The sequence below is a fragment of the Polyergus mexicanus genome, unplaced genomic scaffold, assembly GCF_030449975.1.
Source record: "Polyergus mexicanus isolate NDT 795.1 unplaced genomic scaffold, iyPolMexi1.0 SCAF_10, whole genome shotgun sequence".
NCBI classification, from domain to species: Eukaryota; Metazoa; Arthropoda; class Insecta; order Hymenoptera; family Formicidae; genus Polyergus; species Polyergus mexicanus.
Genome location: NW_027223330.1, coordinates 5,460,606 through 5,528,088, shown reverse-complemented (window position 1 = coordinate 5,528,088; position 67,483 = coordinate 5,460,606). Strand labels below are relative to the sequence as shown.

Below are 67,483 nucleotides of genomic sequence, written 5' to 3'. Positions count from 1 at the left end.
AAAACTGTTCTCGATATCGATGCTCCTATGACGAATCTTACATCGGATGAATGGGAGAGATTCGTAAACGCGACGCGCTGTAGCATATGCGAGAAACCGTTCGAATTGGGAGACGCTCGCGTGCGCGATCACTGTCATTTGACTGGACGGTACAGAGGTCCGGCTCATTCGAATTGTAATTTAAATTATAAGGATACTTACGTAATTCCCGTATTCTTTCACAATTTATCGGGTTACGACGCGCATTTTATCATTAAAGATGTAGCTAACGCTTTTCCCGGTAGCGTGGAAATATTGCCGATAACGAAAGAAACGTATATCTCTTTCACGAAAAACGTCGAAGATGCGTGGGACGAGGGATGGTTCGGAAAACGTTTGAAGTTGCGTTTCGTGGATTCTTTCAAATTTTTAAGCGCGAGTCTCGAGAAATTGGCGTCGTATCTAGACAAAAGCGAATTGAGGATCGCGCGTTCGGAATTTTCCGATCTTAGCGACGCCGATTTCGAGCTTCTCGCGCGAAAGGGTGTATTTCCGTACGAGTATGTCGACGACGTAGATAAATTGTTAGAGACTCGTCTACCGCCGCGCGAGGCTTTTCACAGTTCGCTAACCGGTGACGCGATATCTGAGAACGATTACGCGCGCGCGATAAGAGTCTGGGAGCGATTTCGCGTCGAAACGTTAGGCGATTATAGCGATTTATATTTAAAGACCGACGTTCTTCTATTGGCCGATGTTTTCGAAAATTTTCGTGACGCGTGTATGAGAAGTTATAATTTAGATCCCGCGTATTATTACACGTTACCGGGATACACATGGGACGCTATGTTGAAGTATACGAGTGTGCGATTCGAATTATTAACCGACATTGATATGGTAATGTTCGTGGAGCGTGGAATACGCGGTGGGCTAAGTCAATGTTCTAACAGATACGCGCGCGCTAATAACAAATATTTACAGTCATACGATTCTTCGGAACCATCGTCGTATCTCATGTACTTCGATATAAATAATTTGTACGGATGGGCGATGTGTCAATCGTTGCCTTACGAAAATTTTCGATGGGTCGATAACGTTACGAGCGTTGATTTAATGTCCGTGACATCGGACTCGCCTATCGGTTATATTCTAGAGGTCGACCTTGCATATCCGTCCGACCTTCACGATTCTCACGCTGACTTGCCATTCTGCCCGACGCGCGATAAGCCGCCCGGAAAACGAGACGAGAAGCTTCTCGCCACACTGTACGATAAGAACCGTTACGTGATATATTATCGCAATTTGCAGCAATGCGTTCGACACGGATTACGCATTACGAAAATACACAGAATATTGCGATTCGCGCAATCTTCATGGTTGCGCGAATACATCGAACTAAATACACGATTACGAATTAACGCGAAAAACGAGTTTGAGAAAAATCTATACAAATTAATGAATAATGCTGTGTTTGGCAAAACTATGGAAAACGTGCGCAATCATTCGAATGTTCGACTCGTGACTCGATGGGACGGACGATACGGCGCGGAGGCGATGATCGCGAAGCCGAATTTTCACAGTAGAAGCGTTTTCGCGGAGGATCTCGTAGCTGTAGAATTGCGTAAACTCGAGATTAAGTTCAATAAACCAATTTATGTAGGTATGTGTATTCTCGATATATCTAAAATTCGTTTATACGAATTTCACTACGAGTACATGCTACCATTGTATCGAGATAAGTGTAAAATAATGTACACCGATACGGATAGTCTCATTTATCGCGTCGAGTGCGAGGACATATACGAGAATATGAAACGCGATATCGATAAGTTCGATACGAGCGATTACGCAATGGACAATGCGTATGGAATGCCTCTCGTTAATAAAAAAATACCTGGTGCGATGAAGGATGAGAACGCTGGCGCGATTATGACCGAATTTATTGGACTTAGAGCGAAAATGTACGCGCTGCGAGTCGCCGGTAAAAGCGATACAAAAAGAATCAAGGGTGTTAAGAGCGGCGTTGTCGCGAGAACGATAACGTTTGACGATTACGCGCGCTGTCTTCGACAGGGGATCGAGATGAAGCGCGAGCAGTTTTGTATAAGATCCGAGTTACACGAGATGTATACAGTATCGGAATTGAAAATCGCGCTCAGTCCGCACGATGACAAACGATACACGATATCGGGAACTACGGATACGTTACCGTGGGGACATTATAAAATACCGTTGTAGGGAGCGAAAAAATATTATATAATGTTTCTTAAAACATTTAAACTTTAGTTAGTAGTTTATTCAGTATAAACATATTTTATAAATAATATATTATCATTGTATTTTCGATATAATTCACGATTGCGTTGAAAAAACATCGATGAACGTTCTACGAATCGTTTCGAAGAACAAATTTGCGCGAATAATATAATTTGAATATAATTTGAATATAATTTATTATAATAGATTTTAATAAAATAATAAAAATTAATCGGTTTTATTTATTAGATTTTAATAAAAAATCGTGAAAATGTTCGATCGGTCTTATATATAATAGGTATTAAATATAAAATCTATTATAAATAAGACTGATCGTACATTTTCACGATCTTTCTATTATGCTCTCGAAAGTGTTTTATATAGAATAATGTGAAAAAGATGTTAATGCGAGTTTTAGCGTTATCATAGTGACGTAATAAAGAATGTATACAAAGCGCGAGAAAGAGTACGTATAAAGTTTGAAAGAGAGAACGCAGGATACGGCAGCCGCGTAGCGGTGCGAGAGAGAACTCGTATAGAACGCGAAAAAATGAACTTTTTGTATTTTTGCGATATAAAAGTCGTGGAAACCACCATTCTGTCCAAGTCTTGGCAAATCTCGACTCGATTTGACAAATTCGCATTCTACTTCATTAGCATCGAACATATATTATGCTACATGCTACATGCAAACGAGATAGAATGCGAGAATTTGTCATAAATCGAGTCGAGATTTGCCGCGAATTGGACAGATCGATGATTTCCATGACTCTTTATTATATTCTTGAAAGTGTTATATATAGAGTAACGCGAGAATAAAGCTACCGCGAGAATAAAGTTACCGCGAGATACGATGTTCGCTTAACAATGCGATGAAGAATATATATAAAATATAAAAAAGAGTCCGCATAAAGCGCAAAAGAGAGAACGCAGGATATGGCGGCCGCGTAGCGGCGCGAGAAAGAGTTTATATGGAGCGCAAGAGAGAACTCGTACAAAATTACGATTGTTTTATAATCATACGATTTAAAGATTAATAATGATAATTACTCTATAATCGATTATTTAAACGGTTAATCGATTTTTACAAGTTTTAATTTTAATTGTATTGTGTTATTATTTTTTTCTTTGTTTTATAATTATACGATTATTTTATTTTTTCTAAGATTTTCCTTGTTTTATAATTATACGATTATTTTAGTTTTAACATGTCTACAATTTCGTATAATATTATATAATATGTATAATATGTATAATATGTAGTTTTATTTAATAAAAATACATTTTTATCATAATACAGCTGTTTTATTTATCCAAGAATTGTGCGATTCGTCCATTCCTAACCATTTCACGTAAATCTTGTCACCCTTTCGACGCAGCACCTTTTCTACGAGATACACGTCGGGATCGCCAACGCGCGACAATTCGTGCTCGTAGAATCCTCCCGCGATCGGCTCGCCGCGCGAATCCTTTAATAGATACGTTACGGGATTAGTCCGTTGTATCTTAGTTATTCGAAAAATCTCTGTAGTCCAGTTGGGTGTGAAGCCTTTCTCGAAAATCGTTTTAAATTTACTGATGCGTACCGGATCGGCTACTTTAAATTTCGCCGGAGCCGCGATTTTTATATTGCTGTATACAGTATTTAAAAGTTTATCGGCAATTTTTGGAGTTACGTCGACAGGTCTCATATTTATAGTGCGATGTTTTCGCGTGTTATATTCTTCGACGAGTCGTGGTAACTCGTCGATCCACTTGTACGTTCCGTTTAGCGTGAAATACTTCCACATAAAATTTTTGAGCGTACGATTGAATCGTTCGACTATCGACGCTTTCATCACCGAATATGTCGAATAATGATTTACTTCGTGCTTCTTCGTAAAATTTCGCATATCGGCATTGTAAAATTCTTTTCCTTTATCGGTCTGTAGATTTTTTGGACACCTCTTAGAGTCTCGTATTATTTTAGATAACGCTCGAGTAACCTCATTTGCGCTTTTGCTCTTAAGCGGTATAGCCCATGCGTATTTGCTTAATACGTCGATAACGGTGAGTATGTAGTTGTGGCCTTTGTTGAGTCTCGCGTAAGGACGCATCTCGACCACATCCGCTTGCCATAGGTCGTCGTACCCGCGCACCGCAACGCGACGACGCGAGAAGTTTCTTCTCGCGGGAGCGTGCAATTCCTCGACTAGTTTTCGTTTTTTAACGCTCATAGTTCTTTTTTCTTTCTCTCGAGAATAACGTTGAATTGAATCTCTTTTTCGAGCGGTTCGCCGCTCCCGCTAATCTCTTTTTCGAGCGGTTCGCCGCTCCCGCTAATCTCTTTTTCGAGCGGTTCGCCGCTCTCGCTAATCTTTCTTTCGAGCGGTTCGCCGCTTCCGCTAATCTTTGCTAGTTCTTTCACTCTTCCCGATAGCTCGTCTGCGTCTCTCTTCAATCGTAACGTTGAATTTTCCAATTCTCGTATCTTCGTCTCGGATTTCACTGCGGAATTCGCCGCGATACGCGATTTTTGATTTAGTTCTTGTATTGTTTTACCTTGATTGAACATTATTTTACGATCGTTCGCGTTTCTCGTCGAGAACTCCGTCGCGTTGAGCGATATAGTTTTTTTCGCGACTTCGATTTGATCGCTTAAACCTTTGATTCGTTTATCTAAAACATCGATTCGTTTATCTAGAGCGTTAGCGCTCGTTTCTATTCTCGGAATGGAATTTTCCACAGCGTCTATTCGTTTACTCAGAACGTCATCGCGTGTTTTTATCTCGGAAACGAAACTCTCCGCGACGTCTATTCGTTTACCTAAAGCGCTATCGAGCTGAGCGAGTCTCGTGAATAGTAGAATGACGCCTTGTCCCGCTTCGTTCGCGTCTTTTCTTAATTGCGATGTGATTCCCTCGACGTAGCTTTTGCTTGTCGCATCGGCGTCCTCCTCAGGTTGAGCCAAGCGTTTTATTTTACGCTCTCTCGCGTCGTATTCAATGGAAGAGCTTAGACACAGCGCGTTATCGCGCACGTAACTTCGCAGAGACTCGATAGCCGGACGTAGTCTTCCGGTTCTCGCGTCGTAGCCTCGATTTTTTAAAGGCGAGCCAAATTTGCTCACGGACATCGCGAATTCCGCGTACGACTGCGACAGTCATCCGCGCGACAGTTCGATTTATACGATCGCTCCTGTTTCGCGAAGCTCCTCGATTATCGATAGAATCTCGTTTTCGTGAGCGTTGTTGCCGGCTCGACGCGAAGCGTCTAATAATCGCAAACGATCCACTAATTCGTTTGGATCGTTCCAATGGACGTAATCGATTTTATTGTCCGTGACACGCATAGTCGACGATACGCGACCCGCGCCTGTTTTTTTCGCGCCGCTGTTATGAATAAGCGGAGCGATAATAAATTTGTATTTATATCCTTTATTTCCTAAGACAGATTTTTTAGCGTCATGATCACGTCTATGAGCGTTCGTTGTTAACAATATACTTCTGTATGTTAATTTATCTTTTTCTGTATATATGAGACTATTAGGAATTTTTATAAAAATTAATTCATACAAACCGGGAGTACCGACATATTTAATCTCATCTATAAATATGGAATCATTCGCGTCTACGTCAAATCGCTTATCGCCGAGCATCGCACCTTTCTCGCCGATGTAAACTCCGTAAACGTGATCAATCTCGTTCGGCGCTTCTCCGCCGAGAAGAGTCCCCATATATTTTCGCCCTAACGGTCCTAGTTGACCGTACGATATTTCACGATCTTGAGCAATTCGCGAAATTTGTTTAACGGGTATTTCGGATATCGAGGGCGATTCGAGACTCTCGGATTCGAACGTTTCATATTCTTCGGTTTCGTTTCGCGCGAATGGGTCTCTTTCGACGAAAGATTCGTTTAATGGAGTAGAAACGGCGTTCAATCGTCGTCGAGCGCGTATTCGTTTCGCTTTAGGTTTTTTCCAAACGGGAGTTAGTGCTTCATCTTTCCATTTTTCCTCGACGCTCGTTGAGGGTGAAATGTCGGTTGCATCTTGTTTTATCATTTCGCGCTTAATTTCATTTCGCTCTATCTCGTCTCGCTCAGCGCGATCAGCGATGCGTCGTAGCGGTTCGACGATCGGTTTGAAATGACTCTCTATCGCGATCTCGCTTTCCATTTTTCCAGTTTTTAATGCTCTGTGTTTTTTACGAATCGATGCGCGCGTTTTAGCTATCTCTTTTGCTGTTTTTTCGCGTTCGCCGATATCCGTCGAGGCCATTGCAACTTCTTCTAACTCGCGAGAGAGCGATTGACGCGTTCGACGTATTCGCGATAACTGATCGTTCTACGGTACAATGAAATCATTAAATCCTCGTCTGTATCTACCAGCGCGGAGCGCGCTATCTTTGTCGATTACTAAGAAACCATATTTATATCGCCAACACGCGCGACATAGCGCGTGAAAATTCTCGTACGACATATCCGTGTTCACGTGATCGTTGTATGCGTGACGTAAATTAGTACCATCTTGTTTAAAAAGAATTAACAGATTAGCGTTATCTCGAATCAAATGCTTCGGTATTTTAGCATACGTCTGGCACAGATAAAAGCAATCGACGTTCGAGTGTCGACCCATAGCGAAATATTCTCTGATAGTATTTTGTTTGTCGCACGCTACATCGTCGAATACGAATATCGAATTCGGGAGAGCTTCGCTGGGTGAAATAACGTCAAAGTTATTAGAAAATGTGAAATAACCTATATCTTCCATCGGTGTTAATAAATTTTCTAAATATTGATATTTAGGCTGCTGCAATGACTTTGAGTAAACATAAACGTTCTCGAAGCGTACACCATGCGGACTCTCCAACAAACTTATTAATGCGTTTGTTTTGCCGCAACTAGAAGGCCCGCAAATAACGCAACGAATAGCGCTCGGTAATAGACGACCGTGTCTACGCGTTTCTTTCGACGGTCGCGTTTTATTATCGAGGTTCGTCACCTTTATCGCGATCGGTTGCCGCACGAAACGCATTCCTCTTGCTGCGCGCGTGCGCGATACACTCGCGTAAGGCAGGGCGAGACTTTTTAATTTATATACGAATAGATTGCCATCAATCGCGCAGTAGCGAATTGCGCGCGGTGAATCGAAATGTTTATCTTACTAATAGATGGCGACGATATTCTCGATTTCACCACCGATCAATTGCGGTATATTCCGAAAATAATTTTACTAAAGCATTTCGGTCGCTACGTAGAACGATTGTGGGAGAAACTGCCTGAATATATAAAAGTGGATCCGGAGGTGCGGCGCTACCGTCGATGTCTAGAGCATTATAATCGCCCTTGGCAACGAACACACATCGACGGTCCGGCGCCGCTTGTTAAAGATTGCGGCGAATGCAATTCGCGAAACAGCAGTACGGTGTGAGTCATGGCGCTGGCTTGTTGAATAGAGCGATAAACGCACTCCCTTTCGAACTACATATACCTGGATATCAATTTTGCGGGCCGGGTACTCATCTTGCGAAACGACTCGCGCGAGGCGATCGAGGTGTCAATCCTCTGGACGCGGCCTGCCGCGAGCACGATATCGCGTACTCGCGGAGCGGCGAGCTCGCTGATCGACACGTCGCTGACCACGCGCTTGCCAAAAAAGCGCGCGAACGTGTCGCGGCTAAAGACTCGACTCTCGGCGAGAGAGCCGCCGCGGCGGCTGTATGGATGGCTATGAAATCGAAGACAAAACTTGGAATGGGTACAACGAAAATCAAAAGAAAAAAGAACAAAAGAAGAATAATCGCTACGAGAAAAAGAACGCTTCCGATAGCGAAACGCGGCGGCTTTTTACCCCTGCTACCGTTATTAGGAGCTCTCGGTTCTTTGGCCGGAGGAGCGGCGGGAATCGCGAAAGCGGTGAACGATCGCAAAGCAGCGCGACGACAACTGGAAGAGTTGCAGCGTCATGATCGCGCGATGGAAGGTCGCGGTTTATATCTCGCGCCGTACAAACGTGGAAGTGGCGTATCCTCAACGAGAAGAAGAGCTAAAAAAAAACTTCGCGTAAACAGACGCTAAAGATTCTCCCATCCGTCGGAGCAACAACAAACGAACAATTAAATCGCGCGGCGATACTCTCGCGCGTACCTCATTTTAGAGGTGTGTTTATGCGCAACGCGCTTCCGTCGCAAGCGCGCCGCGATGAGAGCGGCATTGTGAATTTAGACGACGCATCCGGACCGGGTACTCATTGGGTAGCGTACGCGAAAAAAGGGGACGACGCAATTTACTACGACGGTTTCGGCGATCTTCGTCCTCCACGCGAACTCGCGCGTTATCTCGGGCGCGACGCGAACATTCGATACAATCGTCGCTCCGAGCAGACGCGCGATCAGAATATTTGCGGACAATTGAGTCTTCGATTTCTCCGAGAAGTCGATTGGAGGAATCGTCGACTATAATATCAACCGTTATTCGTCAATCGAACGCAGTTCGATCGCTCTCACCGATCATGTCGCTAACTCTCACTCTTTCCGGACGAAGCAGTATTCTCGCGGCGAGTTATTTTCCGCCTCTCGATTTAAACGACGACGATTACGAATTAGGTTTAACCAATTTTGAAACTTATAATAGGATACCGAATATAAATTCTACGAATAATAAATTTTACTTCGATAATAATGACGAGATTATCGCAATTCCAATAGGATCTTACGAATTAAGCGCTATAAACGCGTATCTAAGAGCAGCGATTCGTCATAAACGACGAGCGAGAGAGGAGGAACGAGAACGCGAAAATGAAAAACCGGAAACGAACGATGATGATTACATATATGATGTTGATGACGATTATTTCGAAGACGATGAGAATGGCGATAAAAGTGAAAATTCTATAACGCTTCGCGGTAACGATAACACTATGAGAAGCGAAATTAAATGCGCATATCGAGTAAATTTTACAAAACCCGATAATATCGGTTCGCTCCTGGGTTTCTCGTCTCGTGTATTACAACCGAATAAATGGTACGCATCCGATAAGCCAATAAATATTATGGCCATTAACCTTATTCGAATAGAGTGCAACGTTACAACAGGAGCGTATCATAACGACAAATCCGCGCATACTATACACGAATTCGCGCCTAACGTTCCACCCGGATATAAAGTGTCGGAAATTCCAACGCAGATCATTTACCTTCCGATCATCGCACGGACCATTACCGATATAAACGTGCGTGTTGTGGACCAAAACGGAAAATTGATCGATTTTCGCGGCGAAGAAATTACGATTCGTCTACACGTGCGACGAAAACGGTAGAGAAGCGCGCGATGCTCGTAGTGAATGGATCGAATGCGAGAAACGCACCTATTATCGCTGTCGCGTCACCTCTAAACGCGGAAAAGAGAAGAAAAAAGGGAGGAAGACTAACCGCCGCCAACGAGACTTTTCTGCGCTCTTTGGGTTTTGTCGTGCCGAAAACCGCTTCTTCGTAAAAAGCGGAATGTGCGACATTCTAAGTATCAGTGGGGAGCCAATCTTCGACGATCGCATCGTCAAGATCGAAACTCACACGTACAACCCTTACGCCAATACTACGTTCGGAAATAGCGATGAGATACGAATTCCTATACAACAGCAAGATTTGTATACGTTACCTTGCGACAGTTTTATCTACATTGAGGGCAGACTCGAGTCAAAGGAAACATCGAGCGCGCAAGAGGAAATCGCATCGATAACGAGATTAGTAAACAATTGCGCGGCGTTTATGTTCGAGGAAATTCGCTACGAGCTCGATGGCGTAGAGATCGATCGAAACAGAAACGTTGGAATAACGAGTACGATTAAAAATTACGCGTCGCTGACAGTCGAAAGAAGTAAAATATTAAAAAACGCTGGATGGGACTTATTAGCAACAACTCATTCGTCAATCGGTGATTTTAATTTTTGCGTACCTCTTAACGTACTATTAGGTTTTTGCGAAGATTACAAGCGCGTTGTGATCAACGCGCGACACGAGCTTATTTTAATACGAGCGCGCAACGATAACAATTGCGTCATATCGCGCGAAACGCAAGAACCTAAAATCGTTTTGTTAAAAATACAATGGCGAATGCCTCATATAGTATTGAATGATATTAATAAATTAAGGTTATTGCGCACGTTAGATAGTGGACGATATTTGAGCGTCGCTTTTCGCTCATGGGATCTTTACGAGTTTCCGCTTCTACAGAACACGACCAAACACTCGTGGGCCGTCAAAGCGGCAACACAACTCGAGAAACCGCGATACGTTATCTTCGCGCTACAATCTGGAAAGAAGAACGTTCTGTCCGAGGAGCCTTCTTTATTCGATAATTGTAAACTAACTAATGTCAAACTGTATCTTAATTCCGATTTTTATCCTTACGATGACATGAATTTAGATTTCGATAAACATAAAATCGCCGTATTATACGATATGTATTCGAAATTTCGAAAAACGTACTACGGATGCGAAAACGACGAAACGCTCTTAAATTTAGATAAATTTTTAATTCACGGCCTACTCGTAGTCATCGACTGTTCTCGACAGAATGAGTCAATTAAAAGCGCCACTGTGGACGTTCGCATAGAGTTCGACTGCAAGGAAAACATCCCCTCTAATACCACAGCTTACTGTCTTATTATTCACGATCGAGTGGTAGAATACAATCCGCTCACTAATGTCGTGCACAGAATCGTGTAAGCGCAACGATACTCGAAAAAATATGGAGACAGAATAAAACGCTTAGAAAAATCTAGAAAGAAACACTTCGAGTATCGCTAACAACGACGATGGACACACCGATTTTTGTCGATCTTCAAGGTTTCGTAGTTAACGAAAAATTCGTCGTGAAAGAAGTAGCCGTATTAAGAAATGGTGTAGAATTGACGCATCACATCTTTCGCTCGCCGATGTCGTGGGATTTGCTCACGAGAGCGGAAAAATCGCGAGCGTGTTGGTTGATATCGAATCATCATCAGCTAAAGTGGAATGATGGACACACAAATTATGGGTCGATGAAAAAACTCGTTCGAGATGCCATATGTCGAGGATCTAACCCTGATTCGACGGTGCAGATCTATGTCAAAGGTCACGAGAAGAAGAAGTGGTTAATCGAGATCTTAGGAAACGTCGCCGACGATCGCGATATAGCCGTTTCTGTCGAGACTATCGACGCCGATTACGAAGACATCGAACGTCTGGAGACTCTGAACGCTTCGCGGGCCTTTCATTGCGGATACCACGCGAAAAATTGCGCGTTAGAAAACGCGTGTAAATTGCACGATTGGTGGTTCGAGCGACGCGACCGTTTGCGCAATATGAGCGATTGATTTTATATTATATAAATTTAAGTTATATAAATTTAAGTTATAATGTATCAAATTAATTATATATTTTAAATTATAATCTATAAATTTAATCACGAATATGTTATATATTGTTGCAAAATATACGTTATACGAACGAACCGCGTTTTTTCTTTATCGCGGTCGCATCCTTTATCGCGGTCGCGTAACAAATTTAAGTTATAATGTATCAAATTAATTATATATTTTAAATTATAATCTATAAATTTAATCACGAATATGTTATATATTGTTGCAAAATATACGTTATACGAACGAACCGCGTTTTTTCTTTATCGCGGTCGCATCCTTTATCGCGGTCGCGTAACAAATTTAATTATAATAACTGTCCATAGATATTATTTTATCGCGATCGCATAATAAACTTAATTATAGAATATTTTAAATTTTATATATAATTATAATGTATTGAATTAATTATTAAATATTTCATTCTATATTTAAACTACATTTTTATATATCAAATCTCAAAAATTAAATCTAATAAAACCTTAATTTATAATTATCCATAGATTATCACGGTTGCATAATAAACTTAAAGTAAAGAGATTTTAAATCTATTTAAATATACTTAATGCGGACACAGATGATTACGAGAGGATACGGAAAAAGAAAAGCGTAAAAATCAACATTTCGCTTAATATATAACATTTATTGATAAAAATTATCTTACAAATGCGCTTTATTAACGCTTAAAATTATTCCGCGTCGAACGGTTGCGATTCGGGCTCATAGTTCGCCCATCGTACATTAGTCTGCGATTTACTCTCGTTAACCGTCGCTGGTTCGGCCTCGTTCTCCATTGATCGTAATTCGAGTTCGCCGATCGATCGCGATTCGGGCTCCCCATCGATCCGTGATGCGACGACTCGCCTAATTTCGGGAACGGCGAAATCGCTCTCGCCGCGTCGACGAGCGTCGCGCAATGCGTTGTGAACGCTTTGCGCTTGTGCGAGCATAGTTCTCGTTTTATTTATTAACTCATAGAGCGATTCTCGCGCTGTTTTTACACAGCTTTCTATTTCTTGTCTAAAATACAAAAGTAAAAATTAATAAAATTTATTATAATTTTTATAACTTATTATAATTTATTATAATTTATTATAATTTCAATTAGATACTTACATTAAACGCGCGATATCTACGTCTTCGTTTAACTGGAAAGCGAGTCTAAACGAATCCGGACTATTATCGATAACACCTTGCGCTTCCACGCGCAAATCCGTAGCGAGATCTCCCAGAACATAGGATTTTATCGCGATTAAGTCCCCGTTTACGTTAATATAATCAGCCGCGTTAATGATCTGTTCGATTCGTTCCATATCGAACAGATCACGACCGATTTTAATTCTCGTCACTTCGCGTTCCGTCGTTTCGAGCTTCGTTATCTCGCGAACGAGAATACTTTAACGCTTCTCGAAACGATCTCGCGTTTTATAAAGATCGACGCGCGGGATGTTGCGGTACAATTTATCGATCGCGCCGCGTCTTCCTTCCGCGACCGTTTCGTCGTCGGAAAGGAGATATCTCTACTCGCTCATCGAGTGTCCTTTTTAGAGGACAGATGAACGATAAAAATAGAAATAATAAAAAACATCCGTTAGATAATGCGCATTCCGAATACTCTGCGAACAATAAGATCATCATCGCCGGAAAAAAGTATCTAGGGATATCTAAAAAGGTATCTCTAATTTATCGTTACCGGAAAGAGATATCTCTAATTACCGGAAAGAGATATCTCTAATCGCTCATCGAGTGTCCTTTTTAGGAGACAAACGTAAAAAACATCCGTTAGATAACGCGCATCGTTGAAAGAGATATTTTTAATCGCTCATCGAATGTCCTTCTTAGAGGACAAACGAATAATAAAATGGAAATAACAGAAAACATCCGTTAGATAACGCGTATCGTTGGAAGGGATATCTTTAATCGCTCATCGAATGTCCTTCTTAGAGGACAAACGAACAATAAAATAGAAAAAACAAAAGAGGAACTCGAGCGCGTCCGCTAGATAACGCGTATTCCAAACGCTCGACGTCGAAAGAAACGCATTTCCCTCTCCCTCTCCCCACCCACCCGCATTATTCGTCGCCGATAAAAATAGACGTCTCTCGGAACGCGCGAATCAATCGCGCTCGGTGTCTCTCAACAGTTTATCGCGTCTTCTCCGCTTCGCGCGATGACTAACACGAGGACGGTTCTCACTCTAGCGACAATACTCGTCGCTACGACGGTCGCCGCGCCCTTCGACTCGGAAAAAATCGAGGCGCTTCGTTTTCTGCGCGTATACGGTTTTCTAAAAGACGATGAAGAATCGCTGTCGTCCGATAACGCGACGTCTCTGCGTCGCGCGCTGTCGCTGTTTCAAGAATATTATCAATTATCGGGAAACGGCGCGTTAAACGCCGTTACGCTTCACCTTATGCGTAAACCGCGATGCGGTCTCGCAGATATTCCCGATCGCGCGTATAGCCCGATCGCGCGAAAATGGCCGAAGACGCGTCTCGCGTGGAATTTTCAGATGGCTAGCGAGGAAATCTCGCGAACGGCCGAAACGGCGTTCGCGCTATGGGCGGCGAACTCATCGCTAACTTTCGCACGCGACCCGTTACACCCCGATATATTAATATCGTATCGAACGGGCGCGCACACTTACGCGAATCGTCGAAACGTCGGTATTTGCCCGGCAGTTTTCGACGGTCCGGGAGGAGTCCTAGCTCACGCGTTTTTTCCCTCTGGAACAACCGATTTCACATCGGAGATACACGTCGACGATTCCGAACCGTGGCACGTGTATCTAAACAAAAATCCTCCCGACACGCATCATCTGCTACAAACGCTAACGCACGAGATCGGCCACGCATTGGGTTTACAGCATAGTATGCGCAATGACTCTATAATGTTCCCATATATACCCGACATCGAAAATCAATTTCCAGTTAAGCTGAGCATAGAAGACATTCTCGCTATACAAAATCTGTACGGATCTCACGACGACGGAAATTATCCAACGGCGACTCCCGCGACCACCGCGACGCCCGCGACGACGAGCGTCGCGCCGACCGATCCAGCGCGAGCGGATCTCTGCGCATTGCGACGCGTGGACGCCGCGCTAATAATGAATCATCGATTATATATAGCTAATCGCCGCAACATATGGTCGGTCGACATAACCGAGAAACGTTACGGTAGACCCATGACGCTCACGGATTACGCGACGTTTCTACCGGCGAATTTCACGCGTCTATCCGCCGCGTATAGAAGACCCTCGGGCGATCTCGCTCTATTCGCGAACGATTCGATCTACCTCGCGGAATATCCCAGTCTTAAACTAAAATCGGGTTGGCCGAGATATCTCCACGATATCGGACTTCCCCGAAACGTTAAAATCAACGCGGCGATAAATACGCACACGGGACGAACCTACGCTGTATACGACGATGATAAAGTCGCGGAAATCGACGAGTGTCGCATGATAGTCATTAGACACGCTCCATTAAAAGATATATTTCCCGGAATTCCGTCCGCGATAACGTCGGCCTTCCGATACATCGATGGCAATCTATATTTCTTCGCCAAACGTCAGTTCTACGCCTTCAACGAATTTACAAATACCGTAACCTCGGCGGGTCCTTTCGATCTACACGCGCTCGGCATCGAGTGTCCTACGGATGGATTGCTAAGGCAATTGCGCGATCTCCTTAGTCGCGTCTATCGTCTCAGCGACACGATCGAGAAAGAGAGAATCGACGACGAGACCGACTAGAGCGACCCTACCGTTATTTTTTAAAAATAGAATATATAAGAGAAAACGCGCGAAAGGGGAAGAAGCGATCTCTACGCGAGTATATAAAGACCGCTCATCCATTAAGCGCTTCATTATTAACGAAGAACACCGAAGCTAACGCGCGAAAAAGAACAAACGAGAAAGAACGAGCGACGATGTACGCGACAATGGGAGGACAACCGCAACAGCAACACTCATTCGACGATCGATCGAGACTAACCGAACGAGACCGCGAAGATAGCGCGGAATACGCTAAGAAAGCTAAAATGGACAATGGGTAAAACTATCGAACATTTATTCGAATTAATAATTCGCTAACACCGTTTCTCTCATCGCTCATATCTATTTTTTAGACGAGATCGCGATCGAACGCCAAAACACGACGCGGACGTCTCGATCGCGCGACCGCTCAGAATCTTAGGAAGACGCTATCCATTGACCAAAACCGCATATAAACATCTGGAAATTAGCGTTAACGTCAGCCGACCCTCCTTCGTAGAAATCGTCCTCGGAGATTGCCACGGCAAAGAGATCTCGCTAACGCCGGATACGTGGAAGGAACTGCTCGATCTACGACCCACGCTCCTGTCGCACTTTCGCTCCGACGAGCGCGACGAGGCGCGCCCGACGCCAATACACATCGGACAATTGACGCTACGATTCGGCAAACTCAACAATCTCCGAATACTTCGTCTCGAAACGCCTAAAATTCGCCTAGCCGTATCGAAGAACACCGTCGTAAATATATTAAATCTGGAACTTTGCGTCAACCGCATCGTTGCATCTTTAAGCGGTTTAACCACGCGCGTGGACAACAAGCTAATTCGTTTCCTCGACATCGCGGCGGGCGCTCGCGATAAGGCGCTTATTCCCGCGATGATACGCGAGAGCGATAACTTCGACCGCAACGATATAATCGATTGCGAACTGCAGGCTCTGCTCTTCGGAGAATCGTGATACGCTCGCTCGCGTACTCGTATCGTCGTATTATTAATACGTTAAAAAATTTGTAAAAGAAAACAATAAAAACACCTCTCCTCTCTCGCTAGAACGACGACGTCTCTTTATTTCACCACCCTTCGAAGATTCGCCATCGCTAAAGCGACTAGGGACGCCCCTCCGTCCGCTCGACCGCCCACCGACGATCCCCCGCCCCCTCGACGCCGGGCGCCCGCCGCCCGCTCGCGGATCGCGCGCTAGAAGCGCCCCCCTAAAGAATCGCGACGGCGGATCGCGCGCTAGAAGCGGCGGATCGCGCGCTAGAAGCGGCGGATCGCGCGCTAGAAGCGCCCCCTAAAGAATCGCGACGGCGGATCGCGCGCTAGAAGCGGCGGATCGCGCGCTAGAAGCGCCCCCTAAAGAATCGCGACGGCGGATCGCGCGCTAGAAGCGGCGGATCGCGCGCTAGAAGCGCCCCCTAAAGAATCGCGACGGCGGATCGCGCGCTAGAAGCGGCGGATCGCGCGCTAGAAGCGCCCCCCTAAAGAATCGCGACGGCGGATCGCGCGCTAGAAGCGGCGGATCGCGCGCTAGAAGCGCCCCCCTAAAGAATCGCGACGGCGGTCCGCGCGCTAGGGGCGCGAGTCGCGTCGAGGTCGCGAGTCGGGCGCGCCACCCCCCGAGCGCCATCTCTCGAGCGCTCTCGGCGACTCGTACCCACCGCTTCCCCCCGACCGCGCTTCCCCTCTCACCCTACTTACCCCCCCACGAACCCGCCCAGCCCGCTCTCCATCCCTCGGGCGCCCACAAGCTGCTCCGAAACTATCTCTCTCTCTTACTCCCCAACGATACCCTCTCTCTCACACTCACACAAAACTGATCCAAAACCGGCCTATCTATCCTACTACTGATAATTAGTAAAATAACTTATTTATTACAAGCCTCGTGAAGAATATCATTTACAGCACATGTCAATAACTCGCAATCTATGAGCGATTCGCTGTTAAACATATCACTTTCATGTATAGTTTTTATAGCGTCGCATACATTAGCGATATTATTCTGTTGTAAAACAGTTACAAATTGTTTGACTTTTTCATTTACAATATGCGTATTTTTGCATAACCAGTAATACATATGATATATGCATTTTTCAAAATCGAATAAACCGAATAGAGTTGGCGATTTCATATATAAAGAATTATTGGATTATCCTATTTTTATAATATTCGAATCAGATATTTTAACCACTTCGAATGTCAAATCTCGAATCTGCAATGGGATTTCAGTCAATTGTAGAAGCCGTTCAATGTAGGCACGTTTCTGCATTAGCAATTTCCACGTTTCAAAAGGCAATATTATTTGATTGACCCGATTATTGCCGAGAACCAATTCCACGCAAGATACAGCTCCAACGTTTATTCCAATGTCCAAATATTTGTATGACATCGGGGTTAAGGCGTATCGCCTTCCGAGTATACGAACCGCGCGACGAGGCTCGGTTGAAATGCTAGGGAGTAAAAACAATATTATTTATATAAATATTTAAAAGGTGTAAAAAAATATGTATAAAGTATAAAATTCATTAAGTTAATTAGAACTTACTTGTTACATTTCTTCTTCTTACACGGTGAAGTTTCATCAGCATCTTGAATCGGAACGTAATAATTCATGCGGCTTCCTTCAGTGGAATATATTTTTATATGAACCTTTCACACAAATGGTCGATGCAATACTGAACGTATTGAATATATTTAAAATATGTATTAGCGTTGCAAAATTGCAATGTGGTGGGGATTATTGATGACGCGATATTTTTTTTCAATTTTTCCATTCAAGCGTCGATATTACCGCGAGAAATAACAATAAAGAGAGCGGTAATAACCGTGCAATCTATTGACAATGCGTGTTTCGCGTGATCTGTAGTCGCCGTTCTACATCCAATTGAAAGAAACGCGGATCGGGAATCTTCGTACCCACATTACACGACAGTGCTGAATCTCCAGGACATTGAGTTTCCAGTGACTGTGAATCAAATTAAAAAATTCGAACTTGCCAACGATATCTCAATCAATGTATATAGTATCGAGGAAAAGAACATTGTCCCGATACGTCTGAGTGAGCTGAAAAAAGGCAAACACGTCAACCTGTCGTACGTGGAAGACAACAACGTTGGACATTTCGCGTGGATCAAGAATCTATCCCGCCTCGTGAGCTCGCAATTGAGCCAAAAAGAACACAAGAAATATATCTGCGATCGGTACGTATATATTCAATAAATTATATTATAGAAATATTTGAACAAAAATTAAAAATTATTTCTTTTACAGATGTTTGCACTACTTTGACTCGAACGACAAGTTACAATCACATACGGTGGACTGTCGAGAGATGAACAAGTGCGCTATTCGATTACCGAGCGATAAGGACAAGTGGCTCACGTTCAACAACTATAATCGAAAAGAGCCGCTTCCTTTCGTCGTGTACGCCGACTTGGAATGTGTTTTAGAGAAGACGGAGGAAGAAAGAAACTACCAACATCATAAAGTATTTAGCATAGCATATTATGTACATTGTTCGTACGATGATTCGTTATCCGCGTATCATTCCCGTCGCGATATCGATTGCATATCATGGTTCATCGAAGAACTAAAAAATTTAGCGCAACGTGTATAAATTATTTTATCAGCTAATGTCCCTATGGTAAATTTAACATCTGATGAATGGGAAAATTTTCATAGCGCGACACAATGTCACATTTGCGAGAAATTCCATCACGACCATTCGTACAAGACGATACACGCGTACGCGATCATTGCCATCTGACCGGGCGTTACAGAGGTCCCGCGCATTCAAATTGCAATTTAAATTATAAACATTCTTTTTGCATTCCAATAGTTTTTCATAATTTATCCGGTTACGATGCATATTTTATTATAAAGGAAATAGCTACAGCGTTCGAAGGGGGAATCGAGTTATTTCCGATAACAAAAGAAAAATATATATCATTTACAAAAAATGTTAAACTTACCGAAGAGAAATCAAAAAATCATATTAAATTGCGTTTTATCGATTCGTATAAATTTCTCATAGCTAGTCTCGATAAATTGGCATCATTCTTGAATAAAAACAAACTCAAAATTTTAAAATCTGAATTTCTAAATTATCGAATGACAATTTCAATTTATTAACACGGAAGGGCGTCTTTCCGTACGAATATATCGACTGCGTCGACAGGTTGCAAGATACGTGTTTACCACCGCGCGAATCATTTTACAGTTCCTTGACCGGTGACACGATATCCGAGAGCGATTACGCGCACGCCGAGAACGTGTAAAAGCGGTTCTCCATTCGAAAGCTGGGTGAATATATCGACTTGTATCTCAAAATTGATCTCAATGTGCTTATTATATTCATTCTATTTTTTTGTTTTTCAATGTCATTTATTTTTAGTGGTGTACTTCTTCGGATGAAGATGAAACATTAATTTCATCTAACGATGAAAATTACAAGCCATCGAACAAAAAGGAAGAAACAAAAATGTTCAATATGAATGGTGCTCAGCAACAGCAAGAAAGTCTAATAGCGAACTCAGTATTAAAAAGTATAAAAACTATAAATATTCCCGGGAAAAAAAGTCCATGTATACAATTATATATATATATTTTATATATAATTATATATGAGCATATTTCATATATATTTATATATAATTATATATAATTATATAAAATTATATATAAATATATATAATCTCATATACGGTTATATATGACAATATATAACATCATACAGGATTATATATAACTATATATACATCATATGATAATTATATATAATCATATATATTTGTATATATTTATATATGAGCATATTTCATATATAATTATATATAGGCCATTTTTCCCGGGTTATCTAATATTTAATGAATACAGTAGTGAACGATGAAACGAAATGAAAATTATACATTCAAAATATAATTGTTATTATAAATTAATACAAATTTTATTATAGAAATAACAAAAATAGAAACTGTAGCAGACCGGGTAATACAAAAATTACAAAGTATTGAAAATTTAATCCAAAATGTAAGGATTGTCCGTTCTGATGATTTGGTAAGAATATCACTTATATTATAAATTATACATTTATTAAAAGTTTATTTTATTAGTTATGAAAATGTTTGTCTTTATATTTTCTAATATACATTTTACAGGTGCAGCAATTAGAAAAAGATAATGAGAAAATAAATGATAAGGTTAATGTTGAGAAAGTTCTTCCCATTGATACGTCAATTAATAAAAATGAAATAATTTTGTGCAATAATGAGAATATTTTACAGAAAGTCAAGATTGATACAGATGTCAAAATTAATATTGCATCGCCTACAAAAAGTTCGCAAATTGTCAATGATATGACTTGTGTAAGTGAGAGGTATATGTATTACTTGTTATAAATTAATATCTTGTATGTACAAATTGAAATTCTGTATGTTTATGTATTTTGCAGAAAGTTGAAACAGATGTAAAAGTAAATATGGCATCGTCTGCAGAGAATCCGCAAAGTGCGAATAATGCTTGTGTAGACAAGGTATGTACTATATATTCGCTGTAAATTGATCGTATCTTGTGCAAAATTAAAATGTATACAAAATTTCGTATATTTTTTTATAATAGAAAATAAGAATTTAGCTGCAATTTTTAATTCTTTGAGAGTTTTCACTATATTTTATTGTTATCATCTGTTATATAGAATATGATATCACTTGGTCGAGGAGTCAATATTCCGGAAAGTATTATGCGGAAAATTCGGACTTCTGATATTGGTAAAATGACCTGCGATTTAATGGGTCATTTGTTTTCAACACAAGAGATTGCGTGTTCATCTAGAACAGGAAAAAAGAACAACATAAAATCAATAGAAAGTTCAATAGAGAGGAAAAAAAACCTTTGGACCAAGATCATAAATTTAATGCAATAAAAGGTAAACATTATAAGGATTTTTTTTTTAATTTATCGCATTTTTAATCAATTAATTGCTATTCTTTTTAATTTGTATTAACACTGTAATATTAATACATATGTATACTGCGAACAAGAAGTATTTGTGTGCAAGAAAACTACGTTAAAATTAAAATAAATTTATAAAATTTTAATAATAATTTATATATTTGTTTACAGATTATGTACTACTCACATTTAAAAATGTGAACAATGCGGAACAGTTATTCAATACTGCAGTAACTAATAAATGTAAGAATGTCGCACGGAACTTCAAAAAAGTCTCGACTTCAGAAAAAGCTTAATATGATTGATTCAACATACAATGCCTATTATAATATATATATATATATATATATATATATATATATATATATATATATATATAAGTACAAAACTTGCAGCAAGCTTTAAAAAAAATCGAAAAGATTATTTTTCTTTTATTTAAATTAGATTAAATACAAGATTAGATTTTAAATACAAGCTTTATTTTAAATGTATACAAAATACTTTACGTCTTATTTTATTTGATATATTTTATTTGATATTATATGATTTGTTTCATAAATTATACTTTTCATCGTATTTAGAGAAATAAAAGTTGAATTTTTGAAAGATGTAATTAAAAATAAGAAATCAGAGTTGATTTTTTTTATCATTCATTTACTACTTTGTTTAGGGAATCTGAAATGAAAATGAGAGTAATACCCTAATAAGAGTATATGTATATAAATCCCGCATCTGATGATGATTTTGCATGTATTATCGAATGCAAATTGGGAACATTCAAATATGGGGTTTACTCTCATTTGGGTGTTACTTTCATTTGAGGATTCTTATTTTCAGGGTTACCGTCATTTTTAAGGATTAACCATTAACTGAAGGTTAACCATCAATTAACTATCATTTAAAGGTTAACCTTCAATCAATGGTCCGAAATCACACCCAACTTTGAAGGTTTTTTTTGATGTTTTTTTAATGGTTAACACCCAAAAGTTGAGTGTATTTTTTCGTAAGGGTACTTTTAATAAAATTCGCGATTTTTTTTAAATTCTTCGCAATAGTCCGGTATTTTAGCGCATGCACAACTAATGCAATGAAATGACACGGACATGAAAGTGTAATTAAATTTTTACAAATCTCTTCCAGTTTTTTTTTTAAATGAGAGATGTTTTCCTATCATTACGGACGCATTGTCACATGACAAAGCAACATATTTAAAAATGGAATATTTAATTTCCACATTTCAGCTTTAAAGGAATTAAACAATTTTTCTGCGCTGCAATCTCTCGCATCAATATTAATTATTTTTACTAATTGCGAGCAAATGTTTAATGTTTTTGAATCAACATGCCGAACAAGAAACGTCATCCACTTTTCATTTGAAATATTGGACGTTTCATCAATAAAAATTGAAAATTTAATATTTTGATTGCTGTTGATCAGTCTCAATCGGACATTTGAAATTATATTTGTACATTTTGTTCGGCCCATACTCATCTTTTTCAAAACATTATAATCTTTTCCTATTTCTTGGAAAAGAGTAAGAATATCTTTTGCCGTTTGATGCAAAATATTTTTATCAGCAATTAACGCGGCATAGCGAATTTCTGCTGATTTCTTTCGCTCTTCAAATGACAAAAGTGATTTGTTTATATTCATATCTTCATTTGATTTGTTTGTTTCATTTTCTTTACATTTTATAATATGTTTCTTGAATTCTGACGATTTGAGACAAACTACCAATAATAGATATATTACAAAACGCGTAGAAAAATGAATTAACGTCATGTAACATTTCGCGTAGCCATGGCTTAAACAAATCGATCTGTAACTATTGTTGTTTAAAACGTTTTCATGGTATTATTGGTTTTGAACTTATATTGTCATTATTTGATAATAACGATGCATTTTCTTTATGACACGCAGAATCCGCATGTCTTATAACGTGCGATAAATTGCACGAAAAATTTTTATTACACGTAATACAATGGAAAAGGCTATCATCAAATGATATTTTGCGTATCCAAGATTTAAATCGATCATCATTAAGCCAAGCTTCTGAAAAGCTTCGCTTAGATTTCTTTCTTAATGTATCATATATTTCTATATAGAATTGTCAACAACAAGGACTTTAAGATGAAGAATGAAACAGATAAAAATAAATTTTAGACTTATAATTGAGATAGTTCCAACTTCCTAAACATCAAGATTTCACACAAAAGCACTGTTTAGAGAAAGTTATTAAAACGGAAGATAGCAGCGTAAAGAATTCGAGATAAATTTGAATTGATATAATCGATTTGTTAATTCTGTGCTCACGTACTACTTATCTAGTCTACGTTTTGACGAGAAAAGAGACGAGAGCCTATTCTATACATATTTGAAAACAACGAAACTGTTCCGAGAGAGCAACAAGAAAAAAATACTTTGTCAGCTGGTTTGGGCATTGAGACGAGCGGACATGACTGGTTGTACGTCTAATTGTAAACACAAGTAGAAATCTGGTCGAGAGAAACAATGAACATATTGGACAATATTTCAGGTAAATATCATTAAAAATAATACCAGATATCGCACTTATATAAAGTAGATATGCAAAATATATTATGTTTATAAAAGACTGAATAAAATATGGTACAATAGGTCTCCAGGCGAAGATCCACGTAATAAAAAAATCTAAGATTATTGAAAATTGAATATTTTACGAAATATTTTATTTTTTATATCAAAATGTGTCAGATTAAAATATAAAATAACTCAAAAAGTACTTAATGAAAAAATACTTTATTATAGTGTTTTGGAAATCTCTCGAGATAAGCTAGTTGTTCGGGAGTCGACCCCGACGAGATCGCCCGAAACTTGAGAGAGACGCTCAGAGATGAGCGAGAAGCGGTGTGTAACACGAATCCGTAGATCCGCTGGAGGACGAGGAGAGTTCAGAAAAGACTCGAGTGCAGATTGTTTTAATTATTCGTTTTATTTAGAATAATAGGAGCGAGCGACGGCACGTATTCCGCGATTCCGACGGAAATCTTTGAATTGTCCTGTTAATTACTGCCTCTTTTTCGCGGTTCGGAAATCTTGATTAAGAGCTTCTTGCTAGAAACTCTCGCGAGAATGGAAATCTTGCACGCGGACGCCGGATGGAATTTAGCGCGAGGCAGAGGACTTTCGCAATGCCGGGAACGAGTGTCGACTTTCGGACTCCAAACAATTAACAATCACAAACTCAATAATTATAGAGCAGGTAGTAATACAGGCAATGAGGCGTCTTTCGCACTGAGTTCGATGCTTGATCGTATGCTAGAAGGTCGGTTGAGAATTTACAACGAGAATGACGAAAGCGCATACGCCATGAGCGAATTAAACGATAAGAAATGCGCGAACGAACGACACAAGCATAAATTATACGAGCGAAAGTCACAACAGCCGCGCGAATGGTCTATGAGTACCGCGACACGATACGAGCGAGAATACGACACGAGATAATATGACACGAGAAGTTATGATCGATTGCTATCGACCAGCTCGAATCGTCGTCGGCGACAGACTAATTTGTGAGATGTTCCCGAATTGACCGCCGTGCGAATATGTGCGCGATCGGACGCGAGACAATTCGGAACGATTCTGAGACGAGTAAGCCACTGTAACTCCGATACGAGCGCGAATAGAGAAAGAAAGTTGATCGAGCTCGATGAACGTCGACCGGCTCGAAACGTCGTTACAGGCAGACTAAATCGACCGACCGCGGAAACTCGCGCTCTGCCGATGGGAATAACAAGGTTTTTTCGACGTCGAACTTTCGAGATCCAGCTGTTCGTCACAGTTTTTCAATTCGAATATCACGCGATCACGCGCTGATCGGCTGATCGACGATGTTTACCCTCGCTCGTGTTTTGATTGCGGTTCTTACCTTTCAGATTTGTTGGTTAAATTTACCGTTTAAATTTATCGATTAAATTCAACAACTGAATTTAATGTTTCAATTCTGAACACTAGTGAATATTTTTCAACATCAGAATTAAACGAGATTAAAAGCAAGATTAATTACTCTAATATGACGAGATTAATTAGTCCAATATGACTGGCCTATAAGTTGATATTATCATTTTGTATCAATATAAATTTATACACATAATACAATTAAATTTAAACACATTTGTTATATGCAGATTAAGATAAGACAAAATGATCAAGTGATGAGAAAGGTAGAATATTTATAACAAATCAGAAAGGATATTATATAGGATAATATATGAAAACTTTTAAAGCATGTGAGAGGATTGGACCCGAGCGGAATCGAACGTGGAATCTCTCGATTACCAGTCTGAATTCTCCAAAAAATGACATTGACTATTTTGTAGAGTGTGTGATAGACGGAATGGGAAAGTTATCGCGGGAGGTCTCGAAGATTGCAAATAGCAATGCTGCACATTCTCGAAAAAGTATGAGAGGAAGAAGAAGAAAGCAATGCTTAGTTTAAAATAGTTCTTGCAGAGGTAATCATTTTAAAATCATTGAATATTATACAAAAAAATTTACTTATTTGAAAGAGAACAAAAATAAAGAAAAAAGAAAAGCGGCACCGAGAGAACTAAAGAAGTATTTACACCCAACAGAGATAAAATAAATAAAAAAAACCTCACAAAGGTAAAAAAAATACGCCAAGTATATAAAAAAATCCCAACATGTACGCAAAAAAAAGTTTAATATCTATCCCTACAAAATAACTTTTAAAAAAGTTTTTCCTTAAAAAATAATTTTTATACAAAATAAAAAATTAAAAAAAGATTTCCTCTAAAAAATAACTCTAAAAAATTAAAACCTTTAAAAAATCAAAAATTAAAACTAAATGAAATCAATAGCTAACTAGCCAAATATTTAGAAGCAATTCAGTTTATAAAGATTTGTAATTTGAAATAGTATTTGTCATAAAATCAATCTTGTATTTATAGAAATGTTATAGACAAATTCACAGATTCACGAGTTTCTATGAAATTAAAACACATTTTATTTTTATTAACAGAAATCTGATTTTCAAAATAAGTTCAACAATTTTGAATATTGTATATCACAAATTACACTATTATAGAGTTTATTAAGGATATTATATGCTATTGTTCGGAAAGTAATTTCGTTTTTTTTGGTGAAAATGAAAGACGATTTTCTTATAGTGTATAAATATTTTATTGAATTATATATTTTCCATTTTGGTCCAATACCTTTTGCCATCTTTCTGGCAGTAGCATGATTCCACGCTCATAAAACTTTTGATCTTTGCTGGCAAAAAACTGATCCAAGTCATTTTTGATGTCCTCATTTGAAGTAAAGGTTTTGCCGTCTAAAAAATTTTGTAGAAACCGGAACAAGTAATAATCCGAAGGTGCCAGATCTGGAGAATATGGTGGGTGTAGTAATATATCCCATCCAAGCTGTAAAAGCTTTTGGCGAGTTACCAAACTTGTATGAGGTCTCGCATTATCTTGGTGGAACACTATACCTTTTCTATTGATCAATTTTGGCCTTTTCTGTTTGAGTGAATCATTCAATTTGTCCAGTTGATGACAGTACACTTCAGAATTGATCGTGGTATGGTCCGGTAGAAGCTCAAAGAAAACGATTCCCTTGAAATCCCACCAAACAGACAGCATCACCTTTTTTTGATGAATATCGGTTTTTGAAGTGCTTTGAGCCGGTTCATCTTTTTTACTCCATGATCTTTTGCGTTTAACATTGTTGTAGACAATCCATTTCTCGTCCCCAGTGATGATTCGCTTTAAAAATGGATCATTTTCTTGACGTTTGAGAAGCAAATCACAGACGTCAATGCGACGGAGCAAATTTCTTTCTGTAAGAACATGTGGAACCCATATGTCGAGTTTTGAAATTAAACCAAGGCGTTTCATGTAATCATGAACGGTCGAATTCGATAAATTTAATCTCTCAGCGATCTCACGAGTTGTTATTCGGCGGTTTGCATCAATCAATGCCTTTATTTTGCCTTCATCAGCTTCAACTGGCCTTCCAGAACGTGGTGCATCTTCAACATCAAAATTGCCGGAACGAAATTTTGCAAACCAGTTTTGGCACTGGCGTTCTGTCAATACATCTTCTCCATACACATCGAATAATTTTTTTCTTGCTTGAACAGCATTTTTACCTTTTCGATAATCAAAAAGTAAAATATGCCGAAAATGCTGCTTTCGACTTTCCATATTTGATAGGGCACCAAACAAAAACTATTGCGCAGAATCAAACAAACTTTTTCACAAACAAGCCTTGCTATATCAGTCAAAATATGTAATGATAATGCGGCTTAAGTGTGAAGTTGGCTGTGAAAAAATACAATTAAGTCCTCTGTTGAGAAAAAACGAAATTACTTTCCGAACAACCCATAATATCAAATCATATTGTTGATGTTAAGTGCGATTAAAATTCCTTTGATTTGCAAAGTATATCTTATAGGATGTATAATTCGAAAGAAATTTTTTCGTAAACTCAAAGTCGCATAAAACAAACTTACACCAAAGCAAAGTATAAAAACTTGCCGTGCCCGGGTCGTATTAAAATATATGGTCCCAGATTTGTATCATACAATATTTCATGTTATATGAAAATTATTGCATATAATATATTTTTAAAAATTAAAATAATTTTATATATTTATAATATATACACGTCTTAATGCGACCCGGGGAACGCCAAGTTTTTATACTTTGCTTTGGTGTAAGTTTGTTTTATGCGACTTTGAGTTTACGAAAAAATTTCTTTCGAATTATATATCCTATAAGATATACTTTGCAAATAAAAGGAATTTTAATCGCATTTAACATCAACAATATGATTTGATATTATAGCATATAATACCCTTAATAAACGCTATAATAGTGTAATTTGTAATATACAATATTCAAAATTATTGAACTTATTTTGAAAATCAGATTTCTGTTAATAAAAATAAAATGTGTTTTAATTTCATAGAAACTCGTGAATCTGTGAATCTGTCTATAACATTTCTATAAATACAAGATTGATTTTATGACAAATACTATTTCAAATTACAAATTTTTATAAACTGAATTGCTTCTAAATACTTGGCTAGTTAGCTATTGATTTCATTTAGTTTTGATTTTTAATTTGTTAAAGATTTTTATTTGTTAGAGTTATTTTTTAGAGGAAAATCTTTTTTTTGCGTACATGTTGGGATTTTTTTATACACTTGGCGTATTTTTTTTTATCTTTGTGAGGTTTTTTTAGGTGATATTATATATGTATACTGACGAACGGATTAATAAATTAAAGCGATTAAAATTTTGTTCCAATAAGATCCACTTTGAGAATAATAAATACTACGTATGTATATTTTGGCGTAGCATATATATTTTGACTTTCTTTGCATACGTATAATACTATAATAACATGTTGTGATATTGCGACATATAGATCCATAAGTTTTTTTTTTATAAAATAACGTATCAGTTATATGTATGCAAAGAAAGTCAAAGTATATATACTATGTATACTGACAAACGGATTAATAAATTAAAGCGATTAAAATTTTATTCCAATAAGATCCACTTTGAGAATAATAAATACTACGTATGTATACTTTGGCTTTCTTTGCATACATATAACTAATACTATAATAACATGTGATATTACGAGATATATATTTATAAGTTTTTTTTTAAATAAAATAACGTATCAGTTATACAATATGTATGCAAAGAAAGCTAAAGTATATATACTATGTATGTATACTGACAAACGGATTAATAAGTTAAAGCGATTAAAATTTTGTTGCAATAAGATCCACCTTGAGAATAATAAATACTACATATATATACTTTGGCTTTCTTTGCATACATATAACTAATACTATAATAACATGTTGTGATATTGCGAGATATATATCCATAAGTTTTTTTTTTATAAAATAACGTATCAGTTATATGTATGCAAAGAAAGTTAAAATATATATACTATGTATACTGACAAACGGATGAATAAGTTAAAGAGATTAAAATTTTGTTGCAATAAGATCCACTTTGAGAATAATAAATACTATGTATATATATACTTTGGCTTTCTTTGCATACATATAACTAATATTATAATAGCATGTTGTACAATTGCGAGATATATGTGTAATGTGAAATATATGTATATTCATTATAATTAAATATAGTTCTTTTCAAGTCACACTTAATTCGTTCTTCTGTCTTTCAATATGTATGCAAAGAAAGTCAAAATATACACATACTACGTATATATGCTGACAAACGGATTAATAAATTAAAGCGATTAAAATTTTGTTGCAATAAGATTCACTTTGAGAATAATAAATAAATACTACGTATGAATACTTTGGCTTCCTTTGCATACGTGTAATATTATAATAGCATGTTGCAATGCGAGATATATATTCATAAGTTTTATGAACATTATCAGAGAGAAATCACTGACATTATTATATTTTTAATTATATATTTGTGAAGTAAAACTTGTAAATTCCTACGATTTTATCAAAAATGTAATAATGTCAGTGATTTCTCTCTGATAATGTTCATAAAACTTATGATTATATATCTCGCATTGCAACATGCTATTATAATATTACACCTGATTTAATGTCTTGAATAGCTTGAAATTTGTGAAATACGAATACCGAAAATAAATTTAAGCTATAATTATTGTAGCCGCGCCTTCGAATTACACGTCCACATTAACAGAATTTATTTGTTTCGCCGATTGGAGAGATAGGACGTAAATGATTTGAGCGAGTTTAGTTTGTTGAAAAGTGTTTATTCCTTTCGACACCAACTCCCGGACCGTCTTAGGTAATTGCACGTGACAGCAAGATATAATCGGACACGCGAATTATCGTTTTAACTATAACTATATGAGCGTTAGACTTTCGGTGTGCTCCCGGTGAAGGCTTGCGACGAAGTATCTTAACGAAAAGCCCTTCTCTGCGATCCACGTACAATAGTCCCGGTCGATACGTGTACTACAAAAAACGGAATTTCGATCGTTCGATTCCGAGAGCCAATCGGCTATCGACAACGAGGTGTTTGTCAGAATCGAATGATACGAAGAAACCACAAAAACGGAATGAAAACAAAGCCTTGAACGTAACGTCTCGCTTTAGAACGTTCGAGAAGCAAAATTAATAATATAATTTATAAAACTCTTACTTTCTCGAACATCCCGCTCGCCTCGTATACCGGGTAGGTTACGAAATAACTAGTTCAATCCTACCATCATAATCGATACACGGCAACTTAATGATAATTCTCGATCAGACGGTCCGAAGAGCTCTACAGCAAATTTTTCAACATACAATAATAGGAGAAGAGTACAGATAAAGATCATTGGTGATTCAATCGAAATACATGAATTAACATAATCAGTAAATCTTAGCATAGGGTTATTTACATAGGCGTTCTTATAATAGATATATGTACATATACAGAGCGTGACGATAATTAAAGTCAAACTTAATTATTAACGCATAAAGAAAACGCAAATGAATTTAAGAACCAGTGTCACTTGATATCGGTAGCTGACAGATCTGCGTTATTGGTTGCTTTAGAGTGGTTTTGGCAGTACGCAATGTAACTACTCAGACATGACCATCCGATCCCGGATGTACGTCTAAGATTCGGGCAAGTTCCTATTTCGAAGGAGGTGCCAAATTATTTTGCAACAATACCAGTTCGTTAATTTTGAGCTCCGGTTTGTTTTCTCGCCATTTACGCCTTTGTTGCAATGTATGCAAATAATCAAAAGACCAAGAACGCCAGATCTGCTCTAAAATCGCACTTGCTGCCATCGAGACAGCTGATTCGAATCGATATCTAAAACAGATTCTTCAGGCGGGCTTACTAACGGACGACCGACTAAAAAATGACCCGGAGTTAACGCGGAAAAGTCATTCGGATCGTCATGTAACGCGGAAATCGGGCGGGAATTTAGGCAAGCCTCGATTTGACACAGCAGCATAGCGAACTCGATCTGCGATAATGTTCGGGAACCAATCGCTCGTTTCAAATGAAACTTTGATCCTTTGACACCGGCTTCCCAAAGTCCGCCGAAATGCGGAGCGGAGGGAGGTATAAAATGCCATTTTACTTTATCATTGGCAATAGCATCTTGTATTTGAGGGTCGGCGACAAGTCGCTGAAAGGTAGTGTATAATTCGCGGTCCGCGCTTTGAAAATTAGTGCCGTTATCACTGTACATGTCGGATGGAAGACCGCGACGGCTTGCAAATCTCCGAAAGGCGGAGAGGAAACCGGTAATAGCGTAATCATCTACGTATTCTAAGTGGACGGCCTTTGTCGAGAGACAAATAAAAACGGCAACATAATATTTTTTGGATCGTTGGCCGTGGCCGACGGACGGAATAATATTCATCGGCCCGGCGTAATCGACGCCTGTGTGCGAGAACGGAGCCGAAGGCGTGACGCGGGGCCGGGGGAGATTCCCCATCAGCTGTTGCGAGGTACGCGCGCGTTCGCGTACGCACTTTACACAACTACGTATAAAAGATTTTACACTGGTGCGCGCTGAAATTATCCAATAATTTTGGCGTCAAATTCTTAACATTAATTGAGTGCCTCCATGAAGAGAGGCTTTATGAGCTTGAGCGATTAATAAATCCGAAATTCGATGTTTCGGTAAAATTATAGGATGCCGTTCATCATACCCGAGTGACGAATTGTCAATCCGCCCGCCAAGGCGAATTAATTTATCTTTCCCGAGAAAGGGGTGAAGCGATAACAAAGAATTGGATCTTGGCAGGAAACAATTATCGTTTAACGCTTGAATTTCGGATGGAAAATGACGTTGTTGCACGTAACGGAGCCAGAACAAGGAAGTTTCTTTGAGTTCGGCAGCGGACAAGCACGTTGTATTCGCGGTCGTATTGGTCGCGCGACATTTTAGATTATTAATAAAACGTTGCACGCGTGCCGTGAGTCGAATTAACTTCTTCCACGTAGAGACTTCGTTTGGTAATTTCCACTCCAGAATCTGTTGAGCATGACAAACGATCGTATTTCGCGATTCGGTTTTGATTGTCTGACGATCGGCATCAAGTTGATTTTTTACTTTATCATGTATCGGCCACGCGGTAGAAGGGGAACGCAATCAGGCAGGGCCAGCTCACCAAAGTTCGAAATCGCGGAATTCAGCGGGTGACAAACCTCGCGACGCGCAATCCGCTGGATTTTCTTTAGATGGAACGTGATTCCATTCCGACGGCAGCCGGGTTTGTACTTCCGATACACGATTCGCCACATAAGTAGTCCATCTTGATGGATGGCCTCGTAACCATGCGAGCGCGACAGAAGAATCTGTCCATCCTTACATCGGAATATGCTGCAAATTTAATGATTTTTGCACGAATTCTAGCAATCAAGTTAATAAGACTATGGCATTCAATTCTAGCCGCGGCACGCTAATCGTTTTAATCGGCGCTACCTTTGATTTTGCGGTTATTAAGACTACTGAAATTTCGCTGAGCGATTGGAGAATTCTTAAATAAACGACAGCGGCGTATGCGCGATTAGACGCATCGGCGAACCCGTGCAACTCGATAGCCAAATTTTCCGGATGCATTCCGGTCCATCGCGGAATGCGGATTTCTTTTAAATTTATGAATGCCGCGCAATATTTTTTCCAGGACTCTAACAAGTCCGCCGCGATAGGAAGATCCCAATCGAGTTTTCTTAGCCACAGTTCATAATTTTCGCGGTGATTATTACCGGAGAAACCCATCCAAGTAGATCGAAGAACTTCGCGATAAATGATAGTATCAAACGTTTCGTATTCATATTGACCGAAGGTGACTCGATTTGAAAACGAAAAGAATCTTCTCGTGGTATCCACTCAAGTCCGAGCACTTTAAGCGTATCATCCTTATCGAATGTACGAGCGATAGCGAGTTCATGCTCTCCCGGAGGAATGTCGGTTAATAATTCTATAGAATTGGCAGCCTATTTGCGTAAATGAAAACCGCCTCGTGCCATCAATTTCGTAAGCTGATCGCGACTTTCCTTTAGCGACGGAACTTCATCGGCGCCAAATAGAACGTCGTCGACGTAAATAAAATCTTGTACTATTGCTTGTGCTTTTGGAAAAGAATGACCTTCGTCGAGCGCTAATTGATTAATAACGCGCATAGCTAAATACTGAGCTGGAGCAGTACCGTATGTAACTGTAAGCAATCGATAAGATTGTATCGGAGAATTAATATTAGATCGCCAAGAAATCCGTAAAAAATCGACATCGTCTCGATGAACGCGGATCTGTTGAAACATCTTTTCGATATCGGCGGTGTACACATAACGAAACTGACGCCAACGAAGGATAATTGAGGACAAGTCGCGTTGTAATTTAGGCCCGGTCATTAAATGATTATTTAATGTAGAACCATTACTCGTTTTGCACGACGCGTTAAATATTACGCGAAGTTTCGTCGTACTGCTAGACTCGCGGAGTACCGGATGATGCGGTATATATACCGCTTAGTTAAGCGTCGGATTTTCGTCGGAGACAAGTTCCATATGACCCATAGATTAATATTCATTTAAGAAAGAATGATAGGGTTTCGCGAGATCCGGATTTTTTCGTAGGCGTTGTTCTAATTTTGAATAAAGAAGCGCGGCAGTTTTGCGCGAAGATCCTATATCGAGCGGAGGGTTGGTTTTAAATGGTAACCGTATTACATAACGGCCGTCTTCGGCGCGCTGATGTACTTCGATAAAATGTTGTTCGCATTTTTTATCTTCTTCCGACAGCTGAAGTTCGGAAGAAATTTCCTCGATCTCCCAAAATTTTTGAAGGAGAGAATCGAGCGAAGGAATAGTTACGCAATTCAATGAAGTCACGGAACCGGTGATTGAATTAGAAGTTCCGGTAGGACCGGATAATACCCATCCTAAAGCAGTAAGCTGGGCCGTCGGAGTTCCGGTCGGCCCATGTTTTACCTTTTGCTTTAATAACGATCCATATAAATCTGATCCGATGAGCAGATGGATCGGATGATTGCTAAACGGATCCGGATCCGCGAGAGATAACTTCCGTAAATGCGGCCAATAATCTACGGTTTTAGTTCTTGAGCCAGCGTATGACGTAATTTTTTGATATACGAAAGCCGTCAAAGAAAAGGTTGAGGAACCTCGCCCATTACAAGACTCGAGAGTAAGAGATTTCGCTACGCCATTGTATCGTTCACCGAAACACTGTACGCGGAGATTCGCGCGGTAACGTTTCGTGCGCATAGTTTGACACAACGATTCCGAGATAAAACTAACAGCCAAGCCTTGATCTAACAACGCCCGAACTTTAAAATTACGTCCTTCGATAGTACGAAGTATTACCCATGCGGTGGCTAGTAAAACGTTCGGCGGATTTTTGAGCGGCGAATGAATCGTTTGAACGGAAGCGACGGCGGTCTCGTTCTTTATCTCAGGGGCGGCTGAGCCGCTCAATTGAGCGTTAAGCGTTTTGTTTTCCGAAACAGAATTTTCACTAATCTTCTGTACCGGTATATTCGAGTCACGATGCAAGAGTGTATGATGTGCTCGTCGGCACAAATTACGTTTTTTACTCTTGCAAGAAGTCGGGAAATGGCCGACTTTTGAATAATTAAAGCAACATTTATGCGATTTGAGAAGCTGAGTTCTCTGTTCGACGGATTTACGCTTAACTCATCGCATAACATCAAATTATGATTGCCGGAACAATTCAAATATTTTTCGGTGGCTACGTTATTCACCGAGGCCCGATTAGAGCCTTTATTTTTATGAGACAAAGTATCGGTATTTAACTTAGAATGATCGGTAAGACCTCGAATTCGCAGCGTCATAAAATCGCGAATCTCTTCATACGTCGGAGATGCGGTTGACTTACTGCGTTGCAGATTCCACTCATTACGTGTGCGTGGACTAAATTTTTGCGAAACAATATAGATTAATAAGTCATCCCATTTTTCAACAGGTCTACCTAAATTTGTTAACGCGGTTAATAACGCGGCAACGGTATCGCGTAAACCTTTGAGTTCGACAGCGGATTCCGTTTTCATAATAGGCAAATCTGCGAAAGCATTAATATGGGCATGGATAATCGCGTTTTGATTATCGTACTCTTCGATAAGTAATTTCCACGCACCATTGTAATTTGTGTTGGCAATCTTAACATGATTGATTAATACTGCGGCTTCGCCCGTGACACTGGCTTTTAAATAATGTAATTTCTGCGTATTCGACAGCGATTCTTTCAAGGCGACAAGCAATTCGAATATTCCGCGAAAGTTTTCCCATTCCGCAAAATTACCGGAAAATTTCGGCAACGAGATTCGTGGTAATTGCAACGAAATCGCACCAGACAATTCGCGAGAAGAAACGTCGCTTACCGATGATGCCGCAAGTAGTAGAACTAGGAGAGTTCTAACGCAGGTCCTCCGAGGGGTATGCGGGGCGAGGGGAAACCGTGCGGGCGAGGGGGCATAACGTCACGCGGGCGGAGGGGGATTTTGGCGGCGCGGGGGAATGCCGACAAGGTAATATAGTTTTTCAAACAGAAACAAAAAAAAACATTATCCTTTTCATTTTTCTAGGAAGATGGGTTTATTGGGGGTCGGGATATGTTTATAATCGGCTTATGTATTACAAAGATGGGATGCCGATGTCCGGATCCTCGAATTTACATTATATTATATTATATTATATTATAAACAAATAGCGTCTCGTAAGATTGCACGTGCGGCCGAATCGGCGCGGTGTATTACAAAGGCGGGTTATTATATTTATATTATATTATGAACAAATAGCGTCTCGCAAGATTGCACGTGCGACCGAATCGGCGCGGTGTCCTCTTCATTTCTTTTCTAGGAAGAGGATAAAGAAAAGAAAAAAAAAACAAAAAAAAAGATAAAAGATTAGCGGAATTTTTTTGGTGGAAAAACTAAAAGATACCGACTAGATAATAAAGTTCTTCTAACAAAATACCCAACAAACACAGCTGCACATAATGACAATAATTTTTTCTAACGAAATATTCAATAAACACGGCTGGATCCGCAGCAATAAAAATACTCATAAGAAAATAGAATTTTCTCTAACATGATCACGTGCGAAGGAATCCTCGAACCGATATCCAAACGCACCAATCGACGATTACTACGAGTAAAATACGAAAAGTAGGAGAAACACCCCGTCTAATGAGAACACTGGCATGATTTTTAACTTATTAAAGTTGGAAGATCCCCACTTATGCACAAGTCCAATTCGTTAAATCTTAGAGAGACCTTACTCCCACACAATTTTTCTAAGAAGAGCCGTTTAAAGGTGATAGATAAAATATATATAAATGAAGAACGAAGGGTGTCAAAATTATAATAGTACACGATTTGAAAGTGTATACATCGGTTAAAAAAGTTTTGTGCGCCAAGTGTTCGACGGCGATCAGATTTTGCGTTTAAAAAGTATAGTGGATTCTTTATAATTTTTGTGTGTGCCAAGTGTTCAACGGCGACCAGAGTGACACTCTGCCAATCTGCGAAGGATGGAAATAAATAATTTTGAGGCAATACTAGACGAGTCGTCTGATGAAGATCACGCATTATCAGACGACAGTGATTACAACAGCGATCAAAGCGAGGACCTCACGGAAATTGTTGAGAAGACAGTGTTTCATTCAGAAATTATTGCGTTGAACGGACGTACAAAATTTTGTGCCATATACTTTTATTATTCTACGGGTAGTGATTATGCTGTATGTGCTTCGTGTATGATAGCTATAGCAGACACTGACTATGGATACATGTATGCTGTTCGGAAGCATGTAACTGAACTGTACGACGTAATAAGTGGTCGATCCTGCTCCAATTGCAGACAAGCATTATATCAGGTAATGCCGTGCAACATATGTCCGATTTGCACACAGTAAAACAAAAAAAAAAAAAAACATGGAAAACTCCGAGCAGACTGAACGTGACTTGTTGGAGCTGTCGCATCAAGTCACCACTTTGGGCGAGTATTTTGCATGGGCGCAGCGATGCGAAGAATTTATCAAACAGCTCGAGGAATGCAGTCGTATCAAGCGTCCGCGGCTCTCGATCGGAGTTCGGCAATCTTTGGTGGCTAGAATCGCGCGACTCGAGGGTGCGAGGACTCGATTAGAGAGACGGTTTATACACAGCGGTGGTGATTACAGTGGTGACAATACCGCGGAAAGACTTATTTGGCGGGAGATTGATACGGCGTTTGAAAGTCGTATACTGACCGGTGCGGTGATTAACGCAGATTATATCGAACCGCGACAATTTCTCGAGGACGCCAAAGACATCGTGCTCGAACACGTGCAAAAAGTTATGGAAAGACATAATAACGTGAAAGTGAACACTGTGTTCAATGGTGAATTCGTGTCGGGTGATAAACGGACAAATAAAAGTGTAAATACGAGAAACTGTGAACTCTTTCGCACGTCCGATTTACACGAGTGGTACGAGCGACGCGTCGTCGAGCCCACACTTGCCTCGCTCGAAGAATTTCAAGAACGCGATAGCGGGTGGGCATTGTCGCGAATTCTCGATTTAACTGTAAATATAAATAAATATAATCCAATGCGCGCGGGGTGCCATATTAAATTACCGCGAGAAATAACACAATGAAGAGAGCGGTAATAAACGTGCAATCCAAAGACAATGCGTGTTTCGCGTGGGCAGTGGTCGCTGCTTTGTATCCAGCTGCACGAGACGTAGGTCGGGAGTCTTCGTATCCACATTATACGACAGTGCTAAATCTCCAGAACATTGAATTTCCGATGACATTGAGTCAAATTAAAAAATTTGAACTTTATAACGACATTTCGATAAATGTATACTGCATCGAGAAAGAGAAAGAGAAAGAGAATAACATTATCCCGATACGTCTGAGCGAGCAAAAGAAGGATAGACACGTCAACTTGTTGTATATACAAGATTCGCAAGACCTCGGACATTTCGCGTGGATCAAGAATTTATCCCGCCTCGTAAGCTCGCAACTGAGCAAACGTAATGGCCAAAAATATATCTGCGATCGGTACGTATATTTAATAAAAATGCAATATATATATATATATATATATATATATATATATATATATATACGATAGAAAAATTAATTATTTCCATTTTTTACAGATGTTTACACTATTTTGGATCGGACGACAAGTTGCAGTCGCACATTGTAGATTGCCGAGAAATGAACGAGTGCGCCATCCGGTTACCGAGCGATAAAGACAAGTGGCTCGCGTTCAACAACTACAACAGAAAGGAGCGACTTCCCTTCGTCGTATACGCCGACTTGGAGTGCGTGCTGAGGAAGACCGACGGTGATCCGAGGACGTCTACGTACACGTTTCAGCATCATCAAGTATTTAGCGTAGCTTATTATGTACATTGTTCGTACGACGAATCGTTATCCGCGTATCATTCTCGCCGTAGTACCGATTGCGTTTCGTGGTTCGTAGAAAAATTAAAAAATTTAGCGCAACGCGTAAAAACTATTTTAACCATGAATGTCCCCATGGTAAATTTAACGCGAGATGAGCGGGAAAAATTTCACAGCGCGACACACTGTCACATTTGCGAAAAACCGTTCGCGCAAGACGATATACGCGTACGCGATCATTGCCATCTTACCGGGCGGTATCGAGGTCCCGCGCATTCAAACTGCAATTTAAATTATAAAGACTCTTTTTGCATTCCCATAGTATTTCACAATTTATCCGGTTACGATTCACATTTTATCATCAAAGAAATAGCTACCGCGTTCGAAGGCTCGATCGACGTACTACCGATAACAAAAGAAAAGTATATTTCATTCACGAAACATGTTAAAGTTAAAGATACCGTTGAAAAATCAGATTGGCGAAACGATATAAAGTTACGGTTCATCGATTCATACAAATTTCTCAGTACTAGTCTCGAAAAATTGGCATCGTTTTTAAATAATGATAAACTTCAAATTTTAAAATCGGAATTTCAAAATTTATCAATTGAAGAGTTCAATTTATTGACGCGAAAAGGTATTTTCCCATACGAATACATTGACTGTGTCGATAGGTTGCACGATACATGTTTACCACCACGCGAATCATTTTACAGTTCTTTGACCGGTGACACCGTATCCGAGAGCGATTACGCGCACGCTAAAAACGTCTGGAGGTGGTTCTCCCTACGAACCTTGGGCGAATACAGCGATCTGTATTTAAAAACGGATGTCTTGTTATTGGCAGATATTTTTGAAAATTTCCGCGACAAATGTATCGAGAGTTATGGGCTCGACCCCGCGTATTATTATACTCTTCCCGGATACACGTGGGATGCCATGTTAAAACATACGAATATTACGTTCGAATTACTTACTGATATCGATATGGTTATGTTTATCGAACGGGGAATACGCGGTGGCCTGAGTCAATGTTCCGGCAGATACGCGCGAGCCAATAACAAGTACACGCCGTCTTACGATCCATCGAAACCGTCATCGTACATGATGTATTTCGATGTAAACAACTTGTACGGTTGGGCGATGTGTCAACCGCTGCCCTATGCCGAATTTCGATGGGTCGACGATATCTCTGACTTTGACGTTAGCGCAATCGCTTCGGATTCGCCCATAGGTTATATTCTCGAGGTTGATCTAGAGTATCCGCAACATCTTCACGATGCGCACGCTGACCTACCGTTCTGTCCGACGCGCGATAAGCCGCCTGGCAAGCGGCAAGACAAACTCCTCGCAACCTTATACGATAAGAAGCGTTATGTCATACACTATCGCAACCTACAACAATGCACGCGTCACGGCCTTCGCGTCGCAAAGATACATCGCGTATTGCAATTCGTTCAATCCGCATGGCTCCGCGATTACATCGAACTCAACACCCGGTTTAGAACGCGCGCGACAAACGATTTCGAGAAAAATCTGTACAAGTTAATGAACAACGCGGTATTCGGTAAAACTATGGAAAACGTGCGCAATCAAGTCGATGTAAAATTATTAACAAAGTGGGATGGACGATATGGCGCGGAGGCGATGATCGCGAAACCAAATTTTCACAGCAGGAGCGTCTTTTCGGAAAATTTGCTCGCTGTCGAATTGCGCAAATTCGAGATAAAATTCAATAAACCGATCTACGTCGGCATGTGCATCCTCGACATTTCTAAAACGTGTTTGTATGAATTTCATCACGAATATGTATTCGTAAATCATGGTACCGTTATATCGAGAGAAATGTAAAATAATGTACACCGATACAGATAGTTTAATTTATCACATCGAGTGCGAGGATGTGTACAAGAACATGAAACGCGATATTGCTAAATTCGACATGAGCGATTATCCGGTTAACAATGCGTACGGTATACCGCTCGAGAACAAGAAAGTGCCGGGTTTGATGAAGGACGAGAATAATGGTGCGATCATGACTGAATTTGTCGGGCTTAGAGCAAAAATGTATGCATTGCGAGTAGATAATAAAAAAGATACAAAAAAGGTTAAAGGTGTCAAGAGTAACGTCGTAGCGAGAACGATAACGTTCGACGATTATACGCGGTGTCTGCGCGATGAAATTGAGATGACTCGACGACAGTCTTGCATAAGATCCAAATTGCACGAAGTGTATACAATCAGCGAGACAAAAATTGCTCTGAGTCCGTACGATGACAAGCGATATATCGTACCTGATTCGACCGACACGCTACCGTGGGGACATTTCCGAATACCCTTATAATATAATGTATATGTATATAATATATAATATTAGGGTCTGTATATAAGTTTATTACATAATAAGACATAAATATCTAAAATTTATATTTTTATTTAGTATAACTATATTGTAATATAAAGCAATATATTATATATATATATATATATATATATATATTTGTTTGAGATAAAAGTGTCAATATCTGTACATGTACTTGGGTATTCATATTGTTTTTGTCTTAAATTTTTATATTTCAACTTTTAACATAAAATATATATATTCTATGTTGTTATGTTTAACATAAAATATATATATTCTATATTCTTGAAAGTTAAAATATTAATTAAAGATAAAAACGATCACATTGTGCAGGTACGTATTGTGACATTGATACTTTTATCTTAATAACTTTCATCTTACTTGAATAATTTATTTGTTTTGTTTTACATTGATTTCATGTACGACTTTCTCCGACGACTTAAAAGGGTCAACTATCAAATGAAGAAGCAAAGACCAAGGATCCAAGGACTATTGAGGAAAGGAAGAGAAAGGAGAAGATGGAGAAGCAAAAAGAGGAAGGAAAGGAGGAGGAGAGAGAGACCAGTGTGGTCTCTGTCTGTGTTGACAGACGAATCGGCACTTTTCAGTGCCATTTTAATCGATAATACATGGAATAACATGTATCGTGTTCGCAATAATATCGGCACTTTTTAGCGCCATTCCTACTGAATTCCCTTTAATTTAAGTTTATATTATTTCAAATGTTTAATGCTATGATTTTTGTGTGTTTAGATAAATTTATACCCAAGCGACAAGGAGTGGCAAGGAACAGTCTTTGTGTAGCCAAAAACGATGTCCGGATAAGCATTCAAGATATAAGATGTTAAATATGTAAAATTAAATAATTGTAGTAAAAATCAATTAGTGAGGGATAGTTAATAAAAGATAGTTTTTCTATACTTTTAAATAGAACTATCCTTTATTAACTATCCCTCATTAATTGATTCCTTATACTGTCCTTTAAATTTTAAGTATGATGAAGCATACACCTACATACTCACATACACGAACACACACACATACACACACACATACATAATGATGTTTTTTATATATATTATGTAATGAAATATATATATATATATATATATATATATATATATATATATACGAATAAAATATATATAAAATAATTTATAATTAAATTTCCTCCATTTACATACCTTCTCGATAGAAAATAACATTTAAATAGCAATGTAGGTCAGGGATTATTAAAAAACCGAGGCGCATCGCGGTTATTTAAAAAGCATCTGATTATGTACAGCAGTGCATGCCACGATCTGCACATTTCGGCCGATTTCCGAGAGTCAACGCCTATCCCCCCCCCCCCTTGCGTCTTGAGATCCTCAACTAGCAACCGTAACCAAGCGCGCGGCGCTCTGCCTCAGGTACGGTGCATCTGTACCGCGAAGCGGTTCCGTACCCCCTTACTGCCAAATATTAATGTTTTAAACGCGATCTCTTTAGAATTTTTTTAAATAATTAATTCAAGAACAAAGTTTCAATACTCGATTATTAATTACATTTACGATATAATAATTCTAAAATATTATTAAATTATATTCGATAGATTAAATTTGTTAAATGTGTCGCGCGCGGAAACTCTTTCCGATATATAAATTAATAAATAATTGTAAATTTAAAGTTTTATAAAAGACGCTTTTATTAAAAGCACGAAATACTTATGAACGATATTATTTAAGTTATAGACTGTTGGATATCCCCAGTATATGATGTCATTATATAAATTAGAATAACGTAATATTTTTAGAATTATTATATTGTAAATGTAATTAATAATCGAGTATTGAAACTTTATTCTTGAATTAATTATTTTAAAAAATTCTAAAAAGATCGCGTTTAAAACATTGATATTTGGCAGTAAGGGAATACGGAACGGCTTCGCGGTATAGATGCACCGTACCTGAGGCAGAGCGCCGCGCGCTTGGTTACGGTTGCTAGTTGAGGATCTCAAGACGCAAGGGGGGCGCGATAGGCGTTGACTCTCGGAAATCGGCCGAAATGTGCAGATTGTGGCATGCACTGATGTACAGAATCTGCTCGGTTTCTGCTGTTCATCTGTTCTCAAATTATGTGCACAGATTTTGCTCGGTTTCTGCCGTCAATCTGCTGCCAGGTTATGTGCGCAGGCTCTGCGCGGTTTCTGTTGCCAATCTGCTCACATTGCCTGTCAGCAGACTCTGTCAACAAAACCTGAGGTTAATGTGGTCACAGATGGCTATGGTTTTGGCATGGAATTCTGATTGAATTTCCAATCTGCGCACATACTGCTAGCATTTTGCTATCTGGGAATCTTGTATTAATATGATAATTATATTTGTAATAACTATACTTGAAGGTTTAAATGTATCTCACATGCATCTCTAATGCATATACATATATTGAAATATGGAATTATTAGAAATATTAGAATATATATATTTATATATTTGTATATCAGTATATTTCGTATAGTGAACAATGAAGAATTGCACCGTACTCTCCCGCACTTGAAATCTTACGATGCCGTGACATACGTAAAATTTTAAATGCGAAAGAATACGGTACAATTCTTCATTGTTTACGGGCAGCATATTATACAAAATACACTGATATACAAACATATAAATATATATATATTTTAATATTTCTAATAATTCCGTATTTCAATATATGCATTATGTGAGACAGTACATACATGTAAACCTTCAAGTATAATTATTACAAATATAATTATCATATTGATATAAGATTATTTCTTTGAAAAATAATGTGTTCGTGTATATACTCCAATGTAATTGTAAACTTGATAAATCGGTTAAAAACAAAATGTTATATTTTTTTATGATAATATATAATATATATAATATGCATAATAATATGTATAATAATATATATATTACAGTATAATAATATATATGCTACAGTTGGATATAATATGCGAAAGCAGTCTTCGCTGATGTATTCACTAACTGTATAGCGATACAAATGTTTACTCAATCTTCTAACACATCAACAGTATAAAATCATTATTGCTTCAACAGACACTGCAAGTTAGTGAATGAGCGTTGATCATTCCATTACAGATCACAAGATTCTATTAGCGGAGACTGTAATATTTAACTCTCGTTTAAAAGATTCTCGTGCTTTGTAAATGGATTCCCTCCAGACATTCGATGCAATCTGAATCCCTGGTTTGCAAATTAGTGCCGATCTATTACTTTCGCCTGCTTAAAGTGAAAATAAATATGATATAATATAAACAGATAGTGTGACATTAAGATCTCGTTTGTAAAGCAATGTTACCAGCATAATTGTATCATCACAATACTATCTTCCTTTGAATGAACAGAAAACACAATACTTAAAAACATTATCACTCATACACATTATACTCATACTGTAGTTGCACAATAGTTATCCCAGCACGCGTAGATCCAAAAATGCATTATTTCTAGCATAAAGATCCCACTGTAAATAAAAGAGATCGATTAATGATTTGATGGAATCCATTTACAAAGCACGAGAATCTTTTAAGCGAGAGTTCAATATTATAGTCTCCGCTAATAGAATCTTGTGATCTGTAATGGAATGATCAACGCTCATTCACCAACTTGCAGTGTTTTTTGAAGAAATAACGATTTTATACTGTGATTTTGACATGTTAGAAGACTGAGTGTTTGAAGATTGAACATTTGTATCGTTATCCAGTTAGTGGATACATCAGCGAAGACAGTACTTTGGCATATTATATCCAAATATGGCATATTGTAATATTTATATTATTATATATATTATATGTATTACAAAAGAAAAATCTTACAACATTTTGTTCTTAACCGATTTATCAACATTACAATTACATTGCAGTGTACATATGAACACATTATTTTTCAGAGAAATAATCTTGTATCAATATGATAATTATATTTGTAATAATTATACTTGAAGATTTACATGTATGTACTATCACATATAATGCATATACATATGTTGAAATATGGAATTATTAGAAATATTAAAATAGATATATTTATACATTTGTGTATCGGTGTATTTCATATGATGAACAACGAAAAATTTTACTGCACTCTTTCGCACTTGAAATCTTACGATTCTTGAAATCTTTGCCGTGACATACATGAAATTTTAAGTGCAAAAGAATACGGTATAATTCTTCATTGTTCACCATACGAAATACACCTATATACAAATATATTAATATATCTATTCTAATATTTCTAATAATTCCACATTTCAACATATACAGGCTGTCCCATTTTAAAGGACCCACTCAAATATCTCAGAAACACTGCATTAAATCGAAAAATGTTTCAAACAAAAGATGTGTGGCTTCAAGGGGGCCATAAGACGGTGACAATAATTTGACCTTGGAAAATCATTTGAAGGTCATGTGAAGGTCAACTTTAAAATCTTGAATGGAAACCTCCATTTTTTATTTAGTATTCTTATAGCTGACATCGAGAGCTTTCCAAAACACTATAATAAAATATTTTTTCATTAAGTACTTTTTGAGTTATTTTATATTTTAATCTGACATCTTTTGATATAAAAATTTAAATATCTCATAAAATATTCAGTTTTCGATAATCTTACCGTAATATTTTTATGTACAGAATAATGAGACAAATCAATTAGTGCAAAAAAAATAATTGTCTAAAAAAATACATTGTAAATAATTTTTTTAAAAACTGTTATTTTTTTATACTAATATATACTATTTGAATTTATTACGTATTCCATTGAAACTAAATATTTCCAACAAGGTTTATGTCCGATCGGGCCTGTGTCCTATCGGGCCTGTGTCCGATCGGGCCTGTGTCCGATTGCAACAGTATGTGTCCGATCGGAACTGTGTCCAATCGGGCCTGTGTCCGATCAGGCCCGTGTCCGATCGGGCTCGTGTCCAATCGAGCCTGTGTCCGATCGGAATTGTGTCCGATCGGGCCTGTGTCCGATTGCAACCATATGTGTCTGATCGGAAATGTGTCCGATTGGGTCTGTGTCCGATCGAGCCTGTGTCCGATTGAGCCTGTGTCCGATTGGATCTGTGTCCGATCGGGAAATATTGTCGTGTCCGATCGGTAATGTGCGCAATCGGGACGATCCCGAATAAGGGAGATATGGGGATCTTTAAATTGTGCTAATATTGGTAGGATGAATCGACTTCTAAATCAGGAAGTTCGTTAATAAAATCTTGGGTTGCCTTCTCGAAGTCGTCCGATTCGGAAGACTGAGGAGAAAGAGGGGAAGAAGGATTAAAGATCACAATTGAAATCGAAGAGTGATCGGGAAGAGAAGGATAGTTTCGGAGAAGGTAAGAGAGAATATTAGCGCAATAAGAGGGGGAGAAATACGGAAGAGAACTTGTGGTAATGCAGTAACTAGAATATGTGTAGTTGGAATCGCGATCATTAATGCTATTGATTTTCCGAATGATTTTATTCACCTTGACTAAATTATAGTTGATCGTAGCGATGTATTGGTTAACTACTCTAATTATTCGCGAATCAACTTGAGCCAAAGCCCTCCGAATCCTACGATGGACTCGATGTATGCGCTTAGATAGCGAATGAAGTCGCTTAATGGAGATACGCAAGGTGAATCTTTTCATTATAGAAAGCGAATAAGTAACAATTTCTAGTTGAGATTCGCGTAAAGAACAATTGGTTGGTAGCGACTTACTTTTTGCTGTTCTAGAAATTCTAGAATTAAAGAGCGGCGATATTTCTGCAGCTCTAGGTTTCGTGGTGCGTTCAAATCTTCGGTTGATGAATGCAGATGGTGATGAGGACTTGATTCCGCATTATATTAACTAAAACTAAATGTCTTTCTCACAGACTAATTGGCGAACTACTAGATAAAAACTGAAATGAAGTAAACTGAACTGGGTCTCGCGAGCTTCCTTCTTATAGTTCGTTGAATCATTTACTAGCGGGCTTTGCGCTATAAATAATGTATCAGTTATATGTATGCAAAGAAAGTCAAAGTATATATACTATATAAAGCTTCTAAACTCACTTCTCTAAGTTCACTTATACTCTTTGATGAAATGCCGAGTGCGGAGTTTACTGATTAGGCACATGTAGATTACAAATTTGTTATATTAAGTAAATGTTGACGGCAGAAGCCGATAACAAGACTGTAATTTTCTCATTTCTTTTCACTTTTCATATGAAATCGTAAACTCTGCATTTACTCCATTATTATGTATACTTTAATTATGGAAAACGATTTGTTGATATCTATAATCAATAAAAACATTTTGCATTTTAACTATGATATTTGCATTCGGTCGGTAATCCGGCATCCCCTTAATATTGACCACGTTGATATTGACCACGGTCACGATTGACCACTGTCCTGATTGACCACAGTCCCAATTGACCACGTTGATATGTACCACGGTTCCGATTGACCACGGTCCCGACTGACCACGGTTCAAATTGACCATGGACCCGATTGACCATGTTGATATTAACCACGATCCCGATTGACCACGTTGCAATTAACAACGTGTTAGCGACTTTTCGGCATAACATGATAACTGTTAGGATCATGCCTGCTTGCGTATTTACCGTTTTTTGGTGTTTATCGATAATATCCACCGAGAACGGGTATCGAGACGTGCTTTCGCGCGATTGGATCTTTTCGAAAAGATCGGTTGCATTTGGCTGCCGTATATAAGCAGCCGCCGCGCGATGACACGGACGACAGTTAGAGCCGCGAAACGCGAGAGTCAAAATAAACAATTAAAGTGACTTCTTATCTAATACTCTCTCTCTCATTTTCGTGTCCCTCCAACACACGTTGACATTGACCACGATCCCGATTGACCACGTTGATATTGACCACGGTCCCGATTGACCACGTTGATATTGACCACGGTTCCGATTGACCACGTTGATATTGACCACGTTATTATTGACCACGTTAATATTGACCACGTTAATATTGACCACGTTAATATTGACTACGGTCCCGATTAATCACGTTTATATCGACAACGGTTCCGATTAAGAAACCATGTAACACACGCACGCACACACGCGCGGAATGCAAGGGAGGCTTTCGGCCCCCTTCCCACATCCTTTTCGCCTATCAAGCACGATAGACCTCGCTTTACAACTTGCAAAGCACATGCCCCAGTAACGACATATATTGATCCGTGGTCAATCGGGACTGTCATCAATATGAATGTCATCAATTGGAACCGTGATCAATATTAACGTGATCAATATTAACGTGATCAATATCAACGTGGTCAATCGCAACGTGATCAAAAACGATGCGTGGTCAATGTCAACGTGGTCAATCGGGACCGTGGCCAATATCAACATGGTCAATCGGGACCGTGGTCAATATCAGCGTGGTCAATCGAGTCCGTGGTCAATTTGAACTGTGGTCAATCGGGACCGTGGTCGATTGGAATGTGGTGAATATCAACGTGGTCAGTCGGGACTGTGGTCAACTGAGACCGTGGTCAATATCAATGTGGTCAATTGCAACGTGGTCAAACGCAACGTGGTCAATCGCAACGTGGTCAATCTCAACGTGGTCAATCGGGACCGTGGTTAATATCAACGTTGTCAAACGGGACGCTCCCTATCAGCCACTTTATGAGGCTACATGTCTATAGACAAAATTTTTATAATAATTGTTTTGTTTCAATAGTCGTTTATTGCTGTTCGATAGTCGTTCAGTAGCCGTTCAAAGGCCGTTCGGTAGTCGTTCAATAATAGCCGTTCAAAGCCGTTCATAGCCGTTCAATAACCGTTCAATAATCGTTTGATAGCCGTTCGATAGCCGTTCATAACCATTCGATAGCCGTTCAATAGCTGTTCATTGCTGTTCGATAGCCGTTCTAAAGCCGTTCAATAGCCGTTCAATAGCTGTTCAGAAGCCGTTAGGTAGCTGTTCGATAGTTGTTCGATACCTGTTCGATAGTGGTTTGTGCATGCGAAAGTCATCCTTCTCTCACGTGTATGCGAACGCCTCGCGTTATCCTTTCCCCACGTTCACGCTAACGTCTCATCTATCCTTGTTTTACGCTCATACGAACGTCTCGCGCTATCCTTCTCCCACACCCATAGAATACCATTAGCGCTATCCTTTTCCCATGAATATGATTACTATTATTATTATTATTATTATTCTCTCTCTCTCTTTCTCTCTTACTATTTTATTTTTAATATTATTATTTTTAAACACACACACACACACACATACATACACACCCATTTGTATTATACACATATTTTTAAAATAAACATCATTATTCTATACAAAAATGTCGTTTATTTCTGTGCTTCCTTCTTTCCTTTTCCCACACGCATGCATGCCTCGCGCTATTTCTCTTTCTCTCTTTCTCTCGCGAACGTCATCCTTTTCTCACGCCAATGCGGACGCTATCCTTTTCCGACGTGTGCTATTCTTCTCGTCTTGTAAATCTCTCTCTCTCTCTTTCTCTCTCTCATACCTGTGCGCCATCCTTTCCCCACGTGCACGCGTACGCCATCCTTTTCCCACATGCATGCAATATCATTAGCGCTATCCCTCTCGCACCTATTCGCGGACGCCTCGCCAACCGGTTTCGCCGTGGTCCCCCCGCGTGACGTCATACCCCCGCGCCGGTTTCCCCTCACTCCGGGACTCAGAGGACCTGCGTTAGAATTCTCCTATATTTTCTATTACACTAATTTGGTTATAGTCGTTTTGGGCTATAACATCCTTCCCCCGTTGTAAAAAGAAAAACGGGGTTACAACGCTTTTCTTTAGTTATACCCTTTCTTATTCTAACGAATACATTATTTTTCCCGTATATAATATTTGATATAATCGTTTCTTACTATCTAAAATTGCATACTTAGACTACGGTTTAGTATGGGTCTTGGGAGTCCGTAAAATATACGTGGTTCTTCATCGTATATCCTGACCGATGGTCGCCTTATTTTCCTGTTTTTATTTTTTATAATTATATATGTTACAATAACTATTATAATTATTGTTATAGTTCCGCTTGTTGCCATTGGATAAACAAATTGTTTTTGGACAAAGAAGTTCTGTTCGTTATCTTGTAGATTATTTTTTAATTCTTCTAGTTTATTTTTTAATGTTATTAATTCCATTCGGTGTAGCGTTACGTTTTTTAGTGTGTCGTTATCGTGCGTCTTGTATATCTATAGAAGCGTGATATTTATTTCTGGTAAGTAGGTTTCTGTTTGTTTCGTATACTGTTTTTATTGATTGTATCGTCATATCTGTTGTCGGTTATTTACATTTTCTTTTTAATGTAATTTTTCTTGTATTTTAATTATTTTTTTGTGTTCGTGTCGATTATCGCATTGTATCGTTATCTGTTGGTCGGTCGTGGTCGCATATAACCATGTATACGGCTGTTGTAGTTTTGTCTAGATCGCATTTTTTGAGCTTATCAGTTGTGTGTTACAATTGTGTTGTTGTGATAGTGTATACATTTATATTTTGCACGGTGCGTTTTGATTCGTGCGATATATCGGTATCGTATTTTCATACGTATATTTGGAATTTATTTTGTTACGTCCAAACTTGGAGAGGGTTGAGTCGACGGAAGGGCGCAACAACTATCTTTTATTATTCCGAAGTTAAACGTCTCGTGGCGTTTGGAATCGGGTCGAACGAACTGACAGATTTGAGAAGCAGATAAACGACTGAGTCGCTATTACGCTGGTTATTCAGACGTTCGTTTGGTGTCCTTTTTCGGTAAGAGAATTTAATTTCTTTTACACGGGATGGGACCAAGTGCAATTTTTCGACTAGGAATGAGTGAGGGTTAATAAAAAGTTATTTTGATTTTAATTAATAAATATAAATTTATTCACATTTTTAAAGTAAATGATACATATACATGATTAATAAAAATAAAAATAAAATATTGTTGATTATAATTTCTCGGTGAGTGTGTGTGTGTATGTGTGTGTTTTAGTTCGCGGGTGTTACATTAATACGGAGGACATCCCTCTCGACGGTGTGCCATCTTGATGAGAAGGCTCACCCTGAAGCTCCGAAAGAAGTGAAAGGGGGGCTAAGAGCATACCAGGGGACTTAAGGGAAAGGTTTTTGGGATCTAGGGATTGGGTAAACTCCCTGATATACGGAGTACGTCTTCCGTGATCTCTCGGGGCGATGCCGGTAGGTTCAACCATGCCGGTATGGCCCGAGAGGTAGGAGCCGATTGAAGTATGCCTAGAGAGTAGTGACCCTCGAAATAAATGCACTCGGGTAGACGAGCCCGTTAGCCTGGTAAAGCAATCGTCTAAGGAACGGAAACCTCGACAGAAAACCAATCTTTGCTTATATGGGAATGAACGGTAAAATAGAGACGACCTTACCGCCTCAGGGGAACTTCGGACTCCCCAGTGGGCGGAGTAGTTGGAGAACCGTCCCAACTCCTGCTGCGTTATCATCGAACGACGGACTACCTACGGAGTTAACAGCGAGCTCCGTGGGCGAATGAACTATCGCTTGTGGGGAGATGGGTAACCAGGGCTTGCCGGCGAGGATAGGACCCACTGTTATACCAGTGGTGTCCCTGGAACCTAAAGTAGTCTTGGTACGCGCAGACACGGTTCCGATGGAGGGGGAGGATGGACTCTTCAAGGCTTCTCTCTAGGAGGAGGCTTGGAGGATCCGAGAAGGCGTCGAGGGCGACCTCTCCGGCGTCCTTGGTGGCCTCGGGAATGGACGCGTCAGGGGGCGAGGATGTCGGCGTCGAGTGCGTGTCGGATGATGGTGCGATGTCAACCGCCTCCTGCCCTGTAGACACGCCTTATATGAGGGCGAAAAAAAGAGACAGGCCCCTAACTATCGGGGACTACAATGTGACAAAAACCAAAATTGCCTACCAGAAGGTCAGACGGAAGGGGATTGAACTCCACGAACGCGAGATAGAAATAGTCCGACAGAACCGTCTGCTGCTTGACACCCAGTCCGACCGGGGTGAATCTCCGAACCCGAGGTCCCTTAGGGATTTCCTATCGGTGGGTGACATCTGGGCGACCATTGAGGGCCTTCCTCTTACCGAGATTAGGGAACGGACGGAAAAGGCCATGAAAGAGATAATACACATCTCAAATACGACCTCCAAAATGAAAGAGACGTCGATCAAGACATTGCGCTTGGCAGCCTACAGCCTCCAGGCCGCAGTGCTTGAATTGGGTAGAAGAGCCAGATATGCGGAGAAGAGGATCTCCGAATTGGAGACTGCCAAAAGCAATATCTACAAATAATTGCGCGAGGTGAGAGAGGACCTCCGGGAGGTGAAGGAGGAGAACCAAAGACTAAAGAAGGAAATGGAAACCCTTAGGGCTTATAAGACTCCTCTGCCTGGCATTCCTCTGCCATCATCTGGAAACAGCACCCAGACCTCTCGTCCCTATGGGACGAAGGCGAGGGGTGGGGTGTTCTATAGGGACAACAGGGAAGAGACGGAAACGCCTAAATGGGATGGGTCCGCGGAGTCAGATGTGACTCTTGTCAGAAAGGAGTCCATCAGATCTGTGGAAAATCTTTTCCACAGGGATCTCACCATGCGGGAGCAGGACGAGATCTGGGCCAGGAGGTTCGTCTCCATGGAGTCTCGCATAGAGGCCCGACTCCGGCAGGCGATATCTCCGATCCTGGAGACCACCTAGAAGAGGAAGCAGAAGAGCCCACCGGTCATCAGACCAGCTGGAGTTCCGTACTCTCGCCGCTGATCATTACACGCGGCAAAGTAAGAGGAGAATGGTCCCATTGAGCTAAGTGTCGCAGCTCTAAGAACAGCCCCAAGAGATCAGGACGCTCCAGCTGAGGGGAATGAGGGAGAGAGGGATAAGGCTGAGGCCCCCGCTCTCTCTACAGGCCTCCTGAACAAAGGTGCCAGAGGAGATGAGAGTTGGGAGCCTGATGGCCCCGCCAAAGAAAAAAGACGGAAGAAGAAGAAGAGAAGGAAGACCGGTAGGACCTGCGCCCCAACGACGGCAGCTATGCTGACGGTCGGAGAGGAGGCGGGATGCACACCACATGAAATGCTACTGGAAACCCGCAAGAGGATTGAGCTGGCGGACCTCAACATCGTAGACTCCAAGGTGTAACGGCAGGGCCGTTACTACGGCAAAAATATATCTATACCTACCATAAAATGTCCGCCTCACTTACTCTACCCTACTCTACCTATTCCGCTTGCACAACCACCGCGCACGCTTTCTCGCTCGCGCGCATGACACACGCACCGTCCCGCTCGCGCTAGGCGCTATCTCGTTTGGCATGCGCTCTCGCTCTCGACTCGCCCTATCTCTCTCACGGTCCCCACGCGGAATCGACCCCACTCCCGGGCCGACAGTATGGTGGGAGGCCCCGGCCGGGTATATAAGCCCGGCCGGCCGAGGCATCGGGACCAGATCCTGTCCCGACATCCAGCTCCCGACACCGACCTGATCAAGACCTACTACTTCCTCGGGCTAAGATTTCACTTAGCCCTGTCGGGTTTTGCCGGCTCCTGTCACCGCTCCTCGGGCTAAGGTTTCTCTTAGCCCTGCCGGGTTTCGCCGGCTCCTGTCACCGCTCCTCGGGCTAAGGTTTCTCTTAGCCCTGTCGGGTTTCGCCGGCTCCTAGTACCTACCCGGGCTGAGGTTTTGCTCAGCCCTACCGGGTTTCGCCGGTTTCCGTTGCCAAGACCGAACTTGACGTGACACTCGGGCCTGTCGGCAATACCAAACTACCTAGCCTGACCATAGCAATAAGCCACTTGTAGATATCATGTCTTAAGCTCGCCTGTAAATAAAGGAGACATTAAGCCGCGACCACTTTGCGCCGCGTACCGCTTTGCGTTTCTCGCCGTCTACCGTTTCGCGCCGCCGCTTTGCTCGTCCGCTGCGCATCGCCCCGCGCCTGACACCAGCTTTCTGCCGACCGCACGCTGACCAACATTGCCTGGCCCTGCACGCTACTTTGTACATATCTTTATCCAAATAAATTATCTTTTCTACTTATATTGTGTTTCGTAAGCTTGAGTCTCCCCTCCTCTCGAACCCGGATACCGACGAGCCGATCCGAGCGTCGAGCGAGGTGACCACGTTACAAAGGTAAGATACGTTTTAAATAGAGGGATCGTGGTCGAGATTCCCGGCAAGGATAAGGAGAAGGCGGATATCCTTGGTGGGAAAATCGCAGAGGTGGCGCGTAAGGGGGTCAGGGTCACTTGTTCCGGGTCGGGGGGGGGGAAGAGGAGAAAGAAGAAAAAAGGGCGTAGCACGGGGGGCGAAGGGGGCACTAAGCCCCCCCTCCCCCGCCCATTGCCCCGCGAGGCCCGCCGGCAAGAGCGGGAGGACGGGGGGGATGCCTCCCCCCGGCGACTCCCGGCCGGCAAGGCCCATGCAGAAGGTCCATCCTCCCCCCCACACGTACCCGGCCAGGGCGAGCCCTGGTCTAAGGTGGTGGGGCGGAGGGAACGGACGGCTAGGGCGAGGGCTGCACAACAGGCCCAACCCCTAGCCAAGAAGGGAGCTGCCAGGCAGGCGCCTCCTCCCCGACAAGCCGGGGGGACGCGCCAGAGGCAGCGGCCTAATGGGCGTCGGGGAGGAGACGCCTCTAGGCGCAGAGTGCCCCGTTCGGCTGCGATAACGATTACCTGCGCCGACGGGGCATATCAGGAGACGATGACCGTGGCCCGGAGGGAGATCGACCTCCCCAAGTTGGGGATAGACTCCCTCCGCGTCCGTGAAGCCGCCACGGGGGCCACGGTCATCGAGCTCACCGGGTCGGGTGAGAAGGACGGGCCGACGGCGGCACAGAGGGCCGACGCCCTCTACGCGGACCTTTGCCGGGTATTTGCCGGCAAAGAGGAGGTCCGACTCGCCCGACCTGTCAGGAAGGCGGAGCTGCGGCTCCGCGGCCTCGACCGCTCCCTTACGGCCGCCGGCATAGCGGCGACCGTCGCCGGGGGAGGAGGCTGTGCGGCGGAGGAAGTGCGGGTGGGAGACATTAAGTTCCCCACCCGCGGCTTGGGCACTGCATGGGTGCAGTGCCCTTTGAGGGCCGCCAACAAAGTGGCGGCAGCCCGGGCCATCCAAGTTGGATGGTCCCGGGCACAGGTAGAGCTGCTGGACAAACGCCCTCTCCAGTGTTTTAGATGCCTAGAGAAGGGACATGTCCAGCAGCACTGCAGCAGCCCCATAGATAGACGGGGCTGCTGCTACAGGTGCGGCAAACCGGGACACCTGGCGCGGGACTGCGCCGATAATGTCAGGTGCCCGGTTTGTTCCGGACTGGGTCGTCCGGCCGATCATAGGGTGGGAAGTGCGAGGTGAACCCCCCCTAAAAAACGGCCGGACCGACGACGGGAGACGCTCCCGGCGGCGAGTGCCGCGGCGGGATCTCGGCCGGCAGAACCGGCCGAGGGTACCGCAGCACCCTCCGACACCCGCAAACGCGGGGCGGAGGATAGCGGGGCCTCCTCGGAGGCCCCTAAGGAGAAGAGGCCACCAAAGGCCCGGCCTGCAGCCGCCACCCCACCCGCCCCTATGGCGGAGGTGGAGATGGGGGAACCGGGGGGCGTCAAATAATGCCCCCCCCCTTAGGCATACTGCAGGCCAACCTGAACCACGCCCGCCGGGCGCAAGACCTGTTCTTGCACAGCCTGGCGGAGCGTGGTTTCGGGTTGGGGATCGCGGCGGAGCCATATTATGTCCCGGAAGCCAATCCATGCTGGATCGGCGACCGGGCAGGCTCCGTCGCGATCACGTGGAGGAATGACCCCACACTCCCGCCTTGCACACCGGTCGAGGCCGGGGCGGGAGTGGTGGTGGTCAGGTGGGGGCCCATCTCCGTGCTGGGGGTTTACATCTCCCCCAGCGTGGGCCTCACCCAGTTTGAGGCGTTCTTGGACGGGGTGTCGGCATGCTTCCGCCGACAGATGACCCGTCCCATTATTGTGGCCGGGGACTTCAACGCAAAGTCAACGCGTTGGGGCTCCCGGTTCACGAACGCCAGGGGCGAGGCCCTACAGGATTGGGCGGCGGCACTCGGCCTGTGTCTTATAAACACAGGGTCGAGGAGCACCCTAGTGCGGTGGGAATCGGTCCTGGACCTTACGTGGGCCACCCCCTCCGCCGCACGAATGATAGTAAGTTGGCGGGTGGCAGAGTGCGAGACGCTCTCCGACCACCTCTATATAGAGGTGGTCCTAAATGCCACCCGCCACGGGGTGCTCAGCCGCGCCCAAGACCGGGGAGATGCCCGGCCGAGGAGATGGGCCCTCAAGAAGATGAGCCCGGACAGGCTGATCGCAGCCGTCCTTGCGGCCGACTGGCCGTGTCCCGGGGGGGAAGGGCGGGGGATTAATGAAGAAGTTGAATGGTTCCGGGGCGCGCTCAGCGACGCTTGCGACTTCGCGATGCCCCGGATCAACCCCCGCCCGCGAAGGGCGGCGTACTGGTGGAGCGAGGAGATCGCCGAACTCAGGCGAATCTCCGTCGCCGCCAGACGCCGTTTCACCCGGGCCCGGCGTCGACCCGACGCCGAGAGGACGGCAGAGGCGTATGGGGCGTTCCGTGCCGCTAGGAACGACCTCAGCGCCGCGATCAGGAGGGCCAAGGCCCGAGCATGGGACAAGCTCCTGCGCTCCTTGGACGCAGACCCATGGGGGCGCCCGTATAAGCTTGTTATGAACAAGCTGAAAGCTTGGGCGCCCCCCGCGACGGAAACTCTGGAACCCCAAGTCCTCGATAATATCCTGGGGAACCTCTTCCCATCCGAGGGTCCCCCTTTTAACGCGGGTGGTCGCCAAGACGCGACCATCCCGTGGTCGGAGGACTTGGAGGTTTCGGAGGAAGAGATGGCCGAGGTGATCCGGCGGTTGAGACTCCGGGGCAACAAGGCCCCAGGTACCGACGGGATCCCCGGCCGGGTCTGGGTCTTGGCTTTGGCCCAACTGTCCGGGCGCCTGAGGCGGCTGTTTAACAGCTGCCTCAGGGAGGGCATATTCCCCCCAGCATGGGTGAGGGCCAGATTGGTCCTCATCCCGAAGGGGGGCAAGCCCAGCAACGCCCCTTCTGCATACAGGCCTATCTGCCTGTTGGACGAGGCGGGGAAACTCTTGGAGAGAGTGTTGGCGAACCGTCTCGTCCAACACCTGTCCCGGGGAGAGATGGACCTCCACCGAGACCAGTATGGATTCCGCGGGGGGCGATCGACCGTTGACGCGATCTTGCGCGTCCGGTCCCTCGCGGAGTCCATTATGGAGGAGGGCAGGGTGGTACTTGCGGTGTCGTTAGACATCCGCAACGCATTTAACACCCTGCCCTGGAGTATGGTGGGGAAGGCCGTGAACACCTTCGGCCTTCCCCCCTACATGGTGGAAATCCTGAGAAGCTATTTCCGGGACAGGTGGCTGGAGTACCCCAACAACCGGGTACTCCTAAGCAGAAGAGGCGTATATTGCGGGGTTCCACAGGGGTCCGTGTTGGGCCCCACCCTGTGGAACCTCGCCTATAATAGGGTGCTGGATATTGCCCTCCACCCCGGCTGCAGTGTCGTCTGTTACGCCGACGACACTTTGCTGTTGGCCTGGGGAGAGAGCTGGGGGACTGCGGTTCATATCGCCAACGTCGGGGTAGCGTGCGCTGTCCGCGCGATCCGTGGCATGGGCCTGCAGGTAGTGCCTCATAAGACAGAGGCGCTATTCATGCATAGGGGGGAGCATGGGGCTCGCCCCGCCGAGGCCCATGTCATGGTGGGTAACGTCTCCGTCCGGGTGGGAGACAGGTTAAAATACCTTGGTCTCTACCTGGACGCGGCCTGGAGTTTTGGCGCGCACTTTGAGCTTCTGGCCCCCAGGGTGGAATCGGTGGCACTTAGGCCGACTCTTGCCCAATCTCGGGGGTCCGGATGGCCGGGTGCGGCGCCTATACGCGAACACCGTCCGGGCGGTGGCCCTTTACGGGTCACCGGTGTGGGCGGACGCCCTGGTGGCCAATCGGCGCGGCAGCATGCTGCTGCGCAGAGTATTTAGGAGGGTGGCCATCAGGGTAGTCCGAGGTTATAGGACGGTGTCGCACACGGCGGCCTCATTATTGGCGGGGATGCCGCCCGTCGAGCTCTACGCAGACATGTACGCGCACGTTTACGCGCGTACGCGAGAGCTCGGCGGGCTCGGCGTGGTTTTGACCCCTAAGGTCAAGGCCGCCGTGAGACTCCAGGCTAGGCGACGCGCTCTGGAGAGGTGGGACGAACACCTCTCCAACCCCCAAGATACATCGGGGAGGCGCGTCGTCGAGGCCATCCGCCCTCATTTGATCAAGTGGGTCACATGGGAGGGTGGCGAGATGTCGTACCGTGCGACACAGGTATTTACGGGCCACGGGTGTTTCGGCTCGTACCTGTGTCGCATCGGTAAAGAGGACAGCGCACGCTGCCACCATTGTACGGGGGGGGACGAGGACACGGCGCAGCACACGCTGGAGGTGTGCCCAGCGTGGGCAGAAGAGCGCCGTGTTCTCGTCAACGTAATAGGGGATATTGACTTCTCGCTCTCGAGCATCGTAGCGGCTATGCTCGAGAGCGAGGAGTCCTGGAGGGCGGTCTCCTCCTTCTGTGAAGCAGTTATGCTCCAGAAGGAGGAGGCCGAAAGGGAGCGAGAGCGGCTTCCCGGAGAACATCCGGGGGGCCGCAATCGTGCCCGACGGGCCCCCGGGGGTGGGCCGATGGGAGCCGGGGCAGCACAAGCCTCCGGGCATCCCAGAAACCCACCCCAGCAAAGGGGGGGGGCGCACGCAGGGGGAGGGGACGTGGTCGCAACCGTCCCCATCGAACTCCCCCAGCGAATGCGCGGGGCCCGGACAACTCGGGGGGACGTCCGCTATTTCGTCGCGGACGTCTCACCCCGAACTGGGCCCGGTGGTCGGAACCCAGGTGGGGTACCTGGGCCCGACCACGCCCTCCCCGGGAATAACACCGGGATGGCGGCGAGAGGGGCGGTGGTCCCCCTCTCGCCAAGATAGGATGATGTCCCCATCAACAACGGGGACACTGGGGGAGACAGAAACCGCTCCCCCAGCGGGCACGGCCCGTGGGCGGGGGGTCTCTCTGATGTAGTGCATACGCCAGTTTCCAGAGAGGCCCCTTGAAACGCCCGAGATAGGCCACCCGGAGGGGTTTTAGTGGGTAGTCCCCGGCCGTTTGTTTAGGCCGGGGGTAGTCCCACATAACCCCGCCTCGAACCTCATCGAGGCGGGGTATGCGTAAAGGCATTTCCCCTCCGTTACAAAAAAAAAGGGTCACTTGTTCCACGCGATGGCGAACCACCCAGTGGGGGGAAAAAGAATGTGCCCCCTCCCCCAAGAAGGGGGCGGAGCGCCATTAAGGCCAAACTGGGAGGACTCACTTCACGCGCCCCACCAGACAAAGACGGGAAATCCGCTTCACGAATCCCACTCGGAAAAGAGGGGTAGGGGAGAAGGTGACGGTGGAAAGGATGGACATGATCTAATCAGTCTCCCTCTGCCGCCACAACTGGAAGGAGGCGGTCTTAACTGCCGGGAGGTCCGCAGGCCAAAGTGGATGGGGGTCCATGGAGGCCATTGCACGCAGACTTCCCGAGCTGGAGGGGGAAAGGCGGCCCTTTAGGTATTTTTTTGGGAAGGTCCTTCAGACCCTCACCGGGATGATTTTCGAGGGGTCCTTCAGACCCCTTACGGGATGATTTCTGGGGGGATCCATCAGACCCCCCCCCCCCCCCGGGATAGAGACTGGAAGTCCGGGCGTAGCGGAGGCGGACGACTGGTGACGCTGATGTGTAAACATTACCCAGGCGCCAGTCTAACCGCAGAGGTAGGTTACCATGGGGTTTCAGCCGATGAGAATCTGGCATAACCCTCAGATCTCCCTCAGAGCCGGGGGTATCTATGAAGATTTCCCTATGTAAAAAAAAATACGGAGGACATCAGCCAGAGTGATGAGGCAAACATCTTATCGTTAGCATTAAGGTTCTGACTGATTAAAAAATATAAAAGTATACTTTATTGTAGGATAAGAAAAATAAAATCAAAATCAATATATAAATCAATAAATGTATATGTTAGGAATGATCGAAAGTATAAATTTGGTTGCTCGCATGTGTTAGATTAAGATTAAACTTTCTAAGATTTTTTGCCGATGGGGTAATGATTTTGAAAGAATGAAACGTTCTGCGGTTATGAATTGTAGTTATGAATTGGAAAGGAAAAATTATTCAATTAGAGTTACTTTTTTAATAGTGATTCAGAAGTGGAAGAGTGACGAATTTGTGCGGTGTTTCGCTCTATGTCTCATGTCAATAACCCGATGTTCGACTCGTGGTTGCTCTGGAGATGATGCCAAGTGAGGAGATTGGTTGCACAAATAACTAACTTGCGAATTATGGTGCAAAAGTACAGAGTAAGACTGCATTGGACTGAAGACTGGAGAATAAGTATGAGGTTGTGAAATGTAAAAAATTGTATCTCTCGAATATCTTACGAGTTCTCTTTTTATAATCCTCTTGTGGAGGTATACTCTAATTTTAAGAGTAGGGATCTTCCAAAACTTCAACAAATTAAAATTATGCAAAAGCAGTGATTCTTCAAGATCTTAACGAATTAGAATCGTGCCAGTGTCCTCATTCGGCAGGGGGTGTCTCCTATTTTCATATTTTTACCCATGCTGATCGTCGATTGGTGAGTTCAATATCAGTTTAAAATATCTTTAAACATTAACTTTTCCGGGGGACCCTCGTGCACATGGTCTGATTAGAAAAATGTCTTACTTTCTTATAATTATTCTTGTCGACGTTGATGCAGCTGTGTTTGTTAAATTTTTCATCAAGAAAAATTTATTGTTCCAATTGTACTTGTCCGTTAGAAAATTATTATCAGTATTAATGCAGCTGCGTTTATTAAGCATTTCGTTAAAAGTTCTTGTTATCTCCTTGTTCTTCCGCCGGAAATTCTACTGCAAAGGGTAGCTATTATTTTTTATTTATCTCGAGGAGACCGGCACGGTTTCCATCACCGATTTCCTTGCGTTTTTCCCACGGATAATCGTGGATGTAGTTACAGATAAATGACAGTGTTTAAAAGAAACGTATGGCACAATATGTTTTGTTTATTGAACGATTTATTCTTATCACTAACTGACGATCATTACCGCAACGTTGCGGAAGGAAGGAATCGTGGAGTCGCCAGGCTGTAACAATTTCTATACACTTTTTTAATTCGCTTTCCATTATTCTAAGATAAGTTAATTTTTCCATATCTTCGGCAATTATTTTATTATTTATTTACATTAAATATGTTATTATTCAACGAGACGAGAAATGTAATTACGTTTATAATCTCGTAACTTGGTTGCGTAATTAATGGGAATCACAATATGGCTTAAACATTTTTTTTATCGTAAAATATATTTATTTTGGTATATTCTTCTATCGCTAGCCAATCTTCCGCGTGAACTTTGAACGGGAAATACATTCCTTGTTGTAATTGTTGCGTCGCTTCTTTTAAATATGTAATAATTGTTTCTATTGGCATTAATTTTGGATGCATTGCTCCTTTGCGTATATATGTCAAATATTCGACTGTATTTTCCGCGTCGCGTCTTCCTCGGCTTCGAGGACGTATGTTAAATAATATTTAATAATTAATAATTATACTAATTTGGTTATAGCCCTTTTGAGCTATAACAGTTTCTTTCTCTCTCTTTCTCTTTTTTTGTTTATATCTTCAATACGAGAATAATATGCTTTCATTCTGAAATTATTGAGATCGAACTTTATATTATTTTGGAATCGTCTCTTAATTACGATTCTGTTCTAATCGACATTTACACAATAAAAATCCTATGTTCTGTTTTTCATTTCCTTTTTCATTCTATACATACATTTATGTTGTTATATGTAACAAGATAGTGGTGCAAGAAAAGATTTAAAGAATATTTACTCAAATCCTGTAAACATTTTTTTTGAGAATTTTCTGATATTTCAAAATTCCAAATAAAATTAGAGAATTTTTAAATGCAATTTTTAAAATAGTGTATTCATGCGCTTTATAAAATATTTTCTAATCATACAGTTAAGAAGAAAAAATAAAGAACCATTTAAATATTAAATATTTGATTTTTAAATACTGAAAAAAATTGAAGAGAGAGAAGGTAAAATTTAAAATAAGTATTTTCTATTTTCATAATTTTTTTTCATTATTTTATTATCAAGAATTACAATTAAACAGGATTATAATGAAGATTATGTTCTGCAAATTCGCAAATCACATATGGATATGCTGCCGTATATCGCTATATTAATTAACAATTTAGCCGATCAATAAATTGCTGACCACTTGCAATAAAAATAAAAAGGTAAAATCATCAAAGAAATAACTTTTTTTAAATTCTTCAGTTCCAATAAAAATCCATGAAAATTTCCTTTAAATTTCTCCAAGGAAAAATATTTCTTGAGGATTCTTGGGATACATACTTCTTGAGTTTTGAATACTAGTTGATGTAGAATAATAGTCAAAATAATGCGAGATAAAATAAGAACATTCTATCATAGACTTTAGTGATCATGTCTAGTTAATTATTATTGCTTCTAGCAATATTAATGGTGCAGTCAGCAATTTTTCTTGCTTTTTTGGAGAACTATATATTCCATAAATATATTATATTGACTCATTGCACATTAACAAATATTAAAATGCCTTAGAGCGTACCCAAAATATTTTCCTTTGTGACTATATTTTAAATATTATATATAGTTAAGATATATAATAGATATGTATACAGGGTGTTCGACATGTAAGTGACCAAACAAAAGGTGGACGTAGATTGGGTCAAACTGAGTCGAAAAGTCCTGAACTATTTTTTTATAACGCTTAATAAAGGAATTATTATCGAGTAAAGTATGATTAATCAGCGCCGGATGCATGTCAGTGAACCGTGCGTCGTGAAGCGTGCGCTGCCGCATACTACCAGTCTACCAGGCGCGCGGCTCACCGACGTGACCCCGGCTAAAGATCGGCGCTGATTGGCCAGACATTACTCAACAATAATTCCTTTATTAAGCGTTATAAAAAAAGATGCTTCAGGACTTTTTGACTCAGTTTGACCCAATCTACTTTCACCTTTCGTTTGGTCACTTACTTGTCGAAGACCCTGTATATATATATGTATATCAGTTCACAAGAGTATATAATAATCATTGGTATTAAAATATCTCAATATACCAATTACTAACAACCTTAAAGAACATTCGTATGTTACCCTAATAGACTAGAAATGATAATTATAATTACATAATTAAATATTTATTTGTGTGTGTACGTGTGTGTAACTCGCTGTTTTCTTTTTTTTCTCTGTTTTTTTCTTTTTCTTTCTACTTTTCTCTCTTTTTCTCTATTTCATTTTTCCTCTTGCTTTTTTCTATCTTCTTTTTTCTTTTGCATAAATTTATAATAAATTCTACAATATAATAACATTATCTATTAATTGAATTGTTACATCTACACTGCCCTGTTGCAGCAACATTGGAATATATTCGAGATGTAATATGAGGTAGAGATCCGAGAAGATTAGCACCCTTCAGAGTACCAGCAAAACCGCTTTTTCCTAAGAAACTGTGAGTACATTTATAAAGGCGAGTTTGCAGAATTAGCACATCGTCGAGATCTTGTTCGCTGTAATATAATCATATTATTTTTAATTTATTGTATATTTAGATTACATTAAAAATTTATATAATTTTTCCATATTTATATATTCTACATATTCTCAAATATAATATAAAAAATATTTTTTCCATATTTTAGATAGAAACGAGAAGTGATAGCTTTCCTATCATATAATTTCACAGCAAATCGAAAAAAGAAAACTATCCAATCAAAATTTATCGACACATGTACATACATACATACATACATATATGTTTGTATATATGTATATATACATATATATACCTATATATATATATATATATATATATATATATAAAATGTATACCTTGCTGCAGTTAAAAACTTCTGAAAAGTTTATTGGAAACAGTATGAGGCCGATCTATCGTATCTTCATAAAGATCCGTTTCTCTGTTATATAGACGCAAAAAATCGGAAAGTTGTTTTGCGGTAATGGCAGCTCGATCTTTCGTACTCAATTTATTGCATGGTAACTACGGAAAAAATTATTATTTCAAATATAAATTATCTAGTTGATCCAAAATTAATATTTCTCATTTATAACAAAAATGTTATATTATTGGATTATGATAACTTGATACGTGCGTGCGTTGTTCGTGTGTGCATGTATACGGATTGATTCTGATTCATCACATCTTACCATTTCTAATAAATTTTAATGTACTTTATAACAATGAAATTCGATTTTTAAAAAATGTGAAATTTTTCAAATCCTCTAAATTTCTGAAAATTTAAAAATTTGTCTAATAACAAAAATTAAAATACATTTAACGACAAATTTAACTATATATGACTGTTGTGCCTCTATGGAGGTACGGAAATTTTCTTGGGGTCATTGACCAATTTAGAACTGGGAAGTTTGGGGATCTTCTAGACTTTTCGCCAATTAAATTAAACTTGTAGTCTTATAAAAATAAAAACGTTTATTTCAAGATATTAGCTTTAAATCTTCTTTTTTCCTCGCTGTACAATTGTTGGCTTATCACGGTATAGAGTTACTCCGCGTGCGCGTACTTGATAGCACGTTTGTCGTCGCGAGATTAGCTGTGACCCTTTTCACTATTTAGTTTACATCTTCTCTCTCTCTCTCTCTCTCACACACACACACACACACACATTCTATTTATATTATAACTGTCCGTCTCGTGATTGCTTTCTTTTACAAATTCAACTGCCCTGTATAAATTAACGATTATGACTGCCCGCCGCTTGTTAGCGATGGTTGTTTTTATTGTCTTTCTTTCGACTAGTTTTCAGAGGGGATAGCTTAACGATTATGATCATATATGATCGTGTCGCTTGTTTCGGATGTAAAGGCTCAGATACAAGCTAAGAAAGTTCGAAGTCGAATTTCTTTGCTTGCGTTCCGGAGTGTCTTCCTTCAAACTTTCACGATTGCGTAGCTTCCGCGTTTGGTTCGCTCCGTCAGCATCTCGCGCTTGTAACATTATACGCCTTCCTCGGTTTCGAGTTACAATCTGAAGGCGTGTATTAAATAATATTAAATAATTTATAATACTAATAATTAAAATTATAATAATTTGGTTATAGTGTTATAGCCACACACACACACACAAACGCACGCACGCACGCACGCACGCACGCACGCACGCACGCACGTAGACACACGCACGCACGTACGTACACACACACACGGGATCTGATATCTGCCATGTCCTCGTTGTAGATCCCGGGTTATGCCGAGAGCAGATAGTATAAAAACATTTTTCCGCCCAAACTTATTTTGAAGGTTATTTTAAGGACATAAGAGGACATCTTTCGAAAAAAAATTTTGGACAAAAATTTCATGTTTTTTCGCATAGAATCCGAATCTGTAATACAAAATATTAAGTTCTATTTGAAAAAAGCAACTTCCGGTCTAAATCGTCTATTTCCGACCGGAACTAGAAGTTAAAAATATCATTCGATAGAGCGCACCCGATTTATAAAAGAATAGCTTTGTTTTTTTAAATAACTACTTCTCTAGTTTATAAATGAGTGATACGGGTGGTCTGGGACACCCTGTATATGTGGAAACGGTTGCTCCTTTATAATCCTCAGGAAAACAAATAAAGAATCTATCTATCTATTATTGCAAAGCCTTGACAAAGCAAGAATTATAAGACACGTAAACTGTTAAAATAAATATTATTGTACGGAACTTTTATCTCTTATTCCTTGGCACTCGGAATCCCAACTCCTAAGACGGACCGAACTTTGGACTATCCCGCATTCTTGTTAAACTCTGAACGGCCACAACAGTTGTATATTTAAGTATCTAAGTAGATGCGGGAGAGGGGCGGTGCGCTTCCCTCTGCACATCCTCCTTCAAAAAACTAATTTAATTCAAACCTAATTCAATAATAACAACAATAGATTCAAAGTACTAACAATAGTAAATGAGAAAACTGGCTAATAAGAGACAAGGCATAATTATTGATGTGCAAACTTTTTGTTGTTATATTTTAGTGTTACGTCCGATGGACTCCACGATTCTTTTCTTTCATGTAATATTAAACGTCTACGTTCTGGAACTCTTTGCACTTAACATAAACAATAAACTAAAGCAATATCTAGCAGGCGAGATATTTCAAAATCTGAACCATGCGTGATAAATATTCGAACAAAGGTCCCCTAGAAGACCAAGAATTTTAAACAGCCATTAAAAGATACTCGAACCATGAGAAAACTCGAAATCTAAATAGTGCGCATGCAAGAGATAAATAAATAGATCAAATAATATTTTTTCTTGGAAGTCCTCTAGTGAAAACGAGTGATAAGAAGAGTCCCGAACAAAGACCCTTCTAAGAACTAGAGTGATATTTTATAAATGTAACTATGATCTGCGACTGAGACTCGCGACATTCGACACCACGTGTTCGCTTGTTAAATCACCCTTGCGCGTTATCTGCTTGAAATAAAACTCAAGTGAATAATAAAACTGTCAACTTGGCCGATCATGGCGGACTCTCCAGTGGGCGAGACTTAATTTTTTTAAACAAAAAGTCTACACCAATAGGCGCAACCTCCTCAACTTTCTGTTGGAAGGGAGACACCTCAACTCATGAGAGGGGCATCATTTAAAAAATTGATTGGTTAAAAGAGAATATTGCTTGCCTAATGGAGAGAGTAGCAGAGACGCCAAAATTCGATATACGCGAAATCCTGCCTCAGAAAAGTTAGTTCATCTTCGACTGTCGACATAAAACACTTTTACACCAAGTCTACAAGCTATTCTCGCAGTTCTATCAGCGAATGTGATAATCTTTGATAATTAAGTTGTGAGCGACAAGCAAAACTAATCAGTGTGTTAAGACTCTTAATTGTATCGCGAAAGCACCAGTGACTGCAGCGATCTCTACCCGACCTGATAGCACGAGCCAAGATCTTCTCGCCCCGGAAACCATTTGCGACTTAGCTTAACAACGCTCTCAATAAATAGTACGTCATTAAATTTTCTCATCTCTTCTATTTTTCTTCTCTTTTTTTCTTTACCTGAAATGAGTCTTGGATGATAAATTTAACGGAAACCTTAGCGGAAACATTACTTCAAGTCTCTTCTCAGTACTCTGCGTTGATACCACTGCTT

At 41.1% G+C, this 67,483-nt stretch overlaps 2 protein-coding genes, 1 long non-coding RNA gene and 1 pseudogene across 3 annotated transcripts; 3 read left to right on the top strand and 1 right to left on the bottom strand.

Moving 5' to 3' along the window:
• The first annotated feature begins 14,711 nt into the window (after positions 1 to 14,711).
• LOC138937092 (uncharacterized) lies at positions 14,712 to 16,431 on the top strand. The gene is made up of 2 exons (XM_070303013.1): positions 14,712 to 15,669; positions 15,746 to 16,431. Exons 1-2 carry the CDS (start codon positions 15,548 to 15,550, stop codon positions 16,347 to 16,349), a joined length of 726 nt encoding a protein of 241 aa, XP_070159114.1. The 5' UTR covers positions 14,712 to 15,547; the 3' UTR covers positions 16,350 to 16,431.
• Positions 16,432 to 36,907: 20,476 nt separating this feature from the next.
• On the top strand, positions 36,908 to 39,632 carry LOC138936871 (uncharacterized). Its single transcript, XM_070302650.1, is given in 7 exon segments — positions 36,908 to 37,197; positions 37,289 to 38,006; positions 38,009 to 38,424; positions 38,526 to 38,785; positions 39,098 to 39,197; positions 39,450 to 39,551; positions 39,623 to 39,632. Coding segments are annotated over 7 exon segments (1,896 nt in total).
• Positions 39,633 to 40,530: 898 nt separating this feature from the next.
• Positions 40,531 to 41,119, top strand: LOC138937306 (uncharacterized; annotated as a pseudogene).
• Positions 41,120 to 62,450: 21,331 nt separating this feature from the next.
• LOC138936810 (uncharacterized) lies at positions 62,451 to 67,449 on the bottom strand. The gene is made up of 3 exons (XR_011447433.1): positions 67,262 to 67,449; positions 64,202 to 64,367; positions 62,451 to 63,879 (listed from the first exon to the last, which is right to left on the bottom strand). It is a non-coding gene; the product is annotated as an uncharacterized lncRNA (long non-coding RNA).
• Positions 67,450 to 67,483: the final 34 nt, after the last annotated feature.

Bases quoted from the DNA above. Each gene is read 5' to 3' on its own strand.
- LOC138937092 (XM_070303013.1), top strand. From the start codon at position 15,548: ATGTACGCGACAATGGGAGGACAACCGCAACAGCAACACTCATTCGAC. The intron at 15,670-15,745 runs GTAAAACTATCG...TCTATTTTTTAG, and splicing joins AAAGCTAAAATGGACAATGG to ACGAGATCGCGATCGAACGC.